The sequence below is a fragment of the Triticum urartu genome, chromosome 2A (assembly GCF_056163025.1).
Source record: "Triticum urartu cultivar PI428250 chromosome 2A, HENAU_Tu73, whole genome shotgun sequence".
Taxonomy (NCBI): Eukaryota; Viridiplantae; Streptophyta; class Magnoliopsida; order Poales; family Poaceae; genus Triticum; species Triticum urartu.
In genome coordinates this window covers 134,408,066-134,477,433 of record NC_141874.1, presented here as the reverse complement: position 1 = coordinate 134,477,433, position 69,368 = coordinate 134,408,066, and the positions used below count along the sequence as shown (strand labels likewise).

The 69,368-nt window shown below is 45.6% G+C and overlaps 7 protein-coding genes across 9 annotated transcripts; 5 read left to right on the top strand and 2 right to left on the bottom strand.

Annotated features, from left to right (window-relative positions):
* The first annotated feature begins 17,402 nt into the window (after positions 1-17,402).
* MSH4 (MUTS-like protein 4) lies at positions 17,403-28,308 on the top strand. Of its 2 annotated transcripts, none has more exons than XM_087543453.1 (24): positions 17,403-17,672; positions 18,647-18,850; positions 18,934-18,969; positions 19,067-19,179; positions 21,012-21,057; positions 21,788-21,834; positions 21,982-22,089; positions 22,189-22,264; positions 22,909-22,981; positions 23,082-23,227; positions 23,367-23,452; positions 23,875-24,014; positions 24,080-24,219; positions 24,296-24,346; positions 24,772-24,835; positions 25,454-25,597; positions 25,713-25,783; positions 25,876-25,934; positions 26,030-26,186; positions 26,570-26,622; positions 26,714-26,812; positions 27,475-27,589; positions 27,669-27,791; positions 27,873-28,308. In XM_087543453.1, exons 1-24 carry the CDS (start codon positions 17,556-17,558, stop codon positions 28,038-28,040), a joined length of 2,436 nt encoding a protein of 811 aa, XP_087399579.1. In that variant the 5' UTR covers positions 17,403-17,555; the 3' UTR covers positions 28,041-28,308. The 2 variants fall into 2 exon arrangements, with proteins under 2 accessions (XP_087399579.1, XP_048555487.2); XM_048699530.2 differs by having other exon boundaries at positions 17,404-17,672; positions 25,716-25,783.
* A 974-nt stretch (positions 28,309-29,282) lies between these two features.
* LOC125536335 (putative small nuclear ribonucleoprotein G) lies at positions 29,283-32,463 on the bottom strand. 2 transcript variants are annotated; one of them, XM_048699534.2, is made up of 4 exons: positions 32,172-32,463; positions 32,043-32,065; positions 29,694-29,812; positions 29,283-29,592 (listed from the first exon to the last, which is right to left on the bottom strand). In XM_048699534.2, the coding sequence occupies exons 1-4, from the start codon at positions 32,204-32,206 to the stop codon at positions 29,530-29,532; spliced, it is 240 nt and encodes a 79-aa protein (XP_048555491.1). In that variant the 5' UTR covers positions 32,207-32,463; the 3' UTR covers positions 29,283-29,529. The 2 variants fall into 2 exon arrangements, with proteins under 2 accessions (XP_048555491.1, XP_048555490.1); XM_048699533.2 differs by having other exon boundaries at positions 29,691-29,812; positions 32,172-32,461.
* An 86-nt stretch (positions 32,464-32,549) lies between these two features.
* On the top strand, positions 32,550-38,240 carry PEX10 (peroxin 10). The gene is made up of 11 exons (XM_048699531.2): positions 32,550-32,760; positions 32,849-32,880; positions 34,234-34,323; positions 34,798-34,892; positions 34,989-35,190; positions 35,343-35,412; positions 36,361-36,439; positions 36,677-36,810; positions 36,964-37,052; positions 37,384-37,469; positions 37,567-38,240. Exons 1-11 carry the CDS (start codon positions 32,580-32,582, stop codon positions 37,667-37,669), a joined length of 1,161 nt encoding a protein of 386 aa, XP_048555488.1. The 5' UTR covers positions 32,550-32,579; the 3' UTR covers positions 37,670-38,240.
* A 193-nt stretch (positions 38,241-38,433) lies between these two features.
* On the top strand, positions 38,434-39,578 carry LOC125536334 (stress-response A/B barrel domain-containing protein DABB1-like). Its single transcript, XM_048699532.2, has one exon. The coding sequence runs from the start codon at positions 38,648-38,650 to the stop codon at positions 39,461-39,463; it is 816 nt and encodes a 271-aa protein (XP_048555489.1). The 5' UTR covers positions 38,434-38,647; the 3' UTR covers positions 39,464-39,578.
* Positions 39,579-42,746: 3,168 nt separating this feature from the next.
* Positions 42,747-45,369, top strand: LOC147984277 (protein FAR1-RELATED SEQUENCE 5-like). The gene is made up of 3 exons (XM_087541036.1): positions 42,747-43,620; positions 43,714-43,937; positions 44,640-45,369. The coding sequence occupies exons 1-3, from the start codon at positions 42,937-42,939 to the stop codon at positions 45,367-45,369; spliced, it is 1,638 nt and encodes a 545-aa protein (XP_087397162.1). The 5' UTR covers positions 42,747-42,936.
* A 6,073-nt stretch (positions 45,370-51,442) lies between these two features.
* On the bottom strand, positions 51,443-52,346 carry LOC147984276 (uncharacterized). The gene is made up of 3 exons (XM_087539727.1): positions 52,236-52,346; positions 51,976-52,086; positions 51,443-51,604 (listed from the first exon to the last, which is right to left on the bottom strand). The coding sequence occupies exons 1-3, from the start codon at positions 52,344-52,346 to the stop codon at positions 51,443-51,445; spliced, it is 384 nt and encodes a 127-aa protein (XP_087395853.1).
* Positions 52,347-57,957: 5,611 nt separating this feature from the next.
* Positions 57,958-61,312, top strand: LOC125536331 (S-adenosyl-L-methionine-dependent methyltransferases superfamily protein). Its single transcript, XM_048699529.2, has 7 exons — positions 57,958-58,120; positions 58,212-58,308; positions 58,428-58,569; positions 58,667-58,749; positions 59,992-60,126; positions 60,613-60,717; positions 60,891-61,312. The coding sequence occupies exons 1-7, from the start codon at positions 58,065-58,067 to the stop codon at positions 61,014-61,016; spliced, it is 744 nt and encodes a 247-aa protein (XP_048555486.1). The 5' UTR covers positions 57,958-58,064; the 3' UTR covers positions 61,017-61,312.
* The last annotated feature ends 8,056 nt before the right edge of the window (positions 61,313-69,368 follow it).

The window sequence follows — 69,368 nt, the reverse complement described above, 5'->3', positions numbered from 1 at the left end:
GTGGCTGAAGGTTGTAGAATTCGAGGAAGGAGCGCAGGAACCCGCTCGCCGGAAGGCCGAAGCCGCGTAGGAAGTGCGAGCGGAAGACGACCCGCTCGCCCTCCTCCGGTGCCGGCGAGATCTCCGTCTCTGGCGCCAGGCGGACCTGCATGAGGTTGGCGTCGGGCAGGCGCCAAGTCTGGCGGAGGAACGCAACATGGTCCTCATGGACGTTGGAGCCGTCCCATGAGCTCGACAGCGCCATGGGAGGAAGACGATGTGGCGGCGCGGCGGCGCTGAGACGGGAAGCTGCGGCGGCAACGAGAGGAAGAAAGGAGAACGAGAAGGGGCGGGGCAAGAGAGAGCGTGTGAACCTCTGTCTCTCCCCCTCCTCCTCCTATTTATAGGCTCGCGTGGCGGAGCCGAGGAGGCGCGGCGTGGGGAAACGTGGGGATCGATCGTGCCCATTCCCCCACATCCCGCATTTATTGCGCCCTAACGGCGAAATAAAATCGCCACGGGAAGGCGAGCGGTCCACCTGGGCCGCAGAAGATCAGCGTTCGGGCCGAGGCCTAGGAGTGGCGGGCCCGGGCCTGCGGCGGCGTCCCGTCGCGCGCGTGCGACGGCAGGGTCTCGCTGCCACGTGTCCCGCGGGAGGGCCCGCGGTCAGCACGCGGGTCGACCACTTTCCCGCCTGCAAGACGCAGGGCTCCCCGAAATCGGCATACATCAGCAAAGCCAGCTCTTCAGGATAGGAAGCTGACCAAGCTTCTCGTCCCTTTGTCTGCCTCGAAGCTCGATCAGCTTCGGGGACTACTGTCGGAGTAAATAGCCATGGGTAGCCTAGCCGGCTTCCCCTGGCCCTTCTGAAAAAATTACGAGCCCGCCCGGCCCTCAAGAATCCAAGACATGGGGCCGCCTTCCCCTTGCTGGCTGTCACCCAGGCCGGCTTTCGGAAGGCGGCCCGACTTTAGCCCTCATAAAGAAAGCCATGGGAGGCCGACTCCAAGAAGCCGGCCGCGAGGAGGCCGACTCCAAGAAGCCGTCTCCCATAAAGCGGTCGAGACCGTACCCTCAAAGTTTGCATCCACCTAACGGCGATGAGACGGGGCGTGGCTACAGTAAAGCCTGCCACCCCCGAATCACGGAGCACACCTGGCACAGTGCGCCGTATGGAGTGGCCATGACCCGTCCGGCACGGCACTGTTGCCATGTTGACCCTGATGTCACCCACGACGGGCCGCCAGCGCGGCCCACGGGCGGTGGGCCCCTTCGGGCAGAGAGACACCCGAAGGCGGCCGGGCCTCCCCCAGTCGGCCCGAGACGGGGCCAGCTCCCCGCAGCCGGCTCGCTTCCCCCCTCGAAGAAGACGCCCCATTAGGGAGACAAGACGCGGTAAGCCTACAGTGATCGCCCGCAGGACGGCGGCACTGTAGCCATGCTTACCTCGACGAAGCCCTCGTCATCAGGTTGAGGCAACAGTAACTAGCCACCGACAAGACCCTTGGCAGTGGGGCCTGTCTGTCGCCAAGGAGTTGGCAGCCGGCGGGACCCACCAACCGGCGGGCCCCAGCAGTCGGCACAGAAGCCGGCGAGTGCAGTCACAGACGGCTGGGCCCCGCGCCCAGTTGGATTACCATTGTACCCCCGGGGGGTAGGCCTATATAAACCCCCCGGGGCACCCATGCAAAGGGTTCGACCCCCAGCTAGTTTTAGACACCACGCAAGCAGAAGAAGCAAGCTAGCCGTGGCCTTCTTCCTCCTCCCACCGAACAGCTCAAGGAGCATTGTGTAGCTACTTGTCCATCTAGTGATCATGCGGAGACCCCGCAGAGCAGCAGTAGGGGTGTTATCTCCACGGAGAGCCCCGAAGCTGGGTAAGATTCGCCGGCGTGCATGTCTTTGCCTCATCCCGTTTCCAGGCACCGGCGACGTCTCACTGGCTCCCACAATGATAAGCCACCCGTTGGCATATGTCGCACCTACCACCCGACAGGAAGTGTGACCATTTCAATTGGATTTCATTCATTCATTTTGTTCGGATGTTAAGACTATATGTTGCAATTTCGATCCATTTGATTCAGCTTGAATATATGTCTGTCAAGATGCTAACGGATGTCACCCTCTTCAGGATGGCTCCTCCAACGCGTTAGAATCCTGAACCGCCACCACCACCTCCACCTCCGGAGGCATGGCAAGCTGTGATGGCCGCTACCAATTGTCAGGACCGGATTTTCGGGATATAAATTTCCCAGAAAATGGCCCTTGTGCTCACCAGCCCCAGGATTACTGTTAGCTGATGAGGCACCAACTTGATACAGAAATTCCAAGCAAGGTACATAATATGTAGTACAAGACCATTCTGGCTTATGGGTACAACAATTTGTTTCTAGTGGTTGATGGCGGAAGCGGTTTGCGGATCATCAGCGTCTATGGGACTCCATTTCCCACAGGAACAGCTGACCAGGATAACTCCTATGTTCACGAGGCTACTATCACCATTGCGTAGGTTCTGGGGCTGTCATCACAACGCTCCTCTCCACGCAAGAAATCTGGCCAAGACAATAGCCAGGGACAAGCCAGTGAGTACTTTGAATGTACTCGCAAACATTAAGAACACAGGTATAATATAGCCACTGATAATCATGTTTTGAAATATTCTATGATCACTTCGTCAGTTATGAAATAAGGTTCATGATGCACGCAAGCAGATCATTCAAATAAAACATGAGTAAACAATCAGGGATTAGAAATGGAAAGCACCGATCGGGTGTCTAAAGTGACGCCTCGAAAGGATAATAATATGAAGCATGCCTCAGTCGGGCATCTGAGCGACACCACATAAAGGGCTTGTATATAAAAGGAATAACAAGCATGCCACAGTCGGGCGTCTGTGTGACACCACATATAGGGCTTATAAGTAAATGAAATGACAAGCATGCCACAGTCGAGCGTCTGAGCGACACCACATAAAGGGCTTATATATAAAAATAATCACAGTGAATATCCAGGAGGTGGAACCGTCCCAGGGATACTCATTAATTTCAAATAATACAATTGATTAGTCCACAATAATAATAATCATAATCATCATATGTCACAGGTCATAATCAATGTTCTGGTTTAGTAGTTTTCCTCTGAAGACCGACACTAAGACCGACACTTGACCCATCCCAGACTGTAGTCCTTAACCATGGACACGGCTATTCAAATAGATATATCTCTGCAGAGGGTGTACTCTTTACCCACGAGTAACGGATTCCTTTAGTCCATCGGAACTAATTCCGTCTACGGTCTTTTAGCCGAAAACACGCCTGACTCGCACACACCAGCTTAACTTTACTCGTGTCTGGAATCACCCACGACACCCGTTAAGCAAAACTCTGAGTGGGGAGGCTACAACCTCGCTTAGCATGGGATCAAACTTATATCGCGCGCTCTAAGGGGTGCCCCCCTCTTGGTCCCAACCGGAAACACCCATGCCCCCGGACCAGGTGGCATGCCTACCGGATGCAGTCGGTATCTTCCACCATGGCTTCTCTGTACGGTGTGTGCTAGGACAGGGGTTGACAACTTACTGAACCGTACCCTACCTACGACAGGGACAAGTGGCAGCACGAAACAAGTATGGGGGTTACTGGAACAAGACTCGATCTACGGCCGACTCAGGAGGTTTAAGCATTCCTGCATGGTTAGCTCAAGAATTATATTTCACATCCATCAGACAGAACCACCACTCATCATACCTCCCCATGCCCCACCGGTCATAATCGTCTCGACGAGGGACAAGCTCGTGTATACCCAAGACAGAGGCTTTCCCGGATCCTTCTCGGTAGGCATGAGAGGCATATGAGGGGGATTTCTATCACAAACATATCAAATGCCAACAGCATGAAATCATCAATATGCATTATGATCGTATCATCGCATAGAATAACGAAATCTCCGGGACAAGATGGGGTTGCAACCGTATCAACAACGCAAGACAATATTATGCCAGGGTTCAGAATGCTTGCCTTCAAGTTTTGGAGAGGCAGGGTGCATTCCAAGACTTTTGAAAGTTTTCTTCTCCTTCTCCAAAAATCCTATTTAAAAGAAATATTCAAATAACACATGCTTTAAAAATAGTACCAAAAGTTGTCCTAATTATTTTTGAAATAAATCTTAAAATAAACTAGGTGGAATTTGAGAGAGGTAGGAAAAAGAATCAATTCATTTGGAGTTTTATTTAAAAAGATATAGCCAGTCAAAGTTTCAGTCAAAATCTGTTTTTAAAATAAAACAGAAAAGAAAACGGTTCATACAGAATACGCCTTCGAAACAGAGAAAACGCACCTAGCAGAGTACGCCTTCACTTAAGACGGCACGCGACAGCGTAGGGTCGTAGACAGGGGGGCCCGTGCTGTGAGGTTCATCCCCCTCCCTCCCGCTTTCCTGGCCAGGGAGCAGAGGCGAGCTCCGGCGATGCCAGTCGGCGGAAGGCTACTCCCCGCGGGGTACTAGGCACGGGGATAGGTTCCCCATGAGCTAGCAGTCCTCTTGATGGTCACGACTGCCGGAGTGGTGGACAGGGTCACCAGCGACGAGCTCCGAGGCGGACGGAGGTTTCGGGTTGGTTTGGGGATTCGGTCTACGGTGGCTCTCGATCAGAATTAAGGGATGAGACGGCTCCGCTGGGTCAAGGAAAGACTAGAGGCGGCGAGTATGGGGTCGGAGGGGCTCTGGCTGCGAAGTAACCAACTGAAGTGCGGCGGCGGCTGCGCTTGCCGGAGACGAGGATGACGACCTCCTCCGGTCAGACTGCTGCGAGGGGAGCTGGCTACGGTTGACTTGAGGCTATTGACGAGTGCAAGGGAGGCCGGGGCGCTATTTATAGCAGGGCAGCGTCGGTTCCCGACGGTAGCCGTGGATAAGCTCGACGGTGCGCTTACTACTATCGCTGGAGGCAATGTGGTGATAGCCGGCTGGCTTCAGGGGCTAACGACAAACTCTCCACTGTCCAAGGAGGCGAGCTGGTGCGCTGCGGTGGTTTGGGCGGTGCCGACCTGGGCAGGGGCGGTTGCCGACGCCTGTGTGCTGCCAAAAAGGCTCGCTGCGGCGGCACTGCGAGGAGTCAGGGGTGGGGGCCAGGCGGCTCTGCAGTGAGGGAGAGGTCGGGCGCGACGGCTGGGAGAGGGGAGAGGCCAGAACGAGCGCGGGGGTGGCAGCAGTGGGACGCGGCGGCTCGGTGTGCGCGTGTGCAAAACGTGCGCTCTGTGCGCGCCCAGAGCGTGCACGCCAAGCGTTGGGCGAAATGCCAAGGCAGGCTAGGTGGCTTGGGTGGGGCTGGGGATTAGCAGGTCTAGGTTGGAGGCAGTTAGGAGCTTAGTGGACATGCCAGTATGTCCAGAGGGGCAAGATCACAGTGCAAAACTAAAATCATGCCAAAACTGTCCATGCACTCAAGGTGTTTGACAGAATGTCAAGGGCATCTAGGCAACTCTTGGAGTGGCCAAAATCTCCAGATCGGGGTCTCTCTAGATGTAGGTGATGATGGTAAGGTCATTTGGGCAAAACCAGAAACTTGCTAGTGCAAGTTTTGCAAATCTTCTGTTTTGGACAGAAAGAAAAATGCCTCATTGCATGCACTTAAAATCCTCCAATGGGTCCACTCTCCTGGACATAAGGGTTTTGTAGGGTGGTCTTTAAGCAGGAAAAAGAATCATGGGTAAAGGAGCAAGTTAAAATATGGTTGCAGTACAAATCATCAAGTTGGACCAGAATGGAAATGAGGTTGAATCACTCAAATTTTTCAAAGGATATAACTGGGTTTTTGCATAAAGTTGAATAAAATACTCCTATTAACATCCCATAATTTTGGTGGGAGTTTTAAAGAAATATTTAAATAGGTTGCAGTGCAAAATTGCCCACTGGACCAGATTTGAAAAAAAGGGAAGAGGTCAAAATATCCAATGAATGAAATATATTTTTGCATAAAAGTGATTTAAAAACATCACATGACATCTCCAAATTTTGGTTGGAATTTTAGATAAATTTATCAAATGGTTGTAGTTCAAAAAGAGCTCCAAAACTAATGAAAAACCACTTTAAGGAATAAAGCTCAAAGAGAAATAGTTATGCAAATAAATCCACTGATAATGGGAATGTTTTTCTTGGAAGGGGCAAACAAGTCCAATAATATATTTGGAAAGTTTTCACTTGGGGTAAAAAAACTCCATAATAATAAGGAAAAGAATGGCTCTGAAATCAAAAGAAAATCCAGAAAATAAAAGTTTAAGTTTCCTGGCAAAATTTTAATTAATAAAACAAGGTTGAAATTTTGGGGGTGTCACACCAATGCAAACACGCAACTGATCATGCAACTCTTGCAAGAGCGCAACCAAGGGAATCAAGGCCATGGCAACAATCAGAATCAGTTTGCTACACTCAACCAGTTCCTCGCTAACCAGCCAAAGACCTTCAGTAACTGTGTCGAGGCAACAGATGCTAATGATTGGCTCGTGGATATCTGCAAGCATTTCGAGTGCAGCAACGTCAGGCCTGAGGACTGTGTCAAGTTTGCCTCGTTCCAACTCAAAGACCAAGCTGCAGAGTGGTATCAGCAATACAAAGATTCCAAAGGAGGTCGTGTGATTACCTGGATGAATTCCGTCAAGACTCCAAAGCTCACCACATTCCTTAGAGTGTTGTTGAGAGCAAGCATGAGGAGTTCTGCAACCTGAAGCAAGGCAGCTTGTCTGTTTACCGGTATAACATCATGTTCTAGAAGCTCGCTCGTTTCGCTAAGCAAGACGTCCCTGACGAGAAGAGCATGATTTATCAGTTCAGAGGTGGCCTGAGAGAAGATCTCCAACTAGCTCTCGTGTTTTTTGAGCCGCGGAAGTACGATGAGTTCTACAACATGGCACTGAAACAAGAGACTTCTCAACTCAAGTGCGATGCTTCCAAGAAGCAAGTCAGGGAGGTAACTCCTTCTTCCTCAACTCAAGTGGCAACTAAGCAGCAAAAGTATTGGTTGCCTCCTCCTCCTCCGTTCCGTCAGCCTTATCAGCAGAAGAGCAAAGGTGGCAATGGATCTTCCCACCCACCCAACCCAGGCTTTCAGAACAAGACTTCGTCTCAAGCTCCAAGATCAAGTGCTCCGTATCACCGTCCGCCTTCAGAGGTCACGTGCAACAAGTGTCAGCAGAAGGGTCACTATGCCAACAAATGCTTCAATCAGAGGCGTCTTCCTCCTCCTCCCGTGAGATCTGCTAGTACCACAGTGGTCAAGCCTAATCCCAAGTTTGCAAAGGTCAACATGGTGAATGCAGCTCAGGCAGAGGACTCGTCAGATGTGATTATGGGTAACCTTCCTGTTAATGATATTCCTGCAAAAGTTCTTTTTGACACTGGTGCATCGCATTGTTTCATCTTGAGACCTTTTGCATCTAAGCATGATTTGGTTACTCAAGTTTTGCCGAGACCTTTGGCTATTGTTTCTCCGGCCCGACAAATGACTTCTTGAGTTTTCGTTCCCGATGTCTCTATCACGTTGGGCGACTATAAGTTCTTGTCTTCTCCTAATGTCCTTGGTGACTCGGATATCGATCTTATTCTCGGAATGGACTGGCTTTCTAAGCACAAGGCTCAGCTTGATTGTGCTGCCAGGCAGATTCAATTGCACATTCATCTGAGGATGTAATCGTCTTTGCCGCTCGTGATGATACCATTCGACTGTTTTCTCTCAACGAGAAGGGCGAGCTGGATGCCATCTCTCAAATTCCAGTCGTTTGCGAATATCAAGACGGCTTTCCAGAAGAGCTTCCAGGAATGCCTCCGCACCGGCCAGTTGAATTCGTCATCGATCTTGAGCCTGGCACGGAACCTGTTTGCAAACGTCCTTACAAGCTTGGACCTGAAGAGTTGAAGGAGCTAAAGAAACAACTCGATATTCAAGAGTGAATGGGTCTCATCCGACCAAGTTCTTCTCCATGGGGTTGTGGTGTTCTTTTTGTCAAGAAGAAGGATGGAACAGACCGACTTTGTGTTGACTACCGTCCATTGAACAAGAAGACCATAAAGAACAAGTACCCACTTCCCAACATCAATGAGCTTTTCGAACAACTCAAAGGTGCTCAAGTATTCTCCAAGCTTGATCTCCATATGGGCTATCATCAGATTCGCATTCGTGAAGAAGATATCCCCAAGACAACATTTAGAACAAGCTATGGTTCATATGAATACACTGTCATGTCTTTCGGCCTTGTCAATGCTCCTCCAACATTCTCCCGCATGATGAACTTCATCTTCAACGCCTACACAGATGACTTCGTCTTGGTCTACCTCGATGACATTTTGGTCTTTTCCAAGAACAAGGAGGATCATGCCAAGAACTTAAGGTTGGTGCTGGATAAACTCAGAGAACATCAGTTCTATGCGGAGTTTTCAAAGTGCGAGTTTTGGCTCAATGAGGTTCTCTACCTTGGGCATATCATCTCCGCCAAGGGCATAGCTGTTAATCCTGAGAAGGTGTCTGCAATTGTGAATTGGGAACCACCTCAGAATGTGAAGCAACTCCGCAGCTTCCTTGGGCTCGCAAGCTATTGTCGAAGGTTCGTTGAGAACTTCTCTAAGATTGTGAAGCCTCTTTCCAACCTTCTCCAGAAGCATGTGAAGTATGTTTGGTCGCCTGAATGTGACATCACTTTCAACACCCTAAAAGAGAAGTTAGTCACTGCTCCAGTTCTGACTCCTCCTGATGAATCCAAACCGTTCGAGGTCTTCTGTGATGCTTCCCTTCAAGGTCTTGGTGCAATGTTGATGCAAGAGAAGAAAGTTGTGGCCTATACCTCTCGCCAATTGAAGCCCAATGAAAAAAACTACCCCACTCACGACCTCGAGTTGGCGGCAGTCGTCCATGCTCTTTTAACATGGAGACATCTCTTGTTGGGAAGAAAAGTGGACATCTTCACTGATCACAAGAGTCTCAAGTACATCTTCACTCAGCCCAACCTCAACCTCAGGCAGACTCGTTAGGTCGAAATGATTCAAGAGTATAATCCGAGTATTGAATATACTCCAGGCAAGGCCAATGTAATTGCTGACGCATTAAGCAGGAAGGCTTACTGCAACAGTTTGATTCTCAAGCCTTACCAACCAGAGCTTTGTGAAGCCTTCCGCAAACTAAATCTCCAAGTTGTTCCTCAAGGATTCCTTGCCAACCTCCAAGTCTCTCCTACTTTGGAAGATCAGATTCGCGAGGCTCAACTTCTTGATGCTATGGTGAAGAAGGTGAAGATTGGGATTGCCAAGAGTCAACCCAAGTACAACTGCTACCGTCTTGATGACAAGGATACTCTGTTCTTCGAGGATCGCATTGTTGTTCCTAAAGGTGACCTTCATAAAGTCATTATGAACGAGGCTCACAATTCACTCCTCTCCATTCACCCTGGAAGTACAAAGATGTACCAGGACCTCAAGTAGTCGTATTGGTGGACTCGAATGAAGCGCGAGATTGATCAGTTCGTGAATGAATGTGATGTCTGCAGAAGAGTGAAAGCAGAACACCAATGACCAGCTGGTCTCCTCCAACCTCTTGCCATTCCAGAATGGAAGTTTGACCATATTGAGATGGACTTTGTGACTGGATTTCCAAAGTCCAAGCGTGGCAATGATGCTATCTTTGTTGTCATCGACAAGCTCACCAAAGTGGCTCATTTTCTTCCTATCAAAGAATCTATCACAGCAGCTCAGTTGGCAGAGCTATATACCGCCAGGATTGTCTCTCTGCACGACATTCCGCAGTTGATATCGTCAGATTGTGGTAGCATCTTTACCTCTAAGTTCTGGGATTCTTTTCAGAAGGCCATGGGCACCAACATTCGCTTCAGCACAGCTTTTCATCCTCAAACCAGTGGCCAAGTCGAGCGAGTCAATCAAATTCTTGAAGATATGCTCAGGGCATGTGTCATTTCTTTTGGTATGAAGTGGGAAGATTGTCTTCCATATGCCGAGTTCTCCTACAACAACAGCTTCCAAGCGAGTTCGGGCAAGGCCCCATTCGAGATTCTCTATGGCAGGAAGTGTCGTACTCCTCTTAATTGATCAAAGATTGGTGAACGTCAACTTCTTGGCAATGACTTGATCACAGAGGCTGAAGAAATGTGCAAAGTCATTCGTGAAAATCTCAAAGCCGCGCAATCGTGCCAGAAGAGTTACTATGATAGCAAACATCGTGACTTGGCTTTTGAGATCGGAGACCATGTCTACCTCCGCGTCTCTCCAACGAAAGGTACTCGTCGCTTCGGTATCAAAGGGAAGCTTGCCCCTAGATACATGGGTCCTTTCAAGATCATTGGCAAAAGAGGCGATCTCGCCTATCAACTTGAGCTTCCGTCCAACTTTGCAAATGTGCACGACGTGTTTCACATGTCTCAACTCTGCAAGTGTTTCAAGACTCCTGACCACACCATCAACTTTGAAGAGATTGATCTCTAAGAAGACATGTCTTATCATGAGCATCCCGTTGCTATTCTTGAAGAAACTGAGCGCAAGACTCGCAACAAGTCTATCAAATTCCTGAAAGTCAAGTGGTCACATCATTCCGACCGTGAAGCCACCTGGGAACGCGAGGACCACCTCCGTTCTGAGTACCCGGAGTTTTTCCAGTCCTAGATCTCGGGACGAGATCCTTTCGTAATGGTGGAGTGTTGTAACACCCCGTATGTAACTTGCCATATTTGTATTCCAACTCTTACCATTTTCGGCACTAAGTTATGTTATTTCCTTATTGTCGGGTTTTTGTCTCCGTGTGCTTTTGTCTTTATCATGCATTTCATATCATGTCATCATGTGCATCGCATTTGCATACATGTTCATCTCATGCATCCGAGCTTTTTCCCCGTTGTCCGTTTTGCATTCCGGCGCTCCTATGTCCTCCGGTGTCCCCTTTTACCTCTTTTCGTGTGCGGGTATTAAACGTTCTCGGATTGGACCAAGACTTGCCAAGCAGCCTTGGTTTACTACCGGTAGACCGCCTATCAAATTTCGTGCCATTTGGACTTCGTTTGATACTCCAACGGTTAACCGAGGAGCCGAGAAGGCCTCGTGGTTGTTGCAGCCCAACACCCCTCCAAAGTGGCTCAAAACCCACCTAAACCCCCTCCATCATCTAGATTGTTTGATCACGATCGCGTGGCCGAAAACCGTGCTCAATTTGGAGCCTCCTAGCTCCTCCTACCTATAAAAAGGTCTCTTCCCCGAAAATCTTGGGTCATTCCACCCTAACCCTAGCCCCGCTCCTCATCCGCGCGTCGGACACGTCCGGGCTGCGCCGGAAGCTCTCGCCGCCGCCAACCAGATAGCGCCACATGTCCCCGCGGGCGCCCCACTTCGCCGCCGACCGCGTGGGCCCGCCAGGCCCAGCGCCGGCCCTCCCCGCCGCCAACCGGGCCGAGCCCCTGCGCGCCTCCTTGCCTCTCCTCCGCCGCCGCCCACCGACACCAGCGACCCCGCCGCCTCGCTCTTCGTCGGTCACCGCCACCCGTCGCCTCCCCCTCGCGGCTCGCCGTCGCTGTGGACGCAGCTCCCCTTCCCGTCATCGTCCCGAGCTCCGGCCAGCCGCCCCTCTCCCTCCTGCAAGTCCTCTGGCGCATCTCCGGCGATCACCTCCGTTGAACCTCGGGTTTCGCGCCGCTACAGTACCCCGATCCGGATCCAGATCTGGAAACTCGGGTTGACTTTTTGCCCTAACCCTAGTATTTTTATGCATTGTTCATCATGCCATAACTCTGCATCTGTGGCTCCGTTTCGGGCGTGTAGCATATCAAATTGTTCGTCTCGACGAGTACTTCATTTCATTCCATTGAACCATGTTCATTTGAGCTCATCTTGATGTCCTAAATTCTGTTGCAAGAGTGCTAGTTTATATTAGTTTCAGATTCTTAGCAGAGTTTGGACTTTTGTCATTTTTGCCATGATTGATGTGTGCCTCCTATGAACTTGAGCCCTACATGAGTTTTGAAGTATGCCATGCCATCTTTACAGGGGTGTATGCCATGTATTTTTGTGATCTCTGTGGTGACTAGCACAAGCATGCAAAGTAGCCCTCATGATGTTGCTGATTTCAGGGACTTAGAAATCTTCTAAGTCTTTGCCCTGTTAATATTTTTATGCCATGTATTCTTGTTGCTACAGAGTGATCCATGCCTCTTTTGAGCATGATCAGTAAGGATGTTTTGTAGATATTGTTGTGCTCTATCCATCCATGTCTTTGTTTGCAATTATGGAGCACGCTAGCTTGACTCAATCGAGCTCTACTTTTGCTATAAAATGTTCCTGGCAGATTGTTTACATGTTAAGCATTTTTGCCGAGCTTGTTGTAGTTGATCCATGCATGCTATGAGGTTGTTCTTGCCATGTTTAGCTTCTATGCCATGTCTACTTGCTGGGTGTATGCTTAGTTTGTCATGCAATGCCTTGTGGTGAGTGCATCGAGTTCGTAAACATGCCTACTCAATATCTGTTTTGCCATGTTCCAGTTTTCTACTAAGTCTGAATCTTTTAACGATAATTGCTATGTTCACATGGATGCCATTGTATTTTCTGATCCCTTTTGGCTTAAGGTCAGTAAGGGACTTTTGTTGTATGCTTTGAGTAGCTTCCTGTCATGCCTTGCTTTGCCATGATATGTTCCTGTAGCATGTTGTTATCTTGCTCTAAACATTGTTTCCTGATGTTAAATTCCTGACATGTTATTTTCACTAAGTCTGTAACTTGTTGTCTTTTGCACTTTTGACATGCTTGTTTGAACCTGCTATTGAGTGAATTAGCTGTAGTTCAGTGTTCATCTTTTGTCAAGCATCTTGAGTGGATCCCTGCCATGTGATTTGTTGTCATGTTAAAGTGCAGTAGCTTGTTGTTCTTGATGCATTTAGATGGCCTCGTGCTGTTAATCGTAGATCGGTGCCATATTTGTTTTGCTTGTCATTTGCAAACCGTGCATCCGATTCCGGTGATCTTTATATCGATTTCGACCGAAATCAACTCATCTTTCCAGTGGCACTCTTGGTTTTCCAAGTTGAGGCCAGGTTCAATCTTTCCTTTCCGAAACATGCATATGCATCGCATATCACATCCCGCATGTCATGCCATGTTTTGCATCATGTTGCTTGTGCATTGCACGTGGTTGATTGTGTCTCCATTTGCTTGTGTTCTTGCTTTGGGTAGAGCCGGGAGACGAGTACGTGATCGAGGAGCCCGTTGAGTACGCTTACGAGGATCAAGTTAATGTCAACTCGGAGAACTTTGCAGGCAAGATGACCATACCCTCGAAATCATTTCTATCTTTGCTTGCTAGATGCTCGCTCTTTTGCTATGCCTATGCTACGATACCTACCACTTGCTTATCATGCCTCCCATATTGCCATGTCAAACCTCTAACCCACCTTGTCCTAGCAAACCGTTGTTTGGCTATGTTACCACTTTGCTCAACCCCTCTTATAGCGTTGCTAGTTGCAGGTGAAGATTGGAGTTTGTTCCTTGTTGGAACATGTTTTTTTGTTGGGATATCATTATTATATCTTGTCTATTTTAATGCATCTATATACTTGGTAAAGGATGGAAGGCTCGGCCTTATGCCTGGTGTTTTGTTCCACTCTTGCCGCCCTAGTTTCCGTCATACCGGTGTTATGTTCCTTGATTTTGCATTCCTTACACGGTTGGGTTATAATGGGAACCCCTTGACAGTTCGCCTTGAATAAAACTCCTCCAGCAATGCCCAACATTGGTTTTACCATTTGCCACCTAGCCTCTTTTTCCCTTGGGTTTCCGGAGCCGAGGGTCATCTTTATTTAAACCCCCGGGCCAGTGCTCCTCTGAGTGTTGGTCCAAACTAGAGCCCCTTGCAGCGCCACCTCGGGGAAACTCGAGGGCTGGTTTTAGTTGTACGGATTGCTTATTTGGTGTGCCCTGAGAACGAGATATGTGCATCTCCTATCGGGATTTGTCGGCACATTCGGGTGGCTTTGTTGGACTTGTTTTACCATTGTCGAGATGTCTTGTAACCGGGATTCCGAGTCTGATCGGATTGTCTTGGGAGATGGAATATCCTTCGTTGACCGTGAGAGCTTGTGATGGGCTAAGTTGGGACACCCCTGCAGGGATTTGATCTTTTGAAAGCCGTGCCCGTGGTTATGGTAGATGGGAATTTGTTAATGTCCGGTTGTAGATAACCTGAAACTTAACTTAATTAAAATGAATCAACATAGTGTGTGGCCGTGATGGTCTCTTTTCGGCGGAGTCCAGAAAGAGAACACGGTCTCGAGTTATTCTTGAACGTAGGTTGTTCTAGGATCACTTCTTGATCATAGTTTATCGACCGTGCTTTTGCCTTCTCTTCTCGCTCTCATTTACGTATGTTAGCCACCATATTTGCTAGTGCTTGTTGCAGCTTCACCTCATACCTTTACCCTACCTATAAGCTTAAATAGTCTTGACCGCGAGGGTGTGAGATTGTTGAGTCCCCGTGACTCACAGATTACGTAAACAGTGGTGGTAGTAGGTGCGGTACTACCGCTTAAAAGCGGTACTACCGCTCCTACTGCCGCTGCTACTGCTGCTGAGCCCGACACGAGACATGCAGGTCTCGAGTCGAGGCGGTACTAGCGCGGAACCGGAGCCGTGCTACCGCTGTGAGACAACGGTACTACCGCTTGTGGCTTTCAGTCGTACTGGCACTCTGGGCCGCGGTACTACCGTTGGCGCCTCCCTTATGCCACTTCTACGATAACAAGTATACTCCAAGGATGAGGGGAGCTGGGGGTGCGGAAGAGATGTTTACATGTTGATTACACCCTAGCCTTTCCGATACGAACCCCCTCTTGATAGTACGGTATCTCCTACGACTCAAGTCCACCAAAACCGAAACGAAAGAGAACTACACTGTCTTCACTTTGAGCTCCGAGGGGAATAAATCGCCTCGTGCCAATGAATGAATATCTGAAATGCTCAACGCATACGATTAGTCCGCAAATGCATTGTCATCAAACACCAAAACCACTTAAAGAGATATGCCCTAACAAAGAGCCAAGGAGATAGAGCTCGCGCCAATCTCGAAGGAAGTGGAGATTGCGGGGGCCGACTTGAGCAAGATGTCCGCAAGAAAAAAAAAGGTATGGCTTGAGAAGAAGCACCCGATAATGTTCGAGTGAGATGCGTGATCATCTTATTTTGTTCGTTTTGCATAATTATGTCTGAGATGCATGAACCATGACCGAGATTCGATTATTTTGGCGCAATGTTGTATGCTGACATGGCACATGGGACTATGCAAAAGAGAAAAAACTTCATTTTGCTATCTACCTACTACCTTTGATGATAAAAATATGTTTGTTGAAAAAATCGACCAAGGCAGACCAAATGGGTCGACGGATTGAACGCATTGTACAGAAAAATGTGTACAAAGAACGGCCGCCGCCCACACTAACAATCGAAAAAGACAAAAAAAGGACACATTGCTTATCTGTTTGGGTTGACCTATTGAAGTGCCCTTATAATCCCTTAAACCTTCTCCCAGTTTCAAAATGTCAAATTTGTCGAGGGATTAGAACAACTCCAACGGACCGACCCAAATAGACGGTGCTTTTGTCCGTTTTTTATCCGTTTGGATCGGCCCGGCGGACACAAACGTCCAGCGCCGTGTTTAGGTCGGCGCGAGCGCCCAACACTGGCCCGACCCATTTTGTCGGCGTGTCAATTTTTTTAACATGCATTTAATTAAACATAAAAGCCGGTCACGAAGGCCGGCGAAATTCTACATTATAATAATTAACATAAAAAACTAAAAACTAGACGAAGCCCTAGGCGTCTGCGCCGAGGCCGGTGAGGTCGATCAACGTCGGTGCAGGGCCGATCCAGGGGAGCGACGTGTTCCAAAGGGCGGGGATGTCGGGCTGCACCGCCGCTGCCTCCTCTTCAGCCTCGCGCTCGAGTATCTGCAAGCGCTCGCCCTCCCGGCGCTCCTCGGCCAGCCGAACGCGACGCCAGTGGTCGAGGTAGGCCACCTCCTGCTTCTCCGTCGCCCCGAGCCAGATCGGCGGAGCGCTGACCCACTCGCGCACTATTCCGGTCCAGGAGTAGCACTCGAGGGGGACCGGCTCCTCCGGCTCGGCTTTGGGCGGGGACGGCGGGGTCACCGGCGGCACGACGCAGTCGCCTCCCGTGGAGAGGGCCATGGCCTCCGCCATGGCAGCCTGGAAAGCCGCCTCATCCGCCTCCCTCCACCGCTCCTCCTCCTCGCTCTCCTTAATGGCCGCCTAGTAGGCGGCCTCGGCCTCCTGGTCCTCGTCGCGAACAACGAGCGGGGGCGGCGGCAGGCTGCGGTCGACGCCGCGGACGCCGTGTCGCCTCGCCTCCTCATGCTCGAAGGCGAACCATCGAGCCTAGTAAGGCGAGTCGACGGCGTAGTGCGGTAAGGCGCGCTGCTCCGACGTCAGCAACGCCCGCCAACGCCGCACCTCCTCCGCATGGGCCCTCGCCGTCCGCGGCGCCACCGGCACTGGGATCCTCTCCGGATCCAATGCCAGTCATGAGGCAGCGTCGCGTCGGGGTACGGCAGAGGCACGCGGTGCTGCCAGTGCCACTCGGACTGGTGCACCGGCACATTGATGCGTCGCCTCTGTCGGGGAGCGCGCGGCGGCGCGGGGAGGGCGAGGAGGGAGGGGGAATGGCGGGCGGGGGCCTTGCCCTTGCCGCTGTCGCGATGCCGGAGAAGAAGCTCATGCTGGTGGTGGTTAGGGTTGTCGCCGGCGTGGGGGCAGGGGTGGCCAGATTGGGACGGGGGCGAGTGGCAGTGGATGAGGACGGCCCTGCTGCACGCCCGGCTTAAAAAAAGACGACCGCCGTCACTGACGCGTGGGCCCAAGGTGGGCGGTCGTCATAAATAATGTTGACCATCGAAGTTGGACGGCCGCCAAGTGGGGACGCGACGAACAGCGAGAAGGCGCGCGAGGCGTCCGTTCCACGTCCGCGCCGACGCATTTGGGGCACAAATTTGGGCCGCAAATTCATCGGTGCGGACGCGATTTTGGGTATGGGTCAACGCGTTGGGCCGCCTCTTTTGTCCGCGCCGACCCAAATGACAGCCGCGGACAAAATGGGTCACCTCATTGGAGTTGTTCTTAACCTTAATACTTTGTTCAGGTAGCAGATTCCCTAACACTTAATCCGGAACGCAAACCAATCTGTGGTTGGATGGTTAGAGAGACTGTGGTATCCCTAATTCATCAAAGTAAAGTCATAGTGCTCATATTTATTGCTAAATTTATTTTAAAATTTTCAATAAGATGCCTATAATAATTTTGTAAATTTCAAGATGATATACCGGCTCAGCGGTAAAAACACCAATACTTAATCCGGGACCACGAGCTCAGCCTCACAAATCTCGCCCTCTTCGTCACTTCCTCAGGCCCCGCCGCAGGCCGTGTAGAGAAAACGGAAGCGACCGAAGGCTCTCCTCGCTGCTACGCGCAGACACGTCCGCACGCACACACCAGCTAGCAGCCGTGGTTGCATCCTTCCAGGGTTCGGCGCAGGAGATGGAGGAGGGCGCTGCCGGAGTAGGAGGAGGGGTTGGGGGCGGCGGCGTCGCCGGCGCCGGCGCCGGCGATCGATCGAGCTTCGTGATCGGCCTCATCGAGAACCGAGCCAAGGAGGTGACGCCTTAAACCCCCCTCTTCACCCCCCGCATTGGTTAGTCGGGTCGTCGATTTCGCCCCCGTGCCTTCCATTTCGAACGTCCCCATCTCAGTGCCCCGCCCGACTCGTGTCTTCCCGGGATTGCCGCGGATTGAATCGAAGGGATTACTTCGGGTTGGTATTGCTCAAAATCTTCCGGCTGGTGATTTGTTTAGGGTTTGGAGGGTTTTTGGATCGACGATTAGTTTCAGGACGATTGCTGCACGATAGCTCTTCTGCTGCATTTGCCGTTCCGACTGAATCGAAATCGAAACCGTGTGATATGATGTAAACTGCACCCGCACCTGGCGAGCAAATTTTTAGTACTTTCCTGATGTTGCAGTAACTCATAAACAGATTTGGGCGGTAATTCCTAGAAGTTGCTCTAATCTCCGTCCAGAAATGCAGACCCTATTTGATTTCATTTGCTTTGACTGATATTCTGTTTAACCGCCACAGAGATAATCTCCTATGAACTACTCCTTCTGCAACTTAATATAAGACGTTTTATGTTTGGGACACATAAGTATATGGATAGTATGTAACTAAAATGATTTCCTTTGTCCGTATAGTTCATTTTTGGGCGTTTGTCTGACTGTTTATTTACAAACAGCATTTTCTGACCTCCATACACATCACCAAATTAAAATTCGATACCCAGGCGTAAAATGTATCTTCTATTTTTAGAGGGATCTTTTGTGTGTTCACCGCATCCCATGTCACATAATTGGTTGCTGCACCTGCAAGTGTTGGACATTTGTGTTTTTTTATGAGTGGATATATAGAATTGAAGTGCACCTTAGGCTGATATAGTAATGAATCTAATGTTGGCAAATAAAGGAAACTCTAGTAAAAGCAAAGCAGAGAAAGCCGGTCTTCATCTTCAAATTCATGAACAGATACAGTTTTGCTACTTTGCCAGAATTTGTTTACAGAAAAAAAAATGTTACAGGTTGGTGTTGCGGCATTTGATTTGAGATCAGCCTCACTGCACCTATCTCAGTATATCGAGACGAGCTGTTCATACCATAATACGAAGACACTACTGCATTTCTATGATCCGAATACTGTAATTGTGCCCCCAAATAAAACCGCGGCAGATGGTATGGTTGGGGTTTCAGAGCTGGTTGATAAAAATTACCAAGCAAGCAAAAAGGTGATACTCTTATGACATTTTATCTATATTTTACAGAAGGAAAGAATAATAGCGTTCTACTCTAAGAAAAGCTCACTTTGTAGGTCACAATGGCACGTGGTTGCTTTGATGATACCAAGGTATTATGTTTTGTTTTCACTTACTGGGACATCTATTCTTTCAGTTATCGGGTGAATGAGACCCCTTAATATCACTCATGTTCCCTTTATCTGTAAGGGGGCGGTTATGGTAAAAAATCTGTCGGCTAGAGACCCATCTGCACTTGGTTTGGATACTTACTGCAAGCAGTACTATCTTTGTCTTGCTGCGGCCTCTGCAACAATTAAGTGGTAAATATGCTCAACACTTGAGAGTCAAGACATCATTAGTTTGAACTTTTCCCTCTTCATGATTAACCCACACCAATGGGAGTGAATTTGTCATGACATGTCTCCCATGCATATAATACAGCATTGTATCAAGTATCAGTCTGACCCAAGTTACTATTGTATACCATCACTATGAACCAAGCTGCCATATTTATGACCTTATTATTGAGTTTAATCTATGGCTGGATCAAGACAACTAATTACAACTCTATGAATAGTTAACTAATTTCGGAAAGTGCATGTGTTTCCAGATTTAGTTACAGCTCTTTTCTTGATGTTTGCACCATTTGATAGTGGTCTTGTCCTAACACCTTCACCTTCAGTTGATGATACTCATTTTAGATAATGGTCCTGAAAATTGATTGCTGCATGATTCATTTAAAGGAATGCAATATTCAAGCTCAAACTCCATGAGCAATTGAAGAAAAAAAAATCGAACATTTTTTCGAGAAAACACAAGCTTGTGCCTTGATGCATTGATAGAAAAAAATATAATTTACACAAGCCTGGGACCAGGCAGCACAACTGACCACTCGAGACATGACCACAACCGACTGCCGCTAGACATACATTACAACCGACGCAACCTAACAACCCCCGGCCTCAATGCCATCATGCGCAACAAACTACCAAACCCTCACCATAGAAATAGAGAAGCCATCTCCACAAAGAAGGGCAGAGTTGGGACATCACATTCCTACATTGGAGGCAGCAAATCAATGGCGCTGTGGGCTGCTACGCGTCACACATGTCTCAATGATGTCCGCCACATCTCACACACCAGCAAGTAGAACAGATCCGCCGTGGCCCAATCAGAAGGGCGGCGGGGGGTGGCGGGGGGGGGGGGGGGGGTGGCCCTGGCAGTCCTGATAGGGACACTGGTCGAAGTGCTTCCATGCGACCAAGATGCTGCAACACGGGATCCTTTGCTGCCTGTTGCCCATGCCAACCACGGTAGCCATACCGACACATTGCTGGTGTACCTAGGACCTTCCTACTACATTCGAGGCATATGTTTTTGCCAGCTTGTGCACCAACCGGGCATCAGAACTCCAGAAATAACACCTCCAGTATGTTGTGAGCAGTGTTGGTCCCTTGTTTTCAGCTTCTGTTGTTCAGAGAGTTGAACATCCTATGTTGAACTCTCTGAACATATGTGCTTCAGAGAGTTGAACACCTGCTCTAACATCCGTTTGTTTATTGGTTTAATCATATCCATCACATGTTTTTTTCACTTATTTCTTTTATGGAATCTTCCAATTTAAATATACCTTTGGGGTAAGAGTCAAGGCATGTTGCCCGCTAGCTGCACCAACACATTGCCGGTGTACCTTGGACCTTCCTGGAGGTGTTATTTCTTTTATGGAATTCTTTCAATCCAAATATCCTCCACTACCTGCTGCCCATGCCAACCACGGTAGCCGCACCAACACATTGCTGGTGTACCTAGGACCTTCCTGCTAGAGTCGAGGCATCTGTTGCCACCTAGTGCACCAACCGGGCGTCATACCTCCAAAAATAACAACTCTAGTATGCCGTGAGCAGTGCTGGTCCCTTGTTTTTAGCTTTCGTTGTTCAGAGAGTTGAGCACCCTATGTTGAAAGCTAGCTCTAACATCTGTTTGTTTATTGGTTTAATCATGTCCAACACATGTTTTTCTTCCACTCATTTCTTTTATGGAATCTTTCAATTAAAATATACCTTTAGGGTAAGATACTAATTTCTATCATTCTACAACAAGGTTACCCAGCATCACATGAGTCTTCTGACGTTATGTTTGTATTTTTTTACAGGATAGAATCAGAAAAAGGTGTAATTATTACTAACCATTCACTATCAGTAAGTTATTGGAAAATTTGCTTTAACATATATTGCACTTCTGAAGCCTCACCTATGTTCATTCTTATTATTTTACTTATTATGAACAAGTGGAAAAATCTATTGCTTGCTGTTTATTCCCCCATTGATGCCTATTTCATTCATAGGTTCTATGCTGGTTATGCGTACTTTTTTTTGAAGAACCAATGGTTATGCATACTTGAAAAATCATATGCACTGTCTTCACAAATTGGCTCTTGGAGCGACATTAATTCGTTAGTGTGTTAATGGCAACAATCAGTGTATTGAGCTGTAGCTTTATGACTATTGGTTGTCCATTAGATTGTACTGTATGCTGGATTGCTGGTTGTTACATGCATGCAGGCTCGCTGTCTGCGATTTTCGTATTCTGAAAGCTCATGCATGTTTCAGGGTTTAATTTTGTTTAATGGATTTTACACTTAAACACGAATCATATAGTTTTAATTTAAAGCGCTATTTCCTTGGAAAATTTTGTTGCTGAAGCCTCAGAACAGAAGATATTAGGATTTAAGCATCTACAGTTCCTAAGCCCACGTATGTTCCTCAAAGAGTAAGCCACCATGTTTCATTTGTTTCTTGGTATGGTTATTACCCATGTGTTGTGCTAACCTCCAAAAATGCCAGTTGAAGGCTGTTATTCTCCTTTCTTTCTGTTATGAGCTCATGGCCTCCCATAGTTATGTTTAAAAGAAACTGCATTTGCCTCCAGGTTACATTCAACGGCTCATTTGACCATATGAACATCGATTCAACTAGGTATTATTTTGAAACAACCGACCCTCAAATTCTATCAAGTAATGTAACCTGATTAATCTTGTTCATCAAAAGAACTGGGAGAACAAGAGTTCAACAGTTCAGTTGCCATTACTGAATGGCTTGCATTCTTTGATTTGCACCCAACAGTGTTCAAACATTAGAAATAATTGACCCTCTCCATACTGAACTGTGGGGTACTAGCAACAAAAAGAAAAGTCTCTTTCAGATGTTGAAGACTACAAAGACTACGGGAGGGTATGCCTCACAACACATACTAAAATCTTACGTTAACTTTGTATTCATATCATGATGCTGTATGTTGAGTTACTAAGCACAACAACATGGCTGTCCCAGGTCTAGACTACTGAGAGCCAACTTATTACAGCCACTAAAAGATATTCAAACTATCAATGCTCGGCTTGACTGCTTGGTAAGTATATTTTGCATTTACATTATAGTCTATTTGTGAGCATCACCAAATTGATCTGTAACTGGACATATACAAGAGCTCTGAATTTTATGTGCGAGATTTTTGTATGTGAAATAGAAGTGGATCTTATAGTGTTCATAACTGCAAATGCATGTTCTTTTGTATGATTTTGCTGCATGTAACTACTGGGTCTAAAAAGTACTCCCTCTGTAAACTAATATAAGAGCGTTTAGATCACTATTTTAGTTATCTAAACGCTCTTATATTAGTTTACGGAGGGAGTAGTAAGTTAAATATGCTGTCCACCTTAGAACAGTGCTTATAATTTGTGAATATCTCTGTTTTCTTAGAAAAGAGAGGAAATACGGGAACCATGCGAATATGAACTTTGCATTTTGAAAATTACCACTGACTGTGAGTATGATATGTGGTGCGGGGCCAAAGTTCACATCTCATTGAGACATGCAGTAGTATTTTTCATAGCTTCAACTTTGTGGTGGCATGGCTCTAAATTCCCCCTTGTGAAAACATTGCCTGTACCTTAATATTGCATTATTTTTATATCTCAGCGCGACGTTTCAACTTTATGCATGCTTTTGAAATTGACACTTGTGCATACTTTGATGTTAATATCTAAATTTCAGGATGAGCTAGTGAGCAACGAGGAACTATTCTTTGGCTTGACACAAGGTCTCCGTAAATTTCCAAAAGAATCAGGTTGCTCTATAATTTCTATGCTCTTCTCTTGTTGTGCTGTTTGGTAGGTAATATGATTCTCACTGCTACAAAATTGCTGCATGCCGTTCTTGTGTCCTAGATAAGGTTCTCTGTCACTTTTGCTTCAAACCCAAAAAGGTCACAGATGAGGTACTGAAGCCTGCCAATGGTCGGAAGAGCCAATTGTTGATATCTGACATTATTGTTCTAAAAACTGCTCTGGATGCAATACCATTCCTCTCCAAGGTGCTTTAATCAGAATCCTGGTATCTCATTTTATAGTTGAATCTTATTCTGTCATATTTCTGCTGATTTTTCCTCACATTTCTACTAAAACTGACAACAGCTAGTTTTCAAGCATGTAATGTGTAGCCTTAACTTGCAGGTTCTGAAGGGGGCGAACAGTTTTCTTCTTCAGAACATTTATCAGACCATATGTGAAAACCCAAAGTATGGGAGCATGAGAAAGAGGTGCAGTTTTATGTGCACTTTTCCCTCACGTGTCAAAGAAAAAAAATTATATGCCCTCTATCCCTTTCTTTTGCTTAATGTGTACACATGGTCTTGTTCGATACACATATGAAAATAGGAGATTGGAAATTTAGATACCCTTAGTGTTTGTATATATCACGATCAGTTGCTTAAAGGTGCTTTTACAACTATAGGTATATTCTTCACTGATGTAAGTTGTAATGTTACACTCAACTTTCAAGCAATATCTTAAGATGAATTATCACAAGACATTTTACCATCAATTGTTCCAAATCTTGCTTGTAGCTAGCTGCTAGCCTATGAAATACTGATTTCACCATGCACCAGACCAGTGTACACTAAATAATTGTGATTTTTCACCTTCTTTTCTAATGCTTTTGTGTTCTCCTTTCTGACCCTAGAATCGGAGAAGTGATTGATGAAGATGTTATTCATTCGAGGGCTCCTTTTGTAGCCTGCACTCAGCAATGTTTCGCTATTAAGCCAGGGATTGATGGCCTACTTGATGTTGCTCGTCGATCCTTCTGCGATACAAGCGAAGGTGCTTATTGTTCCATATTCATTTCTAATTTGTATAATGCATTAGTGTGACATAGTATTTTGCAGCCATACATAACCTTGCCACCAAGTACAGAGAGGAGTTTACTCTGCCAAATTTGAAGATACCGTATAACAATAGACTGGGGTTTTACTTTATTATACCCCAGAGGGATATTACTGAAAAGCTTCCTAATAAATTTATCCAGGTATGTGTATGTCCCTTTAAAATTTCAGCTTCCTAATTGCATGCTAACCAATTGCGAATTCTAAACAATCAATTAGGTTGTTAGGCATGGGAAGAATGTCCATTGCTCAAGCTTTGAGCTAGCTTCGGTAAGTTTACTTCTTAGTAAGTTAATATTCTTAGGTTTTTTGGGTAACTGGGCACTAACTGCCACACTGCAAAGCTTTGACCGTGCGGGTAACTTTTCTGGTTTAAGTTTCCAGTACAGTACATGCTACCAACAAGGTTTAGCTACTTGGTAGATCTCACCCATTTTACTTTAGCTAAAAAAAGGTTATCATGTTATAACTGGGAGTAATCTTCTTGTGGAAGCCTTGTGACTTGTATAATAATTCGCTCTTGGAATGGGAAAATCTCAGAAGAGGACTAACTTCTGGAAAAATTAAATTATACTGCATGCGAGCAGATATTTTATTTTATAAATGTGCAACCCTGACAAACATGATTCTACTGTAGGAGTACTTATTTCTTCCTACAGCTACTTAACATCATATATGTCTTCTATTAAGTGCAGCTAAATGTTAGGAACAAGTCGGCTGCTGCTGAGTGCTTCTTGCGCACTGAACTCTGTTTAGAAGGTTGCTCCAACCATTAAGTTTTGACTTCTTATTTTTCATATCACGTGTGATTCTTGCTTGAAGCCATCTTTGGAGTACTCTTTCTTGTGTTAATTTCAATAATGTACTGGTTCATCTTTGTTTCAGTTGATTGATAACCCCTCTTATAACAGACAAAAAAAACTTGCGTAATGTGATGAACCCATTTGTTGCACGCAGTGTTCACTGTCTGTATTTACTGGCACCCTCCATGCAGGTAGTAGCAATTAGCTGTTGTATAACGGAGCATTATCATGCTTCTTTTTGTGTATATAACTATATATAGATCTCCATTTTTAACCGTATCATTTTCCAGTCGGACATTTATTTGCCTTCCAGGCTCTTCTCTCTGAGGAGTGTGTTGGGCTATTGGCCAAAATTTCCAGGTTGGAAAATGGGAATCGTACACCTGAATGGCTGAAAGCAATGGCTGGGGTTTATCTCACAAAATTTCAATGCAAATTAACTCCTAATGTTTTTCAAAATTTTAGAAGCTTGCGGGCAGTGGAGCACTCGAATTTTCATGCAGCATTACATATTAGTACTATGCAAGTATCTACGGAGATCTTGGTGTCATCCAAGTTTCTTTCATTGTTTCAGGACTTATTAGTGAGATCAGAGAAGACATTCGTATCTTAACAATGCTCGCAGAAGTATTATGTCTTTTGGACATGATTGTAAATTCTTTTGCCTATACAATATCTACAAAGCCTGTTGATCGGTACACTAGACCGGAGTTCACAGGTGGGCTTATAACACAAAGCTTGTAATTATTTGTTTGTTTGAATGTGAATTCTTTTGTTATTAGTGTTCATGGAATCCCAATCTTTATATACTCATGTTGCTATTTTCACTTAAGCAGGTGATGGTCCAATGGCAATCAATGCTGGACGGCATCCTATTCTGGAGTGCTTACATACTGATTTTGTTGTGAGTTGTTTTTATTTTTATTCATTTCTCCATATTTATGTTATATTTCATGATTTTCTTTATTAATTTTATATGTTATCACTGTCATGTAGCCAAATAATATCTTCCTTTCCGAAGCATCGAATATGGTTCTTGTCATGGGGCCAAACATGTGAGTCACATGAACATTGCTTCTAAGTTGCTTTAGCAAGCTACTGATTTATTTGCGCAAGTGTATTTAGTCCCTGCATTATCTTGCTATTACAGGAGTGGAAAAAGTACATATCTTCAACAGATTTGTCTAATAGTTATTCTTGCGCAAGTCGGCTGTTATGTCCCAGCTCAATTTGCATCACTGAGAGTGGTTGATCGTATATTTACACGCATAGGCACTGGAGATAATGTTGAAAACAACTCGAGCACGGTACGTGCTTGAAGAAAGACTTCGTACTATTAGTTTTGTCAAAATAAAAGGTGTGGTATATTGTTCTGAATGTGTTATTTTAGTTTTATCATTTGCATCTTGTGTTCAAAGCATAGTGATCTGCTTGGGACAGCGATATGTATATACCTTTTCTTCCATCAGGCCTGTTATCTCATCAATAGTGTGTGAGCCAATCGGTGTGTTTAATATACTTGGAAACTGATTTACCTGCCTGAAAAGTTGGACATGATTATTTTTCCTCAATAGCTGAGTGCACAGATATTCTAATTACATGGCACAGAAGAGATTCCTGTCCAGTGCACAGACTGTTGAATACAATGTATATCTTAGCTGTTCCTAATTAGCTTAATTTCTGTTTGCAGTTTATGACAGAAATGAAAGAGACAGCTTTCATCATGCAAAATGTTTCTTCAAGGTACTACGCCGCTGCAATGGAATGAAATTGGATATATTTGACTTTGTCTTGTTTTCCTTCTGATGAATGACAATGGACATTTGAGTTACAGGAGCTTGGTTGTAGTGGATGAGCTTGGAAGAGCTACTTCTTCCTCTGATGGGTTGGCAATTGCATGGAGCTGCTGCGAGCACCTGCTATCCCTCAAAGGGTAAGAACTAGCAACATCATATGTACTGATGTGTTGTTCTTATTCGTGATGTTGAAGATGTGCCTGTACACACCCACACCTCCCACTAACTGAGCTAGGCTCAGTTCCATGTTATTCTGCATTCCAGCGTCCAATTTTAGTTATAGCCAACAACTATTTGTTTTCTGTCAAAAAAATTGATTTCTTAATCAAATAAGTAATGTCTGTCTAGCTTATAGGTACAGATAATTAGTTAGTTACACCAAGATTATGCATTCTGTCCTCTTGTGGCAATCTGTAAACTGTTGGTTTTCAAACTTTTCAGATGACACCAGTAGTAGTTCAGTATTAAGCTTAACTAGGGGATTTGTCATGCCAGATGTAGCTGGCCATGTACTTGGTTGGTTAATTTTAGTAACCGTTCATCCGTAACACAAACTATCTGGAGTAACCTCTATTGTTTTGGTAATGAGAGGTTTAACATTTAATTATGTAGATGGTACCCTTTTTGGTGGAACAATGATGACAGTATCCTGCCGGAGTAGTTCCTGCTATATAAAATTTATTAGTGTTGTCACGTCATTTCGATGCTTTCTTCTTCTAATACAAAATGACATGTAGTCAGTCAGGTGCATGTTTGAGAGAATAGTAATTTAACATTGTTGTGTCTTTCACCCATGCAGGTACACTGTGTTTGCGACACACATGGAGGGCTTGTCAGAGCTCGCAACAATGTATCCAAACGTGAAGATCCTCCATTTCGAGGTTGACTTGAGGAATGGTCGCTTGGATTTCAAGGTAGGGTTCAATGCAAGACTCTGGGCATTTCATTTTTCGTATCTTTTAACTCAGTGCTGCCTCGCCTACCCAACACCAGTTCCGGCTGAAGGATGGTGTCCGACGGGTACCGCACTATGGGCTTCTGCTAGCCAGAGTGGCCGGCCTCCCTGCTTCAGTGATCGACACCGCGACCAGCATCACTTCACGTATCACAGAGCAGGTCCAACTCTAATTATCTTCCAAGTATGATGCTCATGTTCCTTGTGTTGGTTATTGACTGGTTATTATTCGGTTCCTGCAGGAAATGGTTAGGATGGATGCGAACTGTGTGCAGTACCAGCCACTGAGGATGGCGTACCAGACCGCGCAACGGCTCATCTGCTTGAAGTACTCGAACCAAGGGGACGATTACATCCGTGAAGCATTGCAGGACCTCAAGGAGAGTTACGCCGCAGGCAATTTGATATGAAACAACAAGAGATTACGTCTCCAGGAATTTGATAGAGGTCTGTTTGTAGGTCTATGGCCGCAGAGGATCCATCAGTCTTATTTTCATCTGTCACTGTAATTATATTAGTATTAGTCAGAATCCGATACTAAAAGTGGCGATACGGGAGAGATCCTTAACACAAAGCACACCCGGAGTAGATGATGAGACTTACAATTGTATTTGTGCAAGGAAAGTTGTACTTTATGGAGTTACATAAAATTCTGCTAAGTGATAGACTAGTCTACCTTCTTCCTCTTTCCCACATTTTCCCCCCAAATTCAAAGGTTTGAAATGTGATGAAATTTTAGGTTTATGCAGTCACATAAAATTCTGCTAAGTGATAGCCTAGTCCACCTTCCTCTTTCCCACATTGTTCCCCCAAAATTCAAATGTGATGAAATTTGGCCTTGGTATTTTTTTTCTTCTCTAACATTAAAAATAATATCAAAATGTCAAAAACCAGTCGAAAATATGTAAAAACAAAATAGTCCTTAGCCACCGCATTAATCTGGGGACACTTTTTTTTTTTGCAAGTGATGTGTCCTAAAAGGTTTCTATTCTGCCAGTTCTCTTTCTGCCAGTCAATTTTAGAGGGGGTTTGCCTGTGAACATTCCAGCAGTTTGGAAGGTGCATATTTTCCTATGGTTAATGGCTAATAATAAACTGCTCACTAAAGATAAATCTTAACAAGAGGCAAATTGCTCCCGACCTTAGTTGCATTTTTTTGCTCTGAAGCAGAATCATGTGATCATCTCTTCTTTGAGTGTGGTGGCTATGAAAATGTGGAGAACTATATCCTGTTTAACTGGCTTTGACACTTTGTTCAAGCTGCTAATGTTTTTTTTGTGTGGAGAAATTCAAGCTGCTAATGTTACTTGTTGGTGGTTTAGTGATAATAACCACCGCGTTGTTGTGTGGAAAGATTCGGAATGACTTTGCTTTCTTCGATCTCGCTGGTCAAACTGTGGTGAAGGAGTTGAAGCAACTAGCTTGTGCATCGCCACTGTTGCTGTGGCCAGACCCGGGTTGACTCGGTCTTTCTCAAAAATGGGCTGACAGGCAAATGATCTTGGTGTGCTGTGGTTTCATAGCATTTAGGCTGTATTTGGGTGTCAGGTTGCCCTATTCCTCTAAAAAAAGTTGTACAAGCACAAACCAAATGTTACGGCAGTTAATTTTCTGCATCCAAACAGCAGCCGAATTTGATGTCAAGCTTACGGTTCACACAAAACGCACAAACATTGCACAAATAGTGGGCCAAGTCTGGACCAAAATAGCATTGAATCCCAACAATGTAAGTTTGAGTGAGCCAGGCAAGCATCTCTAAAGACAGTCCAAACTCCAAACTATACAGCAAGTGCTAAATCTCACATTACAAATATTAGGATACAATTTGCCTGATTCCATAAGCGTCGGTTTTGACCAAACACTATTAAGTACTAAACCAGAAGCAGGTATGCCAAAATATCACTGAGACCTGGCAATTGGTTCAAGGGCTTCAATCATCACCACACTATTTCCTCTCAGAACCTGCACAAGATGAGACAGAACTTGATAAGTATTTTAATTGCAAGGAAAACTCAGCAGGAGTGACTCATCCTAGGAGTACAAGAGGAAGAATTACTAACCACCATCCCTATGTCGGTCTTCTCATCTCCATTGACCTCCACAGTGTTATCCACCACCAAATTCATGAACTGATCAAATCCACGAAGCGTGCCAATGACAACGCGGTTCGCATTCAGCTTGACTGGCAAAATTGAAAAGAAATCCAGTGAGTACTGGCTACACGAGAAACAACATCAACTAAAGCAACTATCAGAGTCTTTAACACTCACAGCCAACCAGCACAGAATTATATTCTAGGTTGCAACAACGCTACAAATAGCAACCATGGCTCCATTATATAGAGTTAACTAAGAGAACCAAGAAATACATCACAAACTCAGCGAAGCAACAAAAACTTAAAACAGAACAGAAAACTTTTTTAAACAAAATAACGAGCTGCAAAGAGTAAACAGAACTACATGTGAGGATGTGCACAAATATCTGAATGTTAACTTTGTAAGACTACACCTAAGCAACAGAGCAAAGCAGTAAATGCCCTATCAGAGTAACTATGACAAAGAAGCTTCATTTGGACATAAACCCATAGCTTTGTTAAGATATCATCCTTTAGGGCATTTACATAACCAAAGTGCCAGATAGCGAAGCTTGTCAGTGTAGAAAAAAACACACTATCCATTAATAGTATTACCATAAACCAGAAAAGAAATAAAGCAACTATGACAATCCTTAATTGTCTCAAGTCTTACTAACAACAAGGCAATCATTACCGATTCAGGGAGGCAAACCACGGTAACTACGAAAACCAAGGAATAAACTACAAAAACACACAACATACATACTAGCAGATAAATAAATTATAAAATAATAGAGCAACAGATAACTTCATTTTTTTAGAAAGTAAAACCAAGGTACAAAAACTACACAAAATTGCACATGACAATATGTGCACAAATGAACAGAACCATAAATGTCCCATCAGAGTAACTATGACAAAGAAGCTTCACTTGGACATAAACCAATAGCTTTGCTAAGATATCATCATTTAGGGCATTTATACATAACCAAAGTGGCAAACTGTGAAGCTGGTCAGCGTAGAATATCCATCGCTATTTACAAGCATAATCATAGCCAGCTATATTCACAAACCAGAGAAACAAATCAAGATGTGCAAAATTGCACATGACAATACATGCAGCAATACCAAAATGTGTAATTTGGTAAGACTATACACAAGCAACAGAACAGAAACATAAATGCCTATCAGAGTAACTATGACAAAGAAGCTTCATTTGGGCATAAACCCATAGCTTTGCTAAGATATCATCATTTAGGGCATTTACATAACCAAAACGGCAAACTACAAAGCTGACCAGCAGAACATGTCCATCGCTAGTTTCTAGTATATTCATAGCCAGCTTTATTCATAAACCAGAAAAAACATCAAACGACATTGACAATTTCTTAATTGTCTTGAGTCTAAACTAGCAGGACAATTATTGAGATAGAACATTTATGGATAATGCTGCAAACACTAACTACTAGCACTATTTTTACTTAAGCATTTGACAGTCTAATACTCATTCAAAGCCATTTGGTACAAATCTATCACAGGTTATGGTACCATTGCAATCATTGGTTCCACAATCTAGTGACAGAGTAATACTAGCAGATAGAATTATAAAATAATAAAGCAACAGCGAACTTAAAAAAAATGGCAAGAAGCTCCAAAGAATACATACAATTTCACATGAGAATAGGTGCTGGTAAGACTATACCCAAACAACAGAACAGAACCATAAATGCCCTATCAGAGTAACTATGACAAAGAAGCTTCATCTGGACGTAAATCCATAGCTTTGCTAAGATATCATCATTTAGGGGCATTTACATCACCAATGTGGCAAACTGCAAAGCTGGTCAGCAGAACATATCTGTCACCAGTTACAAGCATATTCGCGGTCATGCATAACTATAGTCAGCTCTATTTCATAAACCAGAAGCAAATCAACCGCCCTTCACAATTTCTGGACTGTCTAAACCAACAAAGATGTCAACTCAAATACTTCTAGAGATCAGTGCCCATACGCACTTGTAGGTTGCAGAAGCACTAAAGCTTCACCACAACAGTGCACAGACTGCAACGAATGAACAATCAAATTAAACAACATTCCACAATTTCTTCAGTAGTCATATACTGATACCAAGTACCAATTACTAGTCAGATGCAGTGAAAACTAACACAAACATAAGATTATTCCAAGTCACATATATCGCATAACCTAATCTTCATTCCCGATAGCACACAGCAATACCAGCGCATAGACGTCCAGGGAACCATATAAACTAAATCTCGCGTCCGATTAACGTTTATTCAGAACAAAGAAGATCTAGAATCTGACAGGCGCACTTACTTTGGAGCTTCTTGTCCATGTACCTGCAATCCACCAGACCAAAACAAAATTAGCATCAAAATCCCAACGAAACAGAGAAAAACCCAAGCGAAACAGATCGAATTCAAGATGAAAAGGCGTAGGGCTTACTTCTTCAGATCCGGCGGCTGCCCCGATCGGCTCATGGCGGCTCCCGACTGAACGAGGGGGAAAGCCTCTCTCCTCTACGCAGCCAAACCCTAGACCTTCGCAAGAGGGGGGAGGAAGTCGCGCCGCCGCCGCAAGAACCCTGAACCCTAGATATAAGACGAGGGAGGAGTGGGACGAGCCGCCTCTCTAAATAGGGCAGAGGGGCTGAAGGGCCAATGACATGCGGGCCCGACGGCCCCACACGAATCACACACCAAGAGAATCTTGGGATGTGGTGTGCGGGCGGAAATAACGCTGAGAGCAGGGGCGTATGTGCAAAAGCTACCACTGGAGGTCCGGAGCCCACCACGGCGCACGCGCACGAACGGACTCCCCTGAGCTCTGGACTGGACCGCGTGGGGAGAGGGGATGAGTGCCGGGGATCCCGCCGGCGATGCGGGGCCCAGCTCCCGCCGGGCCGGGGCGGCCGCGCGCCCGCGGCGGTTCCCGACGGCGGCGCAGCCGGAGGTCATGCGCGCGGCGGAGAAGGACGACAGCTACGCCGCCCACGTCACCGAGGCCTGCCGCGACGCCTTCCGCCACCTCTTCGGTTCGCAGAACCTCCCCCGAACTCGTCCTAGCTTATGGTTTGATGGTGATTTTTTTGGGTGATTTGAGGTGTTTTGGTGGTGATGCAGGTGCCAGGGTTGCCGTTGCTTACCAGAACGAGGTGACTTGCTAAACTAAAGTGGCATGTGCTTCTACTTAGTTTGCGGCAATTATCCTACTCTCCTCGAAATTTAGCATGATTTGCGTGTTGGTGAATGGTTTGGGTGATGTGGAGTGTGCTCCAAACTCCCAAGCCAAATGGAATCTATCAGTATTTGGTTACCTAGTGGTAGAAATTGTTCAGCCGTATTCATAGATTTACCATGATCAGAAGTGGTGACGAATGTTTTCAGACGTTGATGTTTTGGCGGGTGAATTTTGCGGAACACCTAGCAAAGATCACATGATTCAGAGGTTCGCAATTTTGTCATACCCTGCTGGTTAGTTCGAGGATGAACTAGGGATCCAGATTGAAAAGAAACAGGAAAAGTATATTCGGGGAATATCTCCGCTGTATATGTTACTGTAACATATATGTTTGCTCAAAGGCAATTTTGGAAATCAAGATAGCGGTACTATATAAAGGGAACGAAGTTCAGGTTAAAACGACAATGGGTGAAAGATGAACGTTAACTAGTTAAACACTTAACCAGTGCTGAAAGCTCCCACACAAGGTGTGGTCTGGGAAGGGAGTTTCTAGACAGACTTACCCTTGCATAATAATTCTGCAAGGAGGCTGGTTCGAGCCCAGGACCTCCAGGTCACAAGTGGAGGAACTCTGCCACTGTGCCAGGCCCGCCCTTCTAGTTAAAAACTTAACAGTAACTAATACGGCAAACGCAGAGAACCATCCATCTTGCCTTGATCCATCTTGACTGTTCCTTATCTGAATCTGCTGAGGCAGTAGCTGTAACACTAGTGCCTGACAAATTTGGCTAACCACTTACATTGCGCGGTAGTGAGCATGTCAACAAGAATAAAGGCCAAGAGTTAAAAGTTTCCATCTAAAAAAGGTGTTCTAACTAAATATGGTAGTCTACATTATATTCCAGATAGCTGATTTTTTTCAGGTTAGTACGGATTGAAAGCTTATTTGTTATATCTTATATACGGCGCTTGAATCTTGATGAGTTAATATTACATTTTGATTGGAGAATGTGAAGATGGCATTTGTACGGTAATCTCGGTAGAGTAGGATGATTGTCGTGCTGGATAAAAGAGATGTGTTTCCTATCTTTGTGAGCTCCACCAGTTATTGCATAGAGAATTGGTTTGAGTATTGTTCTCTCTGTATTTTTTTTTCTGTGCCAACATTCATATATACTCGCTCCGTACCAAAATATAAGACGTTTTTGCACTTCAATTTGAACCGCAAAAACGTCTTATATTTTGATACAAAGGTAGTACAATTTTCTTTTTTGTCATGTAATTTATTGAAGGTGGCGAGAACTTACATTGGTTTGAACTTCCGCAGATAAAATTGCTTGGGCAGTCCCTCTATTACTTGCTAACAACTGGTTCTGGCCAGCAAACACTCGGAGAAGAATATTGTGATATATCTCAGGTTATATTGCCTTTTGTTCTTTAACACCGTTTATGTTTTTATTTTCTGTCAGCGGGGACAAATGTTATCCACCTTTTAAGTGTGTGCTTCCAGTTATTTCAATTTATACCTGGTAGTATATTGTTGGCCCATAGTTCATCTGTTGCCATTGGAAATTTACCCTTGTCTCAGTTTTGCATAGAAATCACAAGAAAAAAAAAGTCCGTCGACGTAAAATATAGGGTTACTTTTCATCTCACGGTAAACACGATACTGTATTAGTTTACTAGATGGACCTTTTGATTAGCAAATTAATGTAAGATCCTGTTAAACAAAAGACATGGAACACCAAGTGTTATGACCGGTGAGATGGTCAAATTTATTTTGTATCTTGTAAATTTTGAGATGAAGAAAATAGTTGTGCCATTAGATTCGTGAAGCAATAATATTAATTTATTATGCTGATGATGGCCATGTTATGATTGAGCTGTTCAGGTTGCAACCTCACATGGGCTTCCACCGACACCTGCTAGGCGGATGCTTTTCATTTTGTATCAAACTACTGTGCCCTATCTCGCTGAAAGAATCAGGTAAGGTAGTAACAGTTTTAAATACGGTCCTTTAGCCAACATTCTCTTTGCTGGAAGAAGCTGATCGCATATTTTCTGTTCGTACCGGTTTAACAGTTCGAGAATTGTCTCCCGTGGTATTTACATGGATGACTCTCAGTTTGATAATCATCATGAAAATGATAATCCTAGTAGAGGCATAACAGAATCCTCTACAAATACGAATGAGTCTTCGAGAAGCTTGAGTTTTCCCATGCTCTCGAGGTTGAGAAGCAAAGCGCATGCCTTTTGGCTATGGGTAGTTCAGAAATGGCCTTCGGTACGCAATTGTTCTAGTTCTTATGTGCAATCTGTTTATATATAGAAAACCTCCCTATATTTACTCGTTGAGAAATGAGGAATGTAGTTCTCACACTAAAGAGATGCTTTTCTTGTCTAAACAACTATATGACGTGTCTTACCTGTTCCTAGATGCTGCCGCTTGGTCAAGATTTTATACAGTTGGCTATACGGACAAACCTGATGTTCTTCTACTTTGAAGGTATCTTATGTTCAATATGATATGTAAAGTGACTAACATCATTATCTATTTGAGATATATTGGTAGACCAATTTATCGTTAGTTTGGGTTGGTGTAACAATATCAACTGAGAAGTTCTCTTTCTTATGTCCTGCTTAGTGATCATCCAAGTCATGGAACCTGAATTTATTGTGAGGACAGTAGATAAATTAAAATGCCCAGATTGACCCCGTAATGACAAATTCAGCTCACTCGGTTTATCATGAGGTTATGTTGCATGTCAAAACACTGTCTCACACTGAGTGATCATCCAAGTCATGGAACCTGAATTTATTGTGAGGACAGTAGATAAATTAGAATGCCCAGATTGACCCCGTAATGACAAATTCAGCTCACTCGGTTTATCATGAGGTTATGTTGCATGTCAAAACACTGTCTCACACTGATACATTCCTAGACACTTTTGTTAAGTTGCTGTGCAGTTCTATTATTCAAAAAAATAAATACACCATTCAATTTACCTTCAAGCCTTAACCAATGGGGTAACAGTGGCTCAGTAATGATCGGCCTTATCCTTCTCTTATCACCTCAGTTGGATCTGTATTAACTACTCCCTCCGTTTCTAAATATAAGACTGTTTAGAGATTTCAATACAGACTACATGCGGAGCAAAATGGGTGAATCTATACTCTAAAATATGTCTATATACATCCATATGTAGTCCCTATTGAAATCTCTAAAACGCCTTATATTTAGAAACGGAGGGAGTACTATTCCTTCTGTTCACTATTATAAGATGTTTTAACTTTTTTCTGATCCGGATGTATATAGGCGCATTTTAGTGTGTTTGTTCACTCATTTCAGTCGGTATGTAGTCCATATTGAAATATCCAAAACATCTTATATTTGTGAACGGAGGGAGTAATTGTTAGGTGCCTGATTATGCTTCTTTTGTTTCCTTTTTAATAGGATTATATTATCATTTATCAAAGCGAGGAGCTGGTATTCATTATGTATTCATTGGTAAGCCAATGAATCAGAGGCCCAGGTACCTTTTTCTGTACTTATTCACTTTGTCTAAAAGACTAACTACATGAACTCACATAGAAACAAATCATAGAGCCATTGGTACCATGAGCCCACAATATTATGCCACAAATGAATCTGAGAATGTAAATGATAAGGAATTTATCATGGTCTCTAGTGTTTTGGACTATCTTCACACTATCTTCCTTTGAGGTCTAAAATTCTCCAGATGATCAAGTTTAATTCACTACATTTGCAGGTACCAAATTTTGGGTATCTTTTTGCTGATCCAGTTGTGTATTCTTGGTGCTGAAAGACTCCGAAGAAGTAACTTATCATCAATAGCTAGTTCCATTAATCAAATTTCGTCCGGAAGCTATCCTTCATCTACAGGTCCACTCTTTTACTGAATTTATTTAAATGGCTATTTTTGTGGAACCAATACATGTTTTTCTTATTATGTTGAAGCACTGAGTTGCTTTCTTACAATGTAGCAAATATCTATATGATGATGTTCTATTCTTACCCATGTGAACGGTGAACCAGGTCGGAGTGTCCCTGTTGTGAATGAAGATGGAAATATTATCAGTGACATCCGTCATGGCAAAGCTGTAGATTTGGCTTCTGGTTCAGAGGTATGTGTCTTCAGATGAACATTATTGAGTTTAAATTGCTGTTTTTGTGTACCCTAGAAGTTAGAACTGTGGAAAACCAACTTACGCTCCATTAATAACCAAACTAAAATGTTTACCTTTGTATGGAAGTGGACAGTTATATATTACTGTGCTTTCCGTCAGATGTACCTCCCAATGCATTTTTCTTGACAAAGCAAGCTCTTGAATCTACAAATGTTACAGTTCAAGATTAAAGATTATGGCTAGAATTGCATATATTTCAGACCACCTGTTTAAAAAAACTGTACATGTGATCTATTGTGTGGTGCTCATGTTTTGTGTATCATGTCAGGCATCCAGTAGCAAGAGCAAGTGCACTCTCTGTCTCAGTACCCGGCAGAATCCTACTGCCACAACCTGCGGACATGTCTTCTGCTGGTAAAACCTCTTTCAAATGCTATGTCTTTAACTAAACTGGGTTTCATCCCTCGCACCCTCTCTGGAATGGTATGGTAACTCATGGCATAACCTGCAGGAACTGCATAATGGAGTGGTGCAATGAGAAGCCTGAATGCCCCCTATGCAGAACTCCTATTACCCATTCAAGTTTAATTTGTATATATCATTCAGATTTCTAGCAGACCATTTAGCAAGGGATCATATCATTCATATCCTCTAGCGTGGATCCAATCAGATTTTATAAAGCCAACGCCTGACATCCATTGTGGGGGATCATCTTTTATCGGGAGACATGACATGGCCTGATGGTTTCTTATCGAGATTCGTAATCAGTAGGGCAAAGAGCTCCCGCGGGCTCCATGCCTTCCCCAAGACAAAGACATATTTATACCAAAAGAAGAAGGATGAATGGAAGACCAGTTGATGAAGTTGAAGAACAGTCGGGCTGTAGAGATCATCGGTAGCACTAAGGACCAATCTGAAATTAAACAAAAGATAAGTTTTAGTGCGGACAGATAAGTTCATGTTGGACACAAGTGAATTTTGTAGGGTAGAAGAATGAATGATTAGGATCATAGACCAGTTGAGCAGTGGCACTCTTTTTTTGTTTTCTGTACGTACGCACGCCTGTTTCCGGTCGCATCTTTTGCTGATATGCTTGCCTGTATCCCATATGTATTCCTGCCACATGTCTGCACTGAACATTTCGACCAGTAAATTTACGTAAGATTAGCTGCTTCATTTTCTTAACTGGAGTGCACCATCCTACGCATGGTTGTTGGAGCCATGGATCGACTGTACATGCTGATATTGACCTCGTCAGTGCTGGATGCCAGTTTCTTCCGCTGATAGCTTCCCGGCAGTCTGCAGCTCCCGAAGGAAAACCACCGGCGGTGTGCCTTTTTTCAGCAAAGTCATCGTCCACCAAAACAGAGCCCATGTTGTGTCGTGCACACACCGGTGACCGGCGATGCAGCGCAGCCGCAGCCGCCGCCGTGCTAGTCCGTTCGCCTCGTGCCCGGAGAAGAAGAATCCACCACGGCGCCACCCACTATAAAATCCGTCTTGGCTCACACAAATGTGATGCCGCGCCGATCCGTCACTGTCCTCCCAGCCCCATCCCGATTTTAACCTCCTCCCCTCGCACTGACTAAACCATGATTTGCCTCAGAGCCATCCCCTCCCCTCGACTCCTCCACCTACCCCTCCCCCGCCTCGCCTCCTCCCCGCTCCGCCGCATCAGGCCCTCCGCCGTCCTCTGCGCCGCCGCCGCCATGTCCTCCTCCCCCTCCGTCGCTGCGCCCACCGTAGCGGCACCGGTCGAGCACATCGTGCTCATCAAGGTCCGCCCGGAGGCCGTGGCCTCGGGGGCGGCCGCCGCGATGGTCTCCGCGCTGCAGGCGCTCTCCACGCTCGTCCCGGGGGTCTCCTACATCCACGCGGGCCCCGTGCTCCGCCTCCGCTCCCCGGCCGCCGAGGCGCTCGGCCCCACCCACCTCCTCCACTCCCGCTACGCCACCAAGGCCGACCTCGCCGCCTACGCGCCGCACCCGGCCCACGTCGCCGCCGTGCAGGCGCACGTCGCCCCCAACGCGCTCGACGCCACCGCCGTCGACTGGGTCAACGCCGCGGGCGCCCCGTCCCCCGTCGGCCCCGGCGCCGCCGTGCGCCTCACCCTCGCCAAGGTCAAGGAGGGCGTGGAGGTCGGGCAGCTCGTGGAGAAGGTGGCCGCCGCCACCAAGGACGCCGGCGAGGCCAGCGGCTCCAAGGTCAGCTTCGGGGAGAACTTCTCCCCCGCGCGGGCCAAGGGGTACCAGTTCGGGATGGTGGCCGTGTTCGGCAGCGTCGAGGAGCTGGACGCCGTGGAGGGCGACGGCAAGGTGGAGGAGGCCAAGGCCGCCCTCAGGCCCATGCTCGACGAGGTCATGGTGCTGGACTTCGTCGTCGACGCTCCGGCGGCCGCGAGCCTCTGATGGGGGGATTCAGGTTGATCTGGATCCTAGAGTGCTGTCGGTTTGGGAATAATGAACTCGTTTGCTTGTGAAATCTGTATCAATCTTGAGATGAATAACAATCAGTTGCTGTGCCTGCTGTGTGCTCCCAAGTATTTACATGCCGATGCATTCAGTTGGTACTTCCGTTTCTAATACCAGGAATCAGGAACCAAGCGCTGAATTTGTTCACAACCCTTCTCATCGCTAAACATGTGATATTAAGTATGCGATCGACATCTTTGGTATTCAAGCATATTCGTCGGCATTTGAATGTGGCGGCTCATGTATTAGCCAGTCATGTAAAAATTCTGTTAGTTATGTGCGTTTTTCATTCTACTTTGGATTGCGTCCGGGAGATTCTTTGTAATGTTGTATTTGATTTATAAAGTGTCAACGTTATTTCAAGAGAAAAGGACGCCGATAACTGCCACATGTGTGGTGTATCGGGTAGTTGTGCCACACGTCTCGTGTGGCATGGACACGAACCAGCCCGCACGACTGTGTCCGGGCGCGCAAAGGCACGGCTCGCACGTCTGATGTGTGGCAACCCCGCCCGCAGTCCGGGCCAGAGGACCCAGTAGCCCGCACGACCCAGTCGTCCCGGCCTCTGATCGATCCCCAATCCCGACTGCCGCCATCTTCTCCCACCTCCCGAACCCCTGCCTCCATTGCCGGCCTTCTCTGGTTGCCATGGCAACCAAAGCAGATCCGTAGAGCAGATCCGTAGGGCCTTCCCACCGCAAACCACACCCCTTATCTCCCCCACCCCCACTCCAACAACGCTCTTCAAAGACGACCGGCTAAAAGCAGGTGAATCTCCCGATCTCCCTACTGCTTCTCATCCTTCTTCTGGGCAGAAAATTACAAAATTACCGACGAAGGTGGCAACTAGATCCATCCTACAGGGGTAAAACACTACATAGGTTGTGTGTCTTCACAGTTGCCAAGCAGAATACGCTAGATCTGCCATGTACTACGCTAGAGATAACCGTAAGTTCTCAGTAGATTGATGCACGTAGTTGGTAAATGAAATGGATGTGTAGGAATCCATAAAAAGGGAGAGAAAATTTGAGAAATTTGGAATAAATGGGGGGGGGGGGTGAAAATTAATTGCCACTGGTGTCTAACGTCAGTTGCCACCTATCATTGTCGTCAACTGCCACCATGTCAACTTATTGCTTGCCATCCTATTGTAGAGGCTGATGCCATCAAATCAAACGGATAGCTAGCACCCAGATTTTAGAAAAGATAGTGGTTGAGAGCACATTGGCAGAAACGAGACGCGGAAAAGAATGAATCACGAAGATGGTGTTGATACTTGGGGTTCTCAAAGACCAGAAACGCCCCCTTGGGATGCATCAGAGTACAGTCAACTCATTTCTGTAGGGCCGTTGCTGCCACTACTAGAACAGTATGCAGGCATTGGTATGAGCGTGATAACAAAAAAAAGAACATTTGCCATGTTCGCGACGATGAAGATGACATTCTACTTATGTCCTACACTGTCATTTTTTCGCAGGTTCTTATGACCAAACCACACTCACGGGGGCTCCGTGGCAAGTTCAGTCGCAGGGCGCTAACACTGACAAATGTACGGGCAGGCAACTTCAACTAGCTAATATGGCTAATCAAGGTAACGCATACGAAAAAGAACACATACTGGTCTGGACATGAAAAATAAACTTGCAAAGGTTGGCAAAAGACTCACGAGTTATGTCGGGGGAAAACGCAGAGCCTTCATGCAGCACGTGGCAGCAGGCAGCACCCATGTACCTGCCATCGACGTCATACACAGGTGAGTCCATAAAAAGTGAAGTTGCGGACGGTGAATTAGCAGAAGGAGCATAGTTGACAACTGCAGTTGCCATGACTGGACAACTGCAATTGCCATGAATGAATAACTGCAGTTGTCATCCCTGGACAATTGTTGTTGCCCTCCCTAGACAAATGTAGTTGCCATGGAGGAACAACTGCAGTTGCCATGCCAGGACAACTGCAGTTGCCATGCCAGCACAAACTGCAGTTGCCATGTATTGACCAACTACTACGATGCTTACAGGTTATTACGGTGGTGGTACCCCGGCAAACGTCTCATGGCAAGCTTCACAGATTGCAGATAGAGCACGTCAATTTGGTGTGACAGACCACACAAGATGGGCACATGTAGCACAACAAGGTAAGGAAAAAATTGGACCACAAAAAGAGCACTACATTTGTTTTTGTGGCAAATAGCACGTGACGAAAAAAGAAGATTGTATCAGTGATGGTGGACAAAATCAAGCATAAAACGCTAACAAGTGGTTGTGTGCAATGAGTCATATATTGTCTTCGAAAATTTGCCAACTGCTAGAAGCATGTGTGCAGCACTAATGGTTGATCGCATTTGCCTAGTGAGCTCAAGCCTAGAATGCAAAGTTTTGATGCTAGAACACACTGGTTGCCATGTATTGGTAGCAGTATTTGCCATGTATGCAGGACTGCAGCTGCCATGCATGTAAAATCCAAGTTTTCGTACTAAAAAGGAGCTGGTTGTCGTGCATTGGCAAACAATAGTTGCCATGTTTGTTGGACTGTAGCTGACATGACTGGACAACTACAGTTGCCATGCATGTCCACACGCAGACTCACGGCTTGCTGTTTGAATGATGTCATGCCAAATCACTTGAAGTTGATGTGATCCGTTACAAATAAACATGTTATTCAAGCAAAATCTTACGCTCGTACCTGTTTTTTCTATTACAGGGCCTACAACTACAGTGAACAGCGGCACGGGGACATCTACTGCGGGGAGCTCTGAGCACACGGAGGACGCGTTCCACCAGCCAGCCAACAATCATGCCGCAAACAATGCTGAGTCAGAGTCGGAAATGGCAATCATTCCAGCAATGCCAACAGGCACCCCTTTGAACACAAGCACTGGTAACACTCAAGTAGATGAAACTGCCGCCGATACTGAAGTGAATGATGAAACTGATGACGAAGCACAAGGGGATGAAGATGGTGGGCAATCGGAGATCATGGTACCTCAGCCACCGTACATTGGGCAGAGATTTGAATCGTTCGCAGAAGCAAAGGAATTCTACCAGACATATGCAAAGTTCCATGGGTTTGCGATCAACACCGAATACCATAGGAAAATTAAGAAAACTAACGAATACAATAGAGGTTAGATGAGGTGCCACAAGGCACGAAGGAACAAGAAGGGGAAAGGTGTTGCGTCTGTCGTTCCGGAACGAAAGAGATGTATCATTCTCAAGACCGAATGCCCTGTCCGGTGTAAGCTAAACGTAGATGGAGCACACTGGGTGGTCACTCAATATTTTGACGAGCACAACCACAAACTCATAAAGAAGTTCGACCTGGTGAAATTTCTGACCGCCCACAGAGGATTCACCCCCCTCGAGAAGAAATTCATAAAGCTGCTACATGATTGTAACGTCGGTCCATCAAGAATGGTCCAGATACTATCACTCATCCACAGCAAAAACGGGACTCTAAGTAGCATGCCCTACATACCAGCCAATGTCACAAACCTAAAGGAAAAGTACCGTAGAGAGAGCAAGTTGGCTGACATAGAGTCCACAATGGCCTACTTCGATGAGAAAGCGAAGGGAGATCCATATTTCTTCTACAGGATAAGGTTGGACGATGAGGACCGTGTCAGGAACATGTATTGGGTGGATGGTGCTGCAAGGAGAGCCTACAAACATTTTCGAGATTGCATTTCATTCGACGCGACGTATCTCACTAATATGTACAAGATGCCATGTGCTCCATTCATAGGAATAAATAACCACAATCAGTCGTTGCAGTTCGGATGCGGGCTCGTTCAGAACGAAGACACGGATGGGTACGTTTGGCTGTTCAAGACCTTCTTGGAGTGCATGGATGGACTTGCTCCGATTAACATAATAACAGACCAGGATTTTAGCATGCGTGCAGGCATAGATGAGGTCTTTCCATTGGCAGTGCACAGGCACTGCAGGTGGCACATTATAAAGAAGGCTGAGGAGACGCTAGGACCGTTATTTGCTGACCGTCCAGAGCTGTACAAGGCATTCGAGCTATGCGTGGACCACAGCTTGACGGTGGAGGAGTTTGAAAGGAGCTGGATGGCCATGATTGAAACATATCAAGTCCCATACAACGAGACTCTTGCTAATCTGTGGGAGAAGCGAATGTACTGGGTGCCGGCCTACTTCATGCAGTGCTTCTTCCTGTTTCTGTAGACTACGCAGCGCAGCGAGGGGTTCAATGCTGTTTTGAAGCGGTACGTGAGCCCTGGCAACTCATTGCTACAGTTTGCCAAGCAGTACACAGCTTTGCAACAAAAAATACTGGGATCTGAGCTACAGCAAGAAGCGAACACCACGCTAAAGCAGCCAAAATTGCTAACGTATTTACCGATGGAGAGGCAAATGAGCAATATATACACCAACAAGATCTTTAACAAGTAAGTCAGTTGCGTTACGGTCGTATTTGCGCAAAGCACGAATGTAGTAGGTGCCATATAGAATACAATGCAGTTGTCATGATATGTGGTTGCCATGTTTAATGAAATACTGTTTGCCATGCTTACTCAGCTACAGTTGACATGTTCAATGGAAATTCCATTTGCCATGCTTACCCGGATGCAGTTTCCATGTTCAATGAAATGCAGTTGCCATGTTTTAATGCACTGTACTTCCATTGGGCATGTTGGTATGCAAATGCCGATGTCAATTGAAAAAATGTTATGTTGTTGCCATATCTACTGAAATGCAATTATCATGTTTACTAAAATGCAACTGCCATGTTTGCTGAAATGCAATTGCCATTATTTACTCAACTATAGTTGCCATGTTTAATAAAACGCAGTTGCCATGTTTTATGCAATGTGCTTCCATTGGGAACGTTTGTGTGGAAATGACGATGCCCAGTTGAAAAATATTATGCAGTTGCCATGTCTAATGTACTACAGTTGCCATATCTAATGTACTACAGTTGCCATGTCTAATGTACTACAGTTGCCATGTCTTATGTACTATATTTGCCATGTTCAAGGTGATATGTTTGCCATGTTCAAACAAAAATGTATTTCTATTTCCATGATGACATAATGTGCTACAAAAAAAGTGCACATGATAGTTTAACAGAAAACACACAAAACTTGCAGATTCCAGGAAGAAATAAAGCGTGCCAGCATGTTCACGGCTTTCCAGGTGGACGAACATACGTTCAAGGTGTGTTCTATTTTGGGCATGTTAGATTCAGAAACTGAAGACCCGGACAAAGGAAGGAACTACTTCGTGAAAGCCTCAATCAACCAAGGCGAATACTACTGCCAATGCTGTAAGTTTGAACGGGACGGCATTGTGTGCTGTCACATACTAAAAGTAATGGACATGAACGCTATGACACGGATGCCCCGCCATTTCATAAGGCGGCGATGGACTTGGGACGCTGACGACGCGTTGGCGCCGCAGACAACAAACGCAGTTCTGGCTGTGCATGACGAGAGACCTGAGTCAACCATGGAAGCCGTGAAGCACGTTGTGCTGACAAAGAACTATGCTGAGCTAATTGATGAAGCGTGCAAGAGTGATGAGACAGCGAGAGTCGCAGAAAAACACAGGAAGGCCCTGAAAAGAGAGCTTGATGAGATCAAGAAGAGGAAAGCTGAGGAAGCCTTACACAGATTCCCCCGCACATCAAGTGTGCCTTCGTCCATGGGGCCATCATCTGAAAACTCGGAGATAGGATCTGGAACAGCAAGCACACAAACCCAGGTCAGGAACCCGCCCCGTTCCATCACAAAGGGGCGTCCAAAAGAGATAAGGTACAAATCGGGATTGGAGATTCAAGCAAAACACAAGAAAATGAAGAAAGGGACGGGCAATCCGTAAGCAAAATTGGGGCGCTGTGACATGGTCCTTGGGGACATTTTGTTTTGTAACCTAGATGTTGTGAATTTTTTCTAGAAATGGGAGACTGACTCTTGAGGGGCATCAGAAGTTGTAGGAAAAATGCATTGAATGGGTAATTGCAGTTGCCATCTTGTGTGTGCTTGATCTGCCATGGTATATGTGTTTAATCTGCCATGCTATTTTGTACTAAATATGCCATGATATTTTATACTGAATCTATCATGGTAAATATACTGGGTCTACCATCTTGTTTATGCTGAATCTGCCGTGTTCTTTGTATTGAATCTGCCCTGTTAGCTGTACTGGAAAAATGTCATGTTATTTGTAATGACTCTACATCGCGTATTTTTTCATGATAATTCGACACGCTTTAGTCACACATGTTGTGTTGTGTGCAATATATGGGAAACAAAGTTGAAAAAGCGTAACGTGTATCAACCGCAGAAAAGGTTACGGCTACATGATTAAAACTACCATGGTAGCCGGTGCAGTTAGCAATGAAAAAGAAGAAGTAAAACAGCCAAATGAAAAAATGACGATGACTTTTAATAACCATGTCTGATGAACTACAGTTGCCATGTTTTAGAACATAGTGCACGCATTCGAAGCAGCAACCTGGTGGTGAAAACGATGAAACCACAAATAATAATGATAAACATAAAACGTATCTACTAACACGCCTGAAATAGGTTCACATCCACACAAAATATTACAGAAAATATTCAAATGTCACTCACGAACCACCACTGCGTACTAGGCTACTCGGGGTTGTAGTCATAGAATAGCACACGGACATAATTTTTGAGAAGAACAAAAGGTAGTACCTTACATTCCTCGGCAACAGAATGTAAGGTATGCATCCGGTGTGTAACGCCATGTGATCACTTGTACTTCTTGAAGACTTTCTTGACAGCTTCCTCCACGAACTCGCGTGCTCCGGACCGCTTGTTGAAATCTTCATTCGTCAACCAGTTCCATGTGTACAATTTCCGGAGCTCAACGACCGTTGCAGCATTGACAGCGGGAACAAGTCTACCTTCCCACTTTGCAAGGTATTCCAACATGTGAAAGCCACAGTCCGTCCTACACAAAAAAAAGAGTCAGGTGAACTCGCAAAAAGGACAGACATATCAATGATAAAATTCAATTCATATGTAACAACAAAGAGGGGTGGGATTGAGTAAAATGGCACATGAAGGGGGGTAGGAAATTATGTGTTCCTTTGTTTCGTAGTCGCCACGTACTCAATCGGGAAATGACTGATCTGGACCTTTGAGTTTTCATAGTGACGGTTCCATGTCTCTTTGACGTTGTTGATGAAGAATTCAGCATGCGAAGTAAGATTTGCATTGGCTGCCGAACGCATTGAATCAAGCACCTCAAAGTGTTGGTTCTTCAGGTCAAGACAGATCGCGTAGTGGTGACCACACTTGTCGCCTGGGTCGTGTGGTGCAAGCTCCTGGAACATGGGGAACATGACCTGCATGTAAAAGTGAAGAAAATGAGAAGCAGAGTTCACATGAAGAATAACAGAATGACAAAAAAAAGTAGAATCATGTAGAATGTTTAGTTATAGTGGGTAGTTGAAAGAAAGTTGCCGTCCATGTATGAACAAAATTTGCCGTGTATTTTACTTTGAAGTTGCCACATAGTTTGCACGGGATGCAAAAATCAAAAAGTCAGTTTGCACGGCAGCTGATGCCGCATGAAACATCTGCCACATAAACAGAGTGCAGATAATGGCAAAAAACCATACCATGTGAAAAAAAGTGCAAACAGGGAAGGAGTACTCACATATTTTTTCAGTGTGAGCTTGAATTGACCGTGTTGAGCAAAATTCTTCCTCGGGATTTTGTGGTGGAAGTCACCATCCCATATTTTGCAGGTCACACTGTAATGCATGATTGTTTTGTCGGGACACATATCCATATGCTTGTTGATGTAGTCAATCCCGCATGCAACTACATTCTTCGACATTTTACCATTTGGCCTCACGGACTCGGCAAGATCACCCAGGGCGACGTACGTCGCTTCGCATTGAATGACCTTGGTTCTGTCCAAACATGAGCTGTATGAAAAGGATATAACATGAAAGAATCATGTTTACTAAGTAAAAAAGGATGAACTAAAACGTAAGCGGATCATATATAGAAAGTAGAAAAAAATATGAATGGTAGAAAGAGCAAAGCAAAATGTGGTCATTACGCTTTCAGCTCCTTCATATGCTTGCTGCTGGCCCTCGCATTTCCAAATCGCTTGACAATATCGTACAGCTGGGTCTGTTCCTTTGTGGCCCTGACTTCGGGCTCGTAGTCTTCCGCGGGAGGTGGGTGAACTACCCTCTGCTGCCTCACAGAACCAGGGGTGGCACTCCTAATGATATCCTCAGATACCGTATCTGCAGGCACATTGGAACTTGATTGCCCCCGACCTCGTGAGGACCTCCTCTGTAATGCTGCCTCCTCGATCCTACAGTAAGCTTCATCAAGTGAAGGTGAAATCTCCTCAGGGGTGCCTGCAAGGATCAAAAAAGTGGGTTACGATACCTGGAAAACAAAACAAATGGAATGTGAAAAAGATAGGGGGCTTGATGTGAAATGTAGGTACAAAAAGTAGGGAGTTGCCATGTGGAGGCAAATCCAGTTGCCATGTGTAGTGCACTGTAGTTGCCATGTGACAACAACTCCAGTTGCCATGTTGTGTCAACTCTAGTTGTCATGTTCTTGCTGAATGGAAAATGCAGCATGGAAACAAAAATACAGGTGACATGGTGCAGCAAATCCAGTTGCCATGTGTATTGCACTGTAGTTGCCATGTGACAACAACTACAGTTGCCATGTTGAATCAACTTCAGTTGCCATGTGATTGCCGAATGTAAAATGCAGCATGGCAACAAAAAAATGTAGGTGACATGGTGCAGCAAATCCAGTTGCCATGTCATCACATAACAGTTGTCATCACAAGTGAGAAACCCAAAAAAAATGCTTGGGGCAAAAGTCAGACTACACAAATGTATACAAGAAAATGATAAGCACATAAGAAAATGTACCTTGGACGATCGGCTCTGCGAACTTGACAGCCTTCCTACCCTCAACCATTGGCTGCGCCATCATTGCGGGCATGCCTCCCGGAAAGCAAAGGCAACTGGCATAGGATCTGGCACCACTGGTTGATCTTGACTGATGCCAAGGCTGAAGCTCGGTGGGGTGAAGGCCATTGGGTGCCTCTCATGCCTACTGGCCGAACCACGAACAACTTGCGGGGCAGAATCCAAGGGCGAAAGATCAACAAACATATCTGAATCGGCCGCTACAGAATGATCAGGCTTATTTGTAGGGCGGGGCGTGTTGTCAGCGGTATCAGCCGCAACTTCCTTGACAATCTTCTTGTTTGGGCTGTAGGGGACACCAACATTGACTGGGAGCCTGGAAGTGCGCAGATTTAAGCTAGGGATTTCCACTGCGGGTAAAGGCGCAGTCTGCTCCGGACGTTCACCTGCGTCACTCGTGCCCGGCTTGACACCTGCATCAGTTGCGCTCCGGTCTTCCGGTTTCTCCATCACATTGCTTTTGGCAGGTGGCGGGAACAGTGTGGACGCAGGAACATAACCAGACTCATCTCTGCTGCTCCTAGCTATAGCTGGTGCGTTGGGTATGTCTGTTGATTGCTTGCGGGGGCTACGACGCTTCAGTGGAAGACCAGCACGCGAAATAGTCGCCTTAGCGGTATCTACACCGACAGGAGCTGGACTGTTGTGCCAAGACTCTCACCTGTAGATGGCACATCATTATGAACTACCGCCTCAGCCACTTCTGTCGTGGACACATGAGTGCCACCACGCACGCGCTTGGAATCAGTGTCAGATGAGCGGGAATCTTCCTTGCTTAGGTTGGTCTTGGGAGCGTCCACTTCAACGCTTGCTGATGGGGTGACATGGCTCACAGCAGCATCCTTCATTGCTAGAAGAGTTGGCAATATTTCAGCTGTCCTGGCAGACACCGACTCGTCACTCCCCGATGTACGGATGCCTGTTGTTCTAACCTGCACATCTGCAACCGGCAGAGATGGTCGGCCACTTGCGTCAGAGTTAGTGGGAACAGTTGACGATGCAGCAGCAGTTTTGTCGACTGGCGCCTCATGAACATCTGAGTTGCTCCCTGTTGACAACTTTGAATGAAGGCGTTCGAGTGGGTCCCTAATGATATGCTTGGCCCCGCGTGAAGTAGTCTTCTTCACCCTGCAAAAAAGAAAAGCACGTGAAAAAGGTATTAAAAATGAACAAAAAATATTTGCCATGATATAAAATCTAAAAAAAATGAAAAATAGGTGAAAAGGCTAATAGTTGCCATGTAAGGGGAATATGAGTTGCCATGTGGCATAGTTAGCAGTTGCTATGCAAATCCAGCAAGAGTTGCCATGCTAGCCAACTTGAAGAATGATAAAAATGTCTGATCTACCAGGAATGCAATTTCAAAACTAGGTATGGGATGAGCACACTAGCCAATGGAAAGATGGCAGTTGCCATGTAGGTACAATAAGAGTTGCCATTTGGCCTAGATAGCAGTTGCCATGTAAAAACAAGCAGGAATTGCCATGCAGTTAAAAAGGAAGGAAATCATTTGAAAAAACAGCAGTTGCCCATGCGGGGACAATGACAGAAGCCCATGTGGCAAGCTGAACGGATGCATTAAAAAATCAAAAAATATAGCAGTACGTCAATGAAAGCACATGGAAAACCTACTTCTTGACTGGCTTTCTCAGGTCTGGCAGCATGACAGGATCCCCGGTGTTGGACATCGTCGTACGAGGAGATGACCTGGTGGAAGGGGTGTCACCAGCAATGGGGGCACCTTTGTTCAACCGAGCAGAAACACGGATTGGCGTTGGTGCCTGTTTCTTCGTAACTGCTCGTCCACCAGCTGTCGCCTCCCTGCATGTATAAGATGGAGGAAACAAGAGGTGGCAATTGTCAGACAGCAAACTTGTTGCCGCGCTTAGTAAAAACAAATGCAAAAAGGGATCAGTCTGTTCCAAAAATGTAGATAGAACAAAAAACTAAAAATAAAGTCGAACCTCCTCCTAGCAGCTACGGGATCGGTCCTAGACCTCTTGCCAGGAGAGCCCTGCGCAACATCCTCTGGAGCCCTCCCCCTCTTTGATGGCAACACCCCCTCTCCTCTCGCAGCCGTATGTTCTTTGACTTTCTCCGGTGGGAGGACATCTCATGCATCCTTGCCCTTATTACCACCTGCACGAACTTCAACATGTTCATCATCATCGGTGTCCTGTTGCACGTTCTCCATGTCATCGTCATCATCCTTGCTGAGACCAGCGTCTCCATCTAGTTCATCTTGTGTGTCAGCAAGCTCTTGGGAACTGTTGTAGTCATACCGGCCACGGCAACCAGTTGGCCGATGTGTCAGTTCTGGGACAAATGTAGTGAACTGCCTCGCAACCGCGTCGCTGTCGGAGCCATTAAGGGACGTCCACCCCTTGACCAACTTCCCGAGCAAGCCGGTCATTCCGGATGCAAACTGCCCAATTAGATGCTCAACAGGTGCCCTCGCCTGTGCACGAAACAAGAAGCAACAGTAACCAACCATATTACAGTCACTAGCACGACATCAAAAATAATGCAAGGCAACCATATATATATATGTCTTTGATTACCTCAGTAGAGCAAGACGGAGCTGAGTGCACGTCCATCCACTTTCCAAAGTTTTGAGGCCCCCCAAACACGCTGTAGTCTATAGCATGCTTGGCCATCGGCTGGAAAAAACAAAAAAATAGCTAGGATGTAAGAGAGAGAATGATGAACACTGACTAGTAGTTCATGTGTTGCAAAATAAAAACAAAAAAAGAAGACGCGAATATAAGTTTCAGCACGAATGATAGAGTTGCCATGTGGAGTGAGACATGGATACCATACTCAGACAACCATGGCTAACAAAGGTAGTAATCTCTTGTTGACCACAAACGGTTGCCACACAACGATATGTTATGCCGCAAAAAATTGTAAGAATGCCGTGTAGAGAAAGAAACCAGAACTAACCTACAGTTTTCCATATTTGGTATCAGTTATCCTGTCTGCAGCAAGCACAGCCTTGACAACATCGATAGTCCACGCAGAAATAGCAAACTTGTGCGTAGGCGGTGGGCCTCCTGTCCCAATGAAATCCATGGTGGACAGATCAAGACAGTCGATGTACATGAGCTGATGTACAACAATTTTAAAAAGAAAGAAATATCAGTTGCAATCATGGTATTTTGCGAAAAACAGGATAATATATATGTTCCTACGATCATCAAGTTGAAGTGCATGAAAAAGAGAGAAAGAACAAGTTGCCATCTATATGTGCTAGTTGCCATCATAGTGTGATGGCAGTTGCCATATTGTCATGATGGCAGTTGCCATATTGTCATGATGGCAGTTGCCATCATAGTATGATGGCAGTTGTCATATTGTCATGATGGCAATTGCCATATTTTCATTATGGCAGTTGCCATCTTGTTATGATCAGGTTGCCATGCATGAATAAAAGGTGTTAAAAAAAGTGTTCACATAAAGGACTGGTAAAAAAATACCCTTAAATGCAGTCGACAACCCTTTTGGTACATCTTGCTTGAGAATGCATCATGCAGGAAGTCGGCAATGAACTTACACCAATTCATGTTCTTCACATCTTTCAGTTTCGCCTGCACCGCACAAAATTCAGGACAACGAGTTGCCGCATAAGAAATCAAATGGAAAAAACATCAAAAAACACTGGTAGTGACTAGCTTGCACATGACATCGGAGCAAAAAAATTGAAGGAAAAATAATGTAGTAAAGATAGATCATTCACCAGGATGGGGAAGCATTTGTTGCTTGGGCGAAGAGAAGTGGTCGGCGCGAAAATAGCTGAGATGAGGTACATGAGTAGTTTCATCTTAAAAACCTCGCCATGGGTTGTCATGGCCTGCAGCGAATCTGCCAGTACAGACGTGTTCGACATGGATTCCAACCCAGGAAACAAACAGGGGAACAACGTTTCCTCGATCTTGTTATTGACCTCATACGGGACTTTGATTTGTCCACGGGGCACACCCAAAGTGCAGAACACGGATTCCTTGTTCAACGGCAGTCTTCCACGTCCCGGAATCACAAATTCCCTAAAGGCGGGGTCGTAAATCTCACCAAGCCAGTCACATACAGGGTTGACTAGATTCGTGCACCGGACATTCATCATAGCCTGCATACCCATTTCAGCAGCAGCTCCCTTCTGATCATCGGTAAATCTGTCAGTCAATGAAGTCAGTCGTTCCTGGGAGGCCCTGTTGCGAGTACATTTCTTCTTCTGCAAAAAACAGACAAATGATCAGTTGTTGCCATGTTTTCACTATCATGAAATTTTAGTTCATCACAGACGACTGCAAGCTCGAGGTGGCAACCAATAACATATGCAGGAGGAAGAGGGTGTGTGGACAGTTACCTCGTCGCCCTCTTTTCTCCGTCCAGTTGCCCGATTCCGCTGTGGTGGATCCATGAAATCATCATCATCGTTTTGATGATCGCCGCGAGCCATTATGCTGAGGTAAGAACAAACCAAATTGTCACGGTGGAAATGAAAATGCAGGAAGTAAGCAGTTGCCACCTAACAGAATGTCCTTGCCGCATGGGCTCGAGTGAAAAATGTCAAATAGTGAATGCAAAAATATCACATGAACACGCACGCACCCCCCCTATGATTGTCGAAAACATAAATGTGGCAATTAAGCACATTGGTTACATTTGAAAAAAATGTACAGATCGTAAATGCACTTAAAAACAAAAATGTTGAAGTTGCCATGTTAGCACAAGATAGTACGAAAAGAAAGTCACAAAATCCTCCACTGCAGAAACCTAAGATGTGGCAGCTCACACCCTGTCCTCATACAACAAATGACTTGCCATGTGTTTCAATGGCAAAAATGTGCTAGGTTGAAATTGCCATGTTAAAATGCAACACGGATATCACAAGTGTGTTCAGATATCACAAGCGATGAAAAACATCTAATGAACAACCTGAAAATTGCCACAGTGTGTTCAGATATCACAAGTCATCATGGCAGGAACACGAAAAATTGTGTCTGCCGTACAATGAATTTGCCACATTATACTGACTGTAACATGGCAACAGACATGCTGTGTTCAGACAAAAACTTGCCACAGGGAAAGCATGTATATGGCATCTGACACAGTTGATGTGCAAATTAGTTGCCATGTTATGCAGCCAATTTGCCACATTATCCTGTCTACAACATGGCAACAGCCACAGTGTGTTCATAGTCTATTGCCACAAGAATATACTATCCAGGTGGCAACATGCATAGTTGATGTGCAGATTAGTTGCCATCCAGTGCAATTGGTTACTGAAACTGCAGTGACTACCGATTTACTGCACTTTACCATTCCTACAGTATGGCAACTATCACAATCAGTCAGGAAAAATTAGTTGCCACATGGAAAAAGCATGTTTGTGGCAACTATGATAGTCATTCAAGAAATTAGTTGCCGGATGGAAAAGAATGTTTGTGGCAACTATCACAGTCATTTAAGAAATTAGTTGCCGCATGGAAAAGCATGTTTGTGGCAACTATCACAGTCATTCAGAAAAATTAGTTGCCATACAGTCATGATAGTTACTCAAACCACCACGTTTGCCTTCATACTGCAGTTTTGAAAAACAACTAACTAGATCTAGGGTTCAATGGCAACTGTAATGACTTGAAATTCATCCCCAAAATTCTCCCCAAACTGATCGCAAATACCAATTCGAAGCAATGCGCAACTATCAGACCGGAAAACAACGGCCCAATCCCAAGGCACAACTAGTGTGTGTCTCCAGACAGGCAGAACCACACCGGCGAGACCGCCACCGCGGCGGCGACGAAACTGCCCAGTGCCACCGAAAACGGCAAGCATAGGACTCCGCCGCCGGCGTTGCCAAATCGTTTGAATCTCTACGAATCTCGAGCGAAGCATCGAACACCGAGGGAAGGGGAGAAAAATGCAGGCAAGGATTGTGAGAGTGGGAGCGAGCATTACCTTCAATCTGTAGGCGCTCCGGCGAGGCCGCTCCGGTCTGGCGAGCACCACAGACGGCCGCGAACTCCGTCGACTCTTCCGCCTCCGCCGTCGCCTTCTCCCCTCGTCTTCTCCATTCGTCTGAAATGCGAAGTGGGTTGTGCGAGTAACTATGGGGATGACTAAATGGAACCGTGAGGGGTAGGCGGGCGAAGTGCGCGACGTGTTTGACATCAACCACGGTCGGCGCGTGGCGTGCGGGCGCATAGCAGTTCCACCGCATGCCCCTGAGTGGCAAACGCTGACCGCGCGGGGGGGGGGGGGGGCAACCGACGTGCGGGCGAACTATGTCACACACCACACAGTCGCCTTGTCCTACGTGGCACAGAAAATCGGCCAGATTGTGCCAAGATTCGTGCATATAGTACTGGACGGTGATGGATGCGTGTGGTCGAGATGGTCAACGCCCACATGTGTGGGCGTTAACATTTCCGAGAGAAAAACCTTGTCATCGCTAAACTGACGAGGATTGCATCTCTTTGGGAATGATGGACTCCTTGTGGAATTGTGATCGATCACGCAACTGGTCACCTTATCTGCCTGTGCCAACCTCTTCATGTGTGCTTCCGATTTTGACATGCCCATGCATGCTCCGTGAATGCCCACTACAGTAGGCCAACTCCAGGCGATCTGTTTGGTCCGCTTGTGTCCGTTTGAATCGGCACAATGCGCCGACCTAAACGTAAATCTTGTCCTCCCCGTGTTAGATGCATTTTTGTCTCAAATTTAGGTCCGGTTTGCATTTTTTTTGCCTCCAGCCGCCCGACATCAACCCTATCCGCTGCCCACCATGGGTTTCTTCAAGCATGCCATGCGTGTTGTGGGGGACCAACCAGTCCATTTCTTTTCTTCCTCTTGCCCCCAACCGCCAGACAGGCCGACACCAACCCTAGCTGCCGCCTACCATGGATTTCTTCAAGCGCTCACAGGGTAAGCATGACCATGAGGCTGGCTCCTCGTCGGGCGCCGGTCGGCCAACTTCACCTTGGCTGGCACGCCAGCGCTCTACATCCCGGTCCACATATGCCACTATTTTTTGGAGCATGGTGTGATGGGGCCATTGTCGGACGTCAACCTGCTGCACGGCTAGCACCTCAATTTCGACAGGGTTTTGGTGTTGGCGGTGCCACAATCAGACCATGCACGAACGCAGAGATCCGTCACCGCCGTGCTGACATGCGTGCGCTTGATTTCTACTGGTCAGAAATGGATAATTAATTCTTAATTAATTACAAGTCATTAACAAACGCGCCACAAATCTGAGATGTTGGATCTTGGCTGTTGCTGATTTGGGTGTGGGTTCGGCTCACGTCTCCCTCCACGACCGACTATAATATTGGAGGCGTCGACAACCCTAGCCGTCACCCAGATCAGATCGCATTTGTTCTACCTCCTCGTGCATTGTCCATAGTCGTTCCGCTCATTGTTTCTGCTTTCGACGATCCCATCCCGTCCATCGTGTGCACGACTGTATGGGAAAGCAGGCCTTCGGAACCCCGCCTTTTTGCGATCAATCACCAAAAAAGGGCGATTAGGTTTTTGGGAAGCGCCTCATACGCGACTACTCGTGGTTGTTTGTCTTCGCCCACTACTTGGCATGCATCCTTGTCTCCTTCGACATCACCATGTCAACTGAAGCCGAGAAGAACGTTGCCGATAAAAAGGCCGCCGAGAACAATGTCGCCACGGCCGACTAGACTACCGAAGGGTATAATCTTTTTTATCCCACTCCTGTTTGTTTATGTGTTAGCCGTACTAGTTGTTTACGGAGATGTTTCTACTATATGTCTAATACAAATATCAGTATGAGCTTAATGTTGTCTATGCCATGCTCATGATTTATTTTTGGATTAGTTCAATTGAAATTTTTTATTACATCATCTTCCCCCTTCCAAGCACTCGCTGCTAGTCCTGCAACCTCTGCTGTTCAGCCATGCGTGCTCGGGCTGTTAACGACACCATTGCCCGTATTGACGACTGTCAGATTGATTAATTTCCATCGATTTTGGAGAGTCTAAGAGGTTGCTTGGTTTCTAGCCACAGCTCATCTTGGGCAAGTTTGACCAAGTCAGGCAGGTGTTTAATTTTATCCATACCTATGACCTACGGCGAGAATAATTTTGAGTAGTAAGCCCTACATGTCATAGTCACAAAAGGTGTGACAAGATTCCCTAAAGCAAACCAAATTGTGGCTAAGAATTTGAGCAACACAAGTAAGGCAAGTGTGATGGCAAAGACAATCATGATCCAAACACTCCTAAGGTCAACTCCAATGTGCCAAACCCGTTTCATCCGCCCGCGTCTGTTTGGGTCCGTGCAGACATAGTACGCGGCCCAACACACAGATGCAAACAAATGGATGTTCGTTTTCTTGTTCGCTTGGACCCATTTATGGCCCAATTTTGGGCCGGGTTTGCGTCGGTGCGGACACGCAGTGGATGCTTGTGGCGTCGTCCCCTGCCCATGTGGCACCATTTCCATTCCCACCATTTGTCTCCCAAAACCCTCCCGCCATGGGCAACACGTCCAACCCCGCCGCCGCCCCCTTCCCCGCCGGTCGTTCCCGTGGCGCCTCCCCATGATCTCAACGCCACTCATGAAGCTAGCCAGTCCACCGGGACACAAAAGGGCCGCTGGTGATCCCCACGGGAAACTTTTCGATGCCCGCAATCTACTTGATGGTATGCCAACCCCGATGCCGGACGACCCAATGTACTACAATGATCTCATGGAGGAGATGACCAGTGAGGGTGGCCTAGGGTATGATGCCGACGAGACTTATAGCAAAGACAGTCACGACCAAGACACCCACGACCACCAAGGTGAAGACACACAAGGCCAAGAAACTCAAAGACCAAGACAACCAAGGCTATTGCGGTGTCGACATTGAGGATGAACCATTGTTTCATGAGGAGCTATCTCATCAAGCCAATGCACAAAAAAACGGCGAGGCAGACCAAATAGGTTGGCCGGTTAGGCGCACTGCCTAGATTGACGCGGACAAAGGACGGGCGCTACCCATACAATCGATCCAAAAAGACAAAAAAAGAGATAAATTCCGCGTTTCGTCGGCGCGTTGGAGTTGGCCTATGTGAACCACTGCGGAGAGTAGGACCCGGGTCAAATCTCCTAGGTTTGATCAGACGCCCCCGAACATCGTAGGGTTCAACGAACCACCCTGCCTACCCGCACCCGCTGCACCAGCGTTGTTGCCCCAGCGGACCAAATGAGTCGGCTGATTGGACCCACTGCTCAGATTGACACGGATAAAGAGCAGACACTACCCATACAACAGATTTAAAAGGACAAAAAAGATAAGATTCCTCGTTGGGTCGGCGCCTTAGAGTTGGCCTATAACTAAGTTAGTAAACCACTGGTTCTCAAAAAGAAAAAAGTTAGTAAACCACTGGGTAAGAGTAGGACCCGGGTCAATCCCCGAACCGTCCTAGGTTTTGATCTGACGTCCCCGAACCTCGTAGGGTTCAACGAACCACCCTGCCTACCCGCACACGCTGCACCAGCGCCAGAGGCCGCCAAGCAAAGCGCCCGCACCCCGCACGCGGCGGCGATGGCGGACGACGTCGCCCCGTGCACCGCATCCGGCTACCTCGACCCTTCTTACTGGTAGCTCACGAGTCCTTATCCATCACCCTCCTCCGAGCTCCAAACCGCGCATGGAGCAGCGGACTCACGCAGCTCGCCCGTGGCTTCGCAGGGACGAGCGGTTCGGGAAGGAGGAGCACTACGAGTGGTTCAAGGACTACTCCCACTTCCGCCACCTCCTCGCCCCGCTCCTCTCCCCCTCCCTCTCGGTTCGTGCTCTCCGCGTCCCTTCCCCCAATTCTTCACATCACTTTCGTGGATCTTAATTCGCGAGTTCCTGAATTTGAACTGTGCCGCGATTTGTCGCGCGTTCTGCATTTCTGCGCAGGTTCTGGAGGTCGGCTGCGGCAATTCGCGGCTCGGGGAGGAGCTCTTGCGGGAGGGCGTCACCGGCGGCGTCACCTGCATCGACCTCTCGCCGGTCGCCGTCCAGAGGATGCGCGACAGACTGGCGGAGCAGGGCACCAGTGGTCAGTTCACCAGTTTGGCCGGGAATGTACTTTCTGCATGTTCGTTACCGCCAACGTTTGGCCGTTTGAGTGAGAAATTGCGATCTGCTTCGTGAAGGTGTGGATGTGGTGGTGGCTGACATGCTTGACCTTCCATTCGAGAGCGACAGCTTCGACCTTGTGATCGAGAAAGGGACCATGGTATGGGTGTTGCGGACTTTGATGCCTCCTCTGTTCCAACCTATCAATATTTTGTGCTATCATTTTTTCTAAGATATGTTATGCTTAATGTTAATTGCAACTCGAAAGAACATATTAACCAACAAAGGTTGTGATTGCATATTAGTACTGTGTATTGAAACACTGAATTTTTTTCTGGTTACACCTTCAAAATGAAGACTTGGTTTGCATTGCTGAACTGTGCTGTGGTGAACTCAGGGCCTCTTTGATTCGCAGGATTGTAAAAACGTAGGAATAGGAAAATTCAGGAATGGAATGTCATGTCCATTTAAATCCTACACGATTTGGGTTTGTTTGATTGCGTCACAGGAAAAAACATAGGAAATTTTCCAAGAGGCTGGAGTGGATGTCATTGTACAGTCTGCTGAGGAAAATGTCCGAAGAAATAGGAAAAAGTTGTTTAGTCAAACGATAAAATACACAAAAGCTTGTTAGGCCAACAAGATTATTGTAATCCGCCTCAATGCCAAATGCAGCCGAAGTGTGCGCAGATACTGTCTTTGCTAATAGTGTACTGCTCTTGCTATATTAGCAACATGATTCTATACGGTTGGCATATTATCAAGATTGTCAAGATATATAGTACCAGTGGTTTGTGATAGCATTACTGGGCGTTTTAGTGGAAATGCACAATTGCATCTATTACAGAATTTCAGAAGATGACCCTGGGAGCTATTTACAGTACTGTGTTACTACTATCCTCATCTGAATGACCATTCAGTCATTCACATATATAAAGCTGCGGAAGACAGGCTCATGTGTGCCGAAGTCCAGTATAAACGTACTCCCTCCGTAAAGAAATATAAGAGTAAAGTAGTGATCTAAACGCTCTTATATTTCTTTACAGAGGGAGTAGTTACTAACTATGTTAAAAGTTTGTTTGTGTGGTTGTCAAATGCGATAGATATACAAGTTGTTTAACACAACACAGTGACCAATGAAGTGGTTGCATTTGCATGTTATCTTGATAATTACCTAACAAATTTTCTTTTAGGATAGCTGCACAATCAGTGAATAGGAGTCAATTCGAACAATCAAGATACTTAACTCAGCACCTTAAAAAATACTCAGAAAGATGCACTATGTCTGTTGAGCTATCCTCACCTCTGTTCTTTCATAGCATCCAAACTTGTGATTCGTCATCTTGTGATTAGATTATTAGATACTGCCTATACACTTATATACAGAAATATCCTTTGACAGGATGTGTTGTTTGTGGACAGTGGTGATCCATGGAACCCCAATCCTACAACAGTGGATAATGTAACCAAAATGCTTGAAGGTATCCACAAGGTTTTGAAGCCAGATGGCAAATTTGTATCAATTACCTTTGGACAGGTTTGGGAGATCCAATTGTCTGAATCCCTCTTTCATGCGCTTCATTTGTCATCGCTTTTGTATTTCAGACGTGTTTCTTTGCATGTCCCAATGATATCCTCTTTCTGGGTTTGTGGGTATGTTATTTGTGCACTGTACATAAGTACTTCATCTGTTCCGAATTAAAAGATGTATTAACTTTTTTCTGAACCGGATGTATATAGACGCGCTTTAGTGTGTTTGCTCACACATTTTAGTCCGTATGTAGTCCATATTGAAATATCCAAAGCATCTTATAATTTGAAATGGAGGTGGTACTAAATAAGGATATACCTTTTGTTTAGCAATATCACACAATGGTTATGAACTTGATATATATAAAGAATTAAAGATTGTCTTTAATTAGTAATCATGAAGAGAAGAGCAAGTGGGACTGGTCATGAACTGTGATTTATTTGTTTAGCAGCTTTACTTCTTTTTCTAAAATTTCTACTTTCTATTTGGCAGCCACACTTCCGTCGTCGATTTTTTGAAGCACCTGAGTTTACATGGTCTGTCGAGTGGAACACCTTTGGCGATGGCTTCCATTATTTCTTCTACACCCTTCAGAAGGTTTAATGTTTGCGAAGCATTTGGTTTTCATTTGAGCCCTTTACTTTTTCCTTGTAATTGTGATGCCACTAAATAAGTTTCTGCATTGCTCTGTTACATCTCGACTCTACGTGACTATGAATTTCCTTGCAAAAACCCTTACTCTTCATCTTGTTCTTTCTTAAATCTCTTAGGGCAAGAGGTCACCAGAGTCCAACGGTCACCAAGTTACATTACCTGCTGCTCCAAGCTTCAATATGCTCCATGAAGAGCTCGAAAGCGAGGATTACATATTCCGCACAAATGTTGATGAGTTATAAGCAGTAACTCAATAAGTGAGTGTGCCGGTTCGGAGGTTTTGATGCTACGCAATACGCATGAAGGGGCTGACCGCTAAGCAACCCAGCGAGTGATGCTTTTACATGCCTTGTTGTGTGGTGATGTATCATTGCGGCCCAGCAGGCTAGGGATCTTTCTACCATCAGAATTGACAATATACACCTGTTCCCAATGTTAACCTTCTTGCGTTATTTCAGATTATGAAAAAGGACCTTCAGTTATCTTTAGTGTTGACTCCAGATGACATAGAGATAATTGTTTTCCCTTATTCTTCTCATTTCCAGGACATCTGCTTGTATAGCCAGTTCAAATTACAGCAGTGACAAGAGAACGTTAAACAGTAATTCGGTAAAAGAAATTGAACAGTAATTTTTTTAGGGGGGTGAACAGTAACTGAGGTAACTGCATCACTTTGGTTGCCCGCCTTCATCTGGCCGTTGGCTGTCGTCGCCTCATTTGATCTGGTACGGTGCGTGATATGATCCCCGTTGGTTCTGGACTGAAGGCATAGGATTAAGAAGGCTAAGTTTGCATTGGAAAGTAGGCAAAAGAAACCCTAGTTTATCTGTAATTCAGTAGTGAGGTGCATATCCATTCGACTACTCCAATTGCGCTTGAAGATGATGCCAATAGTAGTTTCACGGTGTATAAATTGGTGAATTAAATAGTTGTGCCTTGTTGTACTACATCATTCATTTATGTTTCCTTCTTTGGAAGGATACAAAGGAATTGTGCCGATAGTTTATTAAATGAATGCACCGGATAAAAGACAATAAGTGTTTTGAGTACTCACTCCGTTCTCTAATATAAGATGTTAGGGCATCTCTAATGATGATCCTCAAACCGTCCGCATTTGTGCGGACTGGACAATCCGAACCTTATCTGTTCGGACCGGACAGTGTGGACGTGTTTTGCCGTTGGTCTACAGGCCTGTCTGGACGTCCGTTTTCCCGCAAATTCAAGGCAAACCAGGGTGCTTTACGGGCGTTCGGACCTCTGCCACGCACGCGTGCGATACCTCGGACCCACCCAAAACCCTCTCCCTCGCCCGCGCCCTCTACCAAGCGAAGAATTTGCCGTGCATTCATGTCGTTCCAGAGTGCTAGCGTCGCATTCATGTCAGCCTAGAGCAGACGTGACCTTTAACTAGTGCCGACACTAAAGCAACGCGCTAGCCCAGAGCGCCGCCCGCGCCGCATCCTAGTGTCCGCACCTGTTAAATGCCGAGAGACATTACTAGATGGGACGAGACGGATATCTACCGCATTCAAACGGGCTGACCACCCCCGTCGGTCTGCGGACCGGTCTAAATGTTCGTTTTCCCGCAAACTGGAGGCAAACCAGGGCGCTTTACGAGCGTTCACACCTCTACCACGCACAGGTGCGACACCCCGGACCCACCAAAACCCTCTCCCTCGCCGCACCCTCTACCGGGCGAAGCATTTGTCGCGCATTCATGCCTTTCCAGAGTGCCATTGCCACATTCATGTCGGCCCAGAGCGGACTTGACCTCTAACTAGTGCCAACACTGTAGCGGCGCGCCGGCCCAGAGCGCCGCCAACACCGCATCCCGGTGTCCGCGCCTGTTAAATACTAGACGGGGTGAGACGGATATCTACCGCATTCAAACGGGTTGGCCACATGTCTGTCTGCCATCATTAAACAGGCTCACCGACCGAGAAACCTACTCCGGCGCTCACAATGACACACTCCGTTGTTGAGCCTGGCCGTCATCCACTATTTAAACGAGGCCACGCCCAACACAAACTGCACCACACTAGGGCCCACTTCACATCCTTCTCCATACTCCACCTCCGCCATGACCGCGAACTCTAGCGCGTTGTGGGGGAGCCTCTCGACGGAGCCGAACAACGAGTTGGCCGCCCTTGCATTGGATGGCAGGGCCACCGTGCTAGGCAGATTGAGGACGACTTGCCGGCCAACTCCCTTGAGGTCTCTGATGACAACGAGACGATGGAGAAGGGCTCCGACGTGAGCCGGTGCTCCAGCCCGGGCTGTCCCATGCCGGCTTCACCATGGAACATGCACATGCTCATTTCAATGATGCCATGGCGCAGGAGCAGCCAACGCTGCAACCATTCTCGGTATTCCGGCAGGTGCATAAGGAGCAGCGGTACAACCTCTCCCGCCGTGATTCGTCTGGTTTGTTGAAATCCGGTTTAAAATGTATGCGGCTATGGTTGGATGGCCGGTTTTCATATCATTATCCACGGATGCGACCGTGCAGTATCCGTTTTAGGGGTCAATGTTGGAGATGCCCTTATTACAACCAATATAGAGGGAGTATTTTAGTTTTCGCATGTTTAACCAGTGCTGCTGCATGTAGTAGTTCCAAGTTTGCTGACAGTCAAATGCATCCAGCTAGCCAGTATACTGACCTAAATGAAATGCTAGATACTAGCTTATATACTTCGTATGGATTTATATGGATACAAAAGCAATTGGGGCAATTGGGTTTTGACAAAAAAAAACTTATGTGATAATGTGTAAGTGCTCAGCTTTTGTGCACCACCTCCTGAGCGACTTGGATTATTTTGCTTACTATTTCTAACCTCTTACCTTTACCATTCGGTTTCAGGGCACGACCTACTGCGGTTTCCAAATCGTCTTTGACGCAGAATACTTCCTCCATAACGTAAGATGTTTTTGCAAGCTAAGTCAGTTTGTAAAAACATCTTACAACAATTAGATCATCTTCAACAACAACTTTATTTTTTAGCACACGGCGTTTCTAGGCACGAGAGGGCAAACAATCGACCTCCAACATCTGCCCAATCCAAGAGAAAATTAATATTTTTGGCAACCCGAAAAAGAGGCTCCTCGTGCAGCAAATATAGGGCAGTCAGGCGGCTGCCCAAAAACATGAGGCTACTTCCGGACGCCTGCCCGTGGCCGGAAACCTTTGGATCCACCCGCGCGCCATGGCCGGCTCCTCGGACCCCGTTACCAACCCCGATACGCTCGGCGCCGCTCCCGTCCTATTTTAGGGTAGCTGTTGGAGCAGTTTTGCCATATTTCGTGCCTCAAATTTTTTTTGATTTTGTGCTTTGTTATAGGTCTGCTGTTGGAGACGACGTTTGCTGGTGCCAAAAAAGCGTTTTTGTGACCTAATTTTTTTAACTCCACCATGTTTTTTGTGCCCAAAAATAGGGCTGCTGTCGAGCATTTCATACAATAGTGTGTCACTCCAAAAAATGTCAGGTGATGTACTCTTGTTTTCCACTTCACATTCTTTATTTTGACGTGATTACCACTTCACATTTGGAGCAAGGAGACGATGATGCTTGCTGTAGTGTTTTGGAACTTCGGATAAATTGATAGTGTTGCTCGCTTGTAGGAAGAATATCTGCTGAAAGTGCCTATATTTTATTTCACTGCATCTATGTATCTTGTTCTGTTAAACATCCTTCTCACACGGAGTTGTTGATTGCGTCATAACACCTTCCCATTCTCATATTGAGTATCTGGTGCCTTTTGATACTTCAATATTGAGAAGAACCTCATCAGTCAACAGTCAATAGGTAGCTGACAAGATCCATCATGCTGGTGTGAGAAATCGAGAACAGGGGTCTGGAGCAGAGATTGCAAAGACATGCTTCTGTAGGTGGCAAGATGCAAATGTTCAATGGGGTATACGTAATAAATATATTAATGAATTCATTATGTGCTTTGCATGCAGATGGAACGCTTCGTGTGGTCCTGCAGCAGTGTATCACCCCATGGACGGTAGCACATTTCCCCCACGAAACAGATGTGATGGCTGCTATTTTCTGTCCCCCCCCCCTCCCCCCCGCGCCCGCTCCCTGGCAGCATTCAATAATATCGACGCTTTGTGCGCGACTCGACGCCGACAACCGCCTAGGTCCGGCAGACGCCGCCGCCATCGTCTGCTCGGCGTGCTGTTCGCCCTCAAGCCTTCGGCCAATCTCAACGCTATTGTCACGTCTGACGAATGCAACGAGGTACGCGAGCCGCTGACATAGTGATTTAAAAACGGATTTCAGTTGCGACGATGTTACGTGTTGTTTGAATGGATCTTTGATTATATATAAACGTGTATATATGGAGGCGGAAATCGGATATGACGGTGATGATGGCGGCAACAAGGACGGATCATTGTCATTGGATGAAGACGAACAAGGCGTGGAAAATTATATGAGTTTAGATGAGTCTTACAGTGGCAATGTAAGTGGTCAGCGTGTTGTCAAGCATATTAAATACAAGCATTCGTGATGACACTAACATGTACTTGTTTGACTTTGCACATGTAGGAGGGGATGATGACAATGAGGATATGGATGTAGATGATTCATATGCTGAAAGCGGTAGCCATGTAAGTTTAAAATTATGCAGGTTAGTTTAAAGTGACATGACAAACACATCAAATCTTACATATCATATTTAAAATTTACACAGATGGATTTGGAAGGGTACTATGAGTGGAATTTATTCGATGATGCCAATGACGAAACGATATCGATGCATCTTATAATGACAACTCGACCAAAATAAGTAGTGCAAAGTGAATATATATGATAGTCCTCATACAACAACTTACTGACATATAAGGTTGTTTGTATTTTTTTCAGGGAGAGGTTGGTGGCCCGTGTGAAAACGACGACGATGCCAATGGTGATGAGTGCAATTTTGACACTGTGTACGATGAATACCAGCAAGACTCACTGAACAGGCATTGGATGGTGATGGCCACGACGTTCAGGTCAGACGAGGAGGCATATGCTTTATATAACGGCTATGCAAAAAAAAAAACGTGGGTTCAGCATTTGGAGGGACAACTTGAAATACGCAAAGGGTGTCGATGCACGTAAGCACTTGAGGAGGTTTCTCTGTTTAAGGGCCGGGAAACGACAGACCAAGTTTTGTACCATGGAAGGGAGGAAGCGCAGGCTGAAAGCGAAGAGTCGGTGTTATTGCATGGCCCATCTAACAGTGAAGCTTGATAGAGAGCGCTCCATTTGATATGTCAACAGTTTCAGCGATGATCATAGTCACATTCTTGCTAAACCGGATGAAGTTACATATCTCCGGTCTCATAATCAGATAAAGGAATACCAGAAGCTCGAGATCTTAGCAATGGCAGGTGCTGGGATCAGAAAAAATTGGATTTATGATAACTTCATTAGTAGGTATGGATCATATGCAAGGGCTGGTTTCAGGAAGAGGAAGCTTTATAACATGTGTTATAAGAAGAAAATGAAGTTGCTAGCAAAGGGTGATGCAGACACTGCGATTGGGATCATGATGACCAGAAAGGCAAGGGATCCAGACTTTTTCTTTGATCACACTGTTGACGCAGAAGGCAAGATGAAGAACCTATTCTGGTGTGATTCTCAGTCATGTTGGGATTACCTTGACTTCGGTGATGTAACCGTTTTCGACAGCACTTATAAGATGAATAGGTACGAAATGCCATTCATACCTTATGTTGGTCTAAACATTCATCGCTGCACCACTGTGTTCGATTGTACTGTTGTGTCAGATGAGACTGGGGATACATATGTTTGGGTGTTGTAGACCTTCTTGAGAGCTCATTGTCAGAAGAATCCGAGGTCTGTAATTACTGACGGAGACAAAACCATGATAGGGGCCATCAGGAAGGTCCTTACTGACGTGTGGCATCGACTTTGTTCGTGGCATATAAAAAAGAACATGCAGAAACACCACCACAAGTCCCTTAAGGAGTTCAAATCTCTTATTTACTATGCTACTACACATGATGAGTTTGAGGCGAGATGGGCAGCTTTTAAAGCTAAATGGGAGTCGCAAAGGGGCGCAAGGCATGAGGATGATTCAGGTGCCGCCGCAGATGGCAATCCCGAGGCTACAACGCACTTAGGCGCAGAGGGCGCAGGTGGGCAGGGGGCGAATCCACCTCGGGCGACGCAAAGTCCAACCCGGGAGCGACGCGCGACGCGGGCCAGTTCGCTAGATGACTCGCCCCCCGCGGGCCATCTCGTGGCGAGCACGTGGCGCAGTTTGAGCCGCACGAGGCGAGCACGTGACGCGCAGCGCGGGCGATGCTCGGCTCTGACACGGACCTGATTCGGTTCGACGGGACACGGATGTTCTGCCGCTGACAGTATATCCGACACGTGATCCGGATGTGTCAACTCGAAGAACACGATCACGACACGGTATTTTAAAGCCTCAACTTCGTACATTCGCTTGAATGCTCATTCAATGCAAAATATAAAATAATTTTGTAAATTTCAAATGTTTAGAATGTACGCTAAATAAATTGGTCACACGGCATAATCTTGACATGTGAAAAATGTTTAAAATTCACATAAAAAACATCCACACACAATCTTCAATCATGTTTCATAAGCATTCAAGTAAATTCGAAGCCCGCGTAGTACTCTGGTGTGAGATTTTATTTTTCTTCTTTGCAAGTCGAATAACTTTGTTCTTCACTTTTGTAAGCATATTTTCTGGGAACAAAATAATTCCAGCTATCATTCTTTCTCTCGAACTATCAATAGATTTCTGAAAAATAATTAAAATGATTTTAATTTCAACACTTAGGTATAGTATGATGTAATATTTTTTATACAGAAAATGTACCCACCTGAAAAAAACGCTTATAATTTTTTCTTCGTCCCAGTATTGAAAACAGCGAAGGAGGAACAACCCACATGAGTCCATGTGCTCGAAAACCACAAGTGTAATTTTCAAAGCATGTTAAGTAAGACAACACTGAATCAATTAATGTATTTCGAAAGCACATGCAACATGTAACTCACCCATCTTCTTGTTGAGGCATATCGTACGGGACTATAGGCCATGCGGACACATCCGGGAACGACATCATTGCACTATCATTTGCATCTTCGATATCTCCTGCAAGTTGTTCTCTCTGAAAAAAAAGATACAAACATGTTGAGTACATACGGTAAACAAATGACAGGCTTAATTGTACACACATGATTACGAAACTTAAAAAAATTTCAACAAGTTTTGTGGTAGCTTTAGAAATTTTTTCTCCCCCCATCAATGAATCAAGAAGTTGAAACTCTTTCTTTCCAGTGTGCATAACACAATCCAATGATTTTTATTCTTATTTAGAGCAAAATAAGCCCATTTGACAATTCAAATATTGTTATTAAGCTCGCTTTTCACATATGATAGTCATGTGAAAACAATTCTGCATTGCAAACTGTACCTTAGGTTTTACAAAATATTCTGTCATGTATCTATTGAGAGGTTCATTTACATGTGCTAAACCTTCCGGATCGTCTACCGACTTCTCTCGTCTGACTAACTTTGGGCGAGTGTGCAGTAACCAGTAGGTATAAGATACCTGTCCTTGGCGATACTTGAATCCAAAATGTACATCGCATAAGCGTCAATTACCTGAAATTGATGAGTAAATTTAACATGGATGCATTATATTTAGCACATAGAAATAAGCATGACAATTAAAGTACATACATCATCGGATAACCATGCATGGTTAATTATTTGGCAAGCTCTTGCCGCAGATGGTCCTTCATCTTTACCATTGTTGAATATTTCATGGTTCTTATGTTTTGGTGAGTGCTCGTACGCTTTCACGTATTGCACAGTCGCACGCACCACATCATCCACAGAATGATCAAACTGAGGGCTTGTTTCATTAAATAGTTCTACAACACAAGTCAATAGTTATAATACAATTTTCGAATATAAAATTATCAAAGAAATATCCATACCGTGTTTAATTTACTCGCTTTTGCGGAACGTTTCACATGTTTTTTGGAGTACATTTAATATAAGAAGATTTCTGGTGCTTTGACAGAGTCCGCCTTCGCTTCCCTAGAATCACCCCTTCTTCTCTTCTATCTCGCTATTATCATCTGACATGCCCTGTGTGTGACGCCCTCTATTCAATCGTACACTAATCGTACACGCAAATGTGTACGATCAAGATCAAGGACTCACGGGAAGATATCACAACACAACTCTAGACACAAATTAAAATAATACGAGCTTTATATTACAAGCCAGGGGCCTCGAGGACTCGAATACATAAGCTCGAAAACACAATGGTCAGTGGAAGCAACAATATCTGAGTACAGACATAAGTTAAACAAGTTTGCCTTAAGAAGGCTAGCACAAAAGTAACAACGATTGAAAAGGCAAGGCCTCCTTCCTGGGACCTCCTAACTACTCCTCGAAGTCAAACTCCACGTAGAATCATACTCGGGATCCTCTGGCTCCTGGACTCCATCATATGATCGCAATAGTCGGAAAAAGGGGAAAAAGAAGTAGCAAAGCAGTCGTGAGTACTCATCCAAAGTACTCGCAAGCAA

Excerpts from the sequence above, each read along its gene's own strand:
- LOC125536334 (XM_048699532.2), top strand. The coding sequence starts at position 38,648 with ATGATTTGCCTCAGAGCCATCCCCTCCCCTCGACTCCTCCACCTACCC.
- LOC147984277 (XM_087541036.1), top strand. The coding sequence starts at position 42,937 with ATGGTCCAGATACTATCACTCATCCACAGCAAAAACGGGACTCTAAGT. Across the intron at positions 43,621-43,713 it reads CCATGATTGAAACATATCAA|ACTACGCAGCGCAGCGAGGG; the intron begins GTCCCATACAAC and ends CTGTTTCTGTAG. Across the intron at positions 43,938-44,639 it reads ACCAACAAGATCTTTAACAA|ATTCCAGGAAGAAATAAAGC; the intron begins GTAAGTCAGTTG and ends CAAAACTTGCAG.
- MSH4 (XM_087543453.1), top strand. The coding sequence starts at position 17,556 with ATGGAGGAGGGCGCTGCCGGAGTAGGAGGAGGGGTTGGGGGCGGCGGC. Across the intron at positions 25,598-25,712 it reads CACTAGACCGGAGTTCACAG|CAGGTGATGGTCCAATGGCA; the intron begins GTGGGCTTATAA and ends TTTTCACTTAAG. Across the intron at positions 25,935-26,029 it reads CTTGTCATGGGGCCAAACAT|GAGTGGAAAAAGTACATATC; the intron begins GTGAGTCACATG and ends TTGCTATTACAG.
- LOC125536331 (XM_048699529.2), top strand. The coding sequence starts at position 58,065 with ATGGCGGACGACGTCGCCCCGTGCACCGCATCCGGCTACCTCGACCCT. Across the intron at positions 58,309-58,427 it reads TCCTCTCCCCCTCCCTCTCG|GTTCTGGAGGTCGGCTGCGG; the intron begins GTTCGTGCTCTC and ends ATTTCTGCGCAG. Across the intron at positions 60,127-60,612 it reads TATCAATTACCTTTGGACAG|CCACACTTCCGTCGTCGATT; the intron begins GTTTGGGAGATC and ends TCTATTTGGCAG.
- LOC147984276 (XM_087539727.1), bottom strand. The coding sequence starts at position 52,346 with ATGACAACCCATGGCGAGGTTTTTAAGATGAAACTACTCATGTACCTC. Across the intron at positions 52,087-52,235 it reads ACAAATGCTTCCCCATCCTG|GCGAAACTGAAAGATGTGAA; the intron begins GTGAATGATCTA and ends TGTGCGGTGCAG. Across the intron at positions 51,605-51,975 it reads GTTGTCGACTGCATTTAAGG|CTCATGTACATCGACTGTCT; the intron begins GTATTTTTTTAC and ends GTTGTACATCAG.
- PEX10 (XM_048699531.2), top strand. The coding sequence starts at position 32,580 with ATGAGTGCCGGGGATCCCGCCGGCGATGCGGGGCCCAGCTCCCGCCGG. Across the intron at positions 35,191-35,342 it reads TAGTTCAGAAATGGCCTTCG|ATGCTGCCGCTTGGTCAAGA; the intron begins GTACGCAATTGT and ends ACCTGTTCCTAG. Across the intron at positions 36,440-36,676 it reads CCAATGAATCAGAGGCCCAG|GTACCAAATTTTGGGTATCT; the intron begins GTACCTTTTTCT and ends CTACATTTGCAG.
- LOC125536335 (XM_048699533.2), bottom strand. The coding sequence starts at position 32,206 with ATGAGCCGATCGGGGCAGCCGCCGGATCTGAAGAA. Across the intron at positions 29,813-32,042 it reads CATGGACAAGAAGCTCCAAA|TCAAGCTGAATGCGAACCGC; the intron begins GTAAGTGCGCCT and ends CAATTTTGCCAG. Across the intron at positions 29,593-29,690 it reads AGACCGACATAGGGATGGTG|GTTCTGAGAGGAAATAGTGT; the intron begins GTTAGTAATTCT and ends CATCTTGTGCAG.